We start from the raw sequence: 66,410 nt of genomic DNA on the forward strand, positions 1-66,410 counted from the left end.
TGATTAAGGTGAGGGTGTACTTGACCGCCCTCACCCCTTTTGATAGTATCACTGATTGGCTACCGTTTTACTGTATTACTGAACTTGATATACTGGATACTGAATTCCATTCTTGGAAACTGATTTGGTGTCATTTGGGCGAATGTCCAATGGCTTCACTGTATTACTGAGCTCAACCCCGTTTGGTAGTCAATTGGATCGAGCCGGCGAGGGCTTGGTCGTGAAAATTGTCATGCCACGGGGACTGTACTGAGGAACCTTGTGGTAATGAGACCTTTGGTTCCGGTATACTCGAGTATTACCAAAATGACTGAATGGAGTGCGGGCCCGGTTGGGGTATGTTGGGTGGAAGGAATGGAAGTAAAGAGTTGTCTACGGTTTGGTATTTTAACATTGACGGAGAGTCAATGAGATTGGTTCAAGATTTCAAGCGTGGAAATGGGCTCTTGAGAGCCGACCGTATCCTTTTACCATTTTGCTTCATTGCTTATTTGTGCACTTTAAATGAAGGTTCATTCTTATATGACTTTGATTGCTTATTGGGTGGTATACCACTGGGCCTTGGCTCATTCCGTGTTATTTGTTTTCCTTACAGGAATATAAATGCTTTTGAAAATGGACTGGATAGTCAATTGCCATACTGAGCTTGTACATGTCTTTTGTATCGCTCTCGAAGTGAAACCCTAATGTAACGGGTTCATTTCCTTTTGATAGGCAAATCGAATGTGTACTCCTTAATGAATGGTTGGCATGCCATTATGGTTGTAACTGTTGATTTCCATTGTATATATATGTTTATATGTTGAATTCATGTTTGGACGAACTTCGGAGCGATTCGGCTTTCAAACGGCAAAAGAGAAAAAAATTGGCAAAATCTCACTGGCTTGAATCCGGCCGGGAATCCGGCCAGAAACTGGCCGGATTGAAGGCCGGATTGCCTAAGAAAATTTGGAAACCCGGCCAGTTGCTCACTGGCCGGTATCCGGCCAGACAATCCGGCCGGAATCTTGGCCGGATTGCCGGCCGGATTGGGTGGAACTTTTGAAAAAAAATCAAGTTGCTCACTGGACAGTATCCGGCCAAGAATCCGGCCGCTAATCCAGCCAGATTCCGGCCGGATTCTGACGTGGCCTGCACTATTCATCTTCGGCAATTTTTTTTTTTCATTTTTTTTTATTTTGACTCTTTTGACTTGTTTGCGCGCAATGGTATGTTCCGGAACGTTATAGAACGACGTTAACTGTACCGTAGTCCTGGCGAGAGCTGGGCAGGCAGTCCGCTAACCCCTTTGGTTCGCCTTAGGGGAAGGTGGGGCTGTTACAAGCTTGCTATCACCTTAGATGCGAAGTTAATCGGGGTAGATTTTGGTAATTGGAAGAAATCTCTCAAGATTTGGTGAAGGAAATCAAAGAAAAATGGAGTTTTCTCTCTTGGTCTTGCTCCTCTTGAGGTTCGGCCAACTAGTAAGAAAGAATAAAGGGTTTTTGTGCTCCAAATGAAGTGATAAGAATGAAGACTTAAATGCTCCAAGACTAAATGAAAACGCGACACATGGCACTACTTTGACTAATGCTTATCTCTTGATCTTTCTTCTTAGTTTCTAATCACTCATCTATGTGGTGTTCCTCTAGCTCACTCTTAACAATTCTAGGCATATATTCCTTGGTATAGAACATCCGTTCATGTCCACTAAATTTAATACACACTTACTAGTGAGCCGCACTACCAAAATGTACTATAACTAAACACACCACAATATAAAAGCAAACAATTAAAATTTAACTCAACCGTAAAAATGCCTTAGAAATTAAAGGATTTAAAATGGAGTAAATCAAAATATTATTTAACGCACACAAAACGAGAAAAAAAATTAATTTTTATTTTTCAAAATCTCACAATCTCTACCCCTTAAAAGAATTTCGTTCTCGAAATTCTAACCTTCATAAGATTTTGGAACGGGTTGTTGATCCAAAGAGTATACTCTGGCTGATGCCCTGGATCTGTTTTCTCTTTCTTGGTTCGGTTTAGTAGTAATCTGATCCCTTTACTGCACATTCAACCCTCTTTGTTGCTTCTTCAGACAATTGTGAAGTCGATGGTCAACACTTCCACATATCAAGCATTTCTTTCGCTTTACCCAGCATGCATCTTCAGTATGATTTGTTTTCCCACAGTAACCACAAGCTAATCAAGGAGCTTCTATTGAATTCTTTAGAGAGACTTCCTCTTGTCGTCCTCTTCCTACCTGACTTTCTCTTATCGAACTTCCCTCATATTGTCCTTGCATCCATGGTGGGTAAGGTGGAAGGTTTACTCTTCTAGCTTTGGAAGGTGGTACGGTGTCCTTAAATTCCTCAGACTCACTACTCGGCGCACTTCTTTTCGTGCTTGGAATGCTTTTTCTGCCCCCTTGCAATTTCAACCCTTTGGGTTTTCTCAAGAACTATTGTGAATGTAGTGATTTGGGCCGCCGCAAGAGATTCGTGGATTTCCACATTTAATCCCTGTACAAACCGCCTTACTCTTCTTTGCTCCGTAGTTAATAATTCAGGAGCAAATTTAAATAACTTAGTGAATTAGGTTTCATATTCTGACACACTCAAGGCTCCCTGACATAATCTAATAAAATCGTCCTCCCTTTTCTCTTGGACTAAGGGCGGAAGGTATTTCTCATTAAATTCCCGTATGAAATTTATCCAAGTCCGCGTTAATTGTTCCCTCTCCCACTTAGCCCTGATCATGTTCCACCAAGTACGAGCTGACCCTTCAAATTGAAATACCGCAAACATGACCTGTCTCTCCTCTGGATAATTTAGCGCAGCAAAAATACTAATTATTTGTTCTAACCAACTCTCTGCTGCCTCCGGATTAGATCCTCCAAGAAACTTAGAAGGAGAAAACTTCTGAAAACATTCTAGGGCCCTATCCTCTCCTCCCTCAGGTTCCCTGGGTTGGTTAACAGGTGCTTGCCCTTGTTGTTCCACTAAACGCGCCAAAATATCGGTTATTCATTGTATGGCAGTCACTACCTAATCCCCTGTTTCGGCCTATGGTTCATGTTGTTGTTTAGCTGCCGCTTCTCTTTCTTCTCTTGGTTGTTGAGCTTGCCTAGTCCCACGTCCACGATTAACCCCTCGTCCTCGACTTCTTCGTCCCTCCATACCTTTTTTTTTAAAAAAAATAAACTATATACGTGTATGAGCAAAAATAGATCGGCTATATATATAGAATAAGAAGAAAACAACATAGGTCAAAAATGAGAAAACACCCTTAGAATATATAACACAATAAATTCACAAGTTAAATCACAAAAATATTGTACATATCATCCTAGCAAAACCAAGTTCACAAAACATGTCTAGTTCACTATACATATTAGTCCGCAACACGGCAAATACATACATGCAAGCAGAACAAAACAAGAGACAACGGTTTCCCAATTTCTCCAAGAGTAGATTTTAAACCCCAAGTTCATCCGTCAAAGAAAGTTCAAAAAATCCCTACTTAAGCAATCGCTCCAAGAATTATATCTAGTTCCTTACAAATGCAAAATCAAAGTCAAAGTCAGTCCCATAGGTATCAACTAGTATCGTTGTTCAAGAAACTGACACATTACACTTCAAATCAATCTTGCACAATTCTCTTCTCTTCTCGCCAACCCAATATAAAACCCTCAAACATCAAATCTTAATATCCATCAGGAACATAGATACTTAATATTCCACTTAAACTTCACAATGTCCCATAGTCCGGTATCCTAAACTTTAAACCTAAGATACACTATAGAGATCTGAATCTTAAGTTCTGATACCACCTGTGACGACCCCACCTCCCCTTAAGGCAAACCAAAACGTTCGGCGGACCATCTGTCCAACTCTCGCCGGGGCTCACTCACGTATCACTTCAAGAGCAAGTAAAGATGGTCCAATCAAACTTAACATATGTACAATCATTAACACAGATATACAATCCTCAAGGTTAAGTACAAAAGTTCATGATCCAACCAACTACTAATACTTTCACTATTACACAACAATAGTTCTAGTCAAAAGTTTAGTCTTCCTCTAATCACTCGTCCTTGCTCTCAAACCCTGTAAGGAAAACAAATGTAACGGAATAGAGGGATGAGCTAAACCTCAGTGAGGTTCCCATACACATAATCAAGCAATTGAAACAAGGACATTAGTCATTTAACAACAATCAATCGAGAAAACATTCACAATATAAAAGCAATAGGAACACACTCATTAAAAGAATACATGCTCACGTGGAGCCATTCGTTCAATCATTCATTCATTCAGCTCGTCATTCTCCTTCATTCAATCATTCATTTCTTCCTTTATAATTTCAACATTTCAATTCATTCATTTCATTTCCCGCCATTAGCCAATTCACTGGCTAGTTCCCCACCAACCTTCGTGGTCATACTCGAGTATACCAAACATTATCCCAGGGTCACCAGTCGCCCGATCGAGTCCATTTCTGGCTCGAGTTGACTGGCAACGAAGGGCAATGGCCTAATTCAGCTAATGCGGTACCATACAGCCCACATAACTTACATTCACGCACAAGTAATGCTCAATCAGTTAATCATTTGAAAATTCAATTTCACTTAGGTCAAATGCGATAAAGTATACACTCGATCATTGAAAATTCATTTAACAGTCATTGGAAGGCATTTAACACTCAATCGAATATTCACAACAAGTACACAGTCATTTAATACACAAACATGCAAGAAACACTCACCCTAAACAGGTCACGTTTTATCAAAATTCAGTTCAAGGCCGGCACCTTGGCCACTCTCGAAATCTGCAGTCAAATATTATCCACAAAGAGCCAATCATACACGAGTGCAAGCTGCATAACTTATATTTCTATATCAAAGGAAAAAGGCATGCAAATTATAGTAAGTCATATAGGCAAGATGCACGCATAATTTGTAAAAGAAAATGATTAAATACAGTTAAGTTCAAAGCCAATATGTGCAATTAAAAACCATGTTTTGAATACTTTTTTAGAATGTTAGAAATCAGGTTTAGAACACTGGAGAAGTACATGTTAAGTCGGACCAAGGAAACGGAAAACAAGAGAAAGGCAACGAGAAACAATGAAGATGGCAGCTTTGCCATCCTTTAGTATTTTGATCACAACTGAAGCTACACTTATCAGATTAAGACAAATTTTATGGTGTTTCGAAACTAAGAGATAGAACTACATTTCCTATGAATACATCGATACCCAATTCTTGCATTTTTAGGGTAAAAAATGGACAGTCAATAGCACATGAAAAATAGGTCAGGAAAATTAGAGTTTTTGCGCAGTCAGGAGTGCTCTGGTCAAATCATAAGCTAAAATGATCCTATAACTTTCATGTTTTGTCCAAAAGCTGATTCAGAAATTTGCAGTCCAAGCTGATTCCAAAAATAGGGCAAAACTGAAATTATACTTCTTAAGCTAAAATTTGCATATAACTATCATTAATTGCGATTAGAAGCTAGAAATTCCACCTTAATACTAAACTAGCTTCTACTAATCATATAAATGCCAAAGCAAGATGAAATAACTTATATAAAATCTGAAAAATATCAATAAAACTGAAATTTATCATCCCAACCCTAAAATCACAAGAATCTCCATAAAATCAATCAAAATCAAGTTATCTAACAACATTTAAAGAACAAAAGGAGCTTCTAATGATTATATCTTCCAACACCTTGAAAACAAGCAAGGCAAACTCTTTTCTTCTCAAAACACTCCATCCTTACCTTGCTATCACCTTAGATGCGAAGTTAATCGGGGTAGATTTTGGTAATTGGAAGAAATCTCTCAAGATTTGGTGAAGGAAATCAAAGGAAAATGGTGTTTTCTCTCTTAGTCTTGCTCCTCTTGAGGTTCGGTCAACTAGTAAGAAAGAATGAAAGGTTTTTGTGCTCCAAATGAAGTGATAAGAATGAAGACTTAAGTGCTCCAATACTAAATGAAAACGTGACACGTGGCACTACTTTGACTAATGCTTATCTCTTGATCTTTCTTCTTAGTTTCTAATCACTCATCTATGTGGTGTTCCTCTAGCTCACTCTTAACAATTCTAGGCATATATTCCTTGGTATATAATATCCATTCATGTCCACTAAATTTAATACACACTTACTAGTGAGCCACACTACCAAAATGCACTATAACTAAACACGCACCACAATATAAAAGTAAACAATTAAAATTTAGCTCAACGATAAAAATACCTTAGAAATTAAAGGATTTAAACTGGAGTAAGTCAAAATATTTTTTAACGCATGCAAAACGAGAAAAAAATTTAAATTTTTTTTTTCAAAATCTCACATAATTTTCTTTGTTTTCTTTACTTCTTTAAATTTTGATTGTTTAGATAATAAAGTAAGTGATTAAACTAAAGTGATTGCCAAATTCTAAATCCTTGTGGGATCAACACTTATTATCCTAATACTCACTAAACGAACCGCGCACCTACGAAAATAGAGTAATAAGGTTTTAAAATTTGTATTGTAGTAAAATACCTACCGTGGACTTAGTTGCAACATTAGAGTTAAAGTAAATTTCATTAATCTAGACTTTATCTTTATTATGCTAATCTTATATTTTCTATTTTCTAATTGTTCGTTTTGATTATTTATAGGTACTAAATGTGACGACCCCACCTCCCCCTAAGGCGAACCAAAGGATTCGGCAGACCGCCTGTCCAACTCTCGCCGGGACTCACTACAATTTTCAAATGAAACAAAAAAGACCAATTCCAATGATTACATCTAAAATGCCAAAATAATAATACGACTATAATATTTCATTGTACAAGTACATCCAAGGGTACAATTCTCAAGTCAACTACATCGAGTTCCAAATCTCACAATTCCCAAATGTCAGTTACAAAATACCAAACTATATAAAAGACTAGTCTTCACTAGTGTCTTCCAATTGCTTCCTTCACGTCACTCTCCTGTTAAGGAATAACAAATGGAATGGGATGAGCTAACGCTCAGTGAGGCCAAGAAAAACATGCAAACACATAGTTCAAATAGCAATAGCACTTATGCGAGAAATAAAGCTATAACATTCAAGTAATTCACAATTTAAACTAGACACACTCAATAACGATACGGGAGCTCTCGCCAGCTGGAGTTACACGGTTGGCCAATGGGTTGGGGTGCCCCCCCAGAAGTATAAGTGGTCGATGAGACATCGCTCCAATCAATTTAGAATTGTTTATAGTTATGAATTGACATGAGAAGTACCTCCCACCCGAATTGGTGTGGTACATGCTATCACTTAGAGGACTAGATCGATGAGACATTGCTCCAATCAACTTAAAATTGTTTATGGTTCTGAGTCGACATGAGAGGTACCTCTCACCCGAATTGGTGTGGTACATACATCCGTTCAGAATTGTTTATGGTTCTAAGTCGACATGAGAGGTACCTCCCACCCGAATTGGTATGGTACATACTATCGTTCAGAGAATCGCTTATAGCACTGAGATGGTATGAGAGGCACCTCTCACCCGAACAGGGTGTGGTACATGCATCCACTCAGAGCTCACAAGTTAAACATATTCATGTACAATTTCCAAACATATGTATTCATGTAACAAGTATCACGTAATTAAAAGAGAGAGAGGACGAGGGTGATAAAATACACCCTCGCCTCGGCGAATTTACGTATCATGTATAATACTTGTATAATTAACATTTTAATCACATAAGCATTTAACATGCACTTGACACTCACCACAAGTCAAGGGCAAGTTAAAAGTGAAGGGAGTTGTCAGACGAGCTCTTCGGTATTTTCGTGACCACTTGAGAAATGTACAATCATAATTACCTAGGTGCTCGACCAAGATTACAAAGAAAGACATTTTCTCGCTACTCACTCTCCAAGTCACAAATTCGAGCTAAATTAAAGAAGCTTTTCTAGCTAAATCGTTAAAATAATGCTCAAGAGAGCTCGAAGGTGGTTTTTGATTCAAGTCATGATAAGAAATCTCAAATCCAAAAGATAGCACCGTTTTCACTTTCGGCACAATAATCGAGGAAAAGAAGTAAATGGTTCTCGTTTTCCAAAACTTTAAATCTCATGTCCAAACTTTGGAAGGTAAAGAGTATTCACATTTTTTCAAGCTAATGAAGTCAAACATATCCAAAACTCCACTCATTTCATAGGACAAATATCAAAGCTAAGGTTCCAAGGTTCAAGTATAAAATAAGGCGTCATTAACCAAGAAAGTGGAACAACCAAGAAAATGCATTAGAAAAGGTTTAACCTTCGGAAACCAAGATTTGAAATGAAGGTTTAAAGTTCTAATGGAACCGTGTATTCCACCATGAAATTACACCTAAAACCGTCCAACAATTGCAAAGGAGGAGGGGAAGTTCTTAAAAGTTCATTTTCTAAGAAATCAAGAATTTCAGCTTTGCGCGACAATTTGGTAAAATCAGATATTGAGTTTCGTATGTCCAAAAATGGAAAACTTTGTACCGTTGGAAACTAGATCCAAAGTACTAAAAGTTCCTAGAAGATACTTTTACATGGTTCCAAACAAAAGCTTTCATTTTTCAGCTCAAAATTGTTGATTTAAACAAGCAAGACAGAATCAGACTTTTTTTCGGCGATATTTGAAAATTCGGTAAAATTCATAAAAAATGAATCATCCTTTGAAATTCGTAACACAATAAGAGTTTTAAACAAGGTTTCAAACACAACAAATAGAACTAAATTCAGAGTTTTGAGCAACAAGATATAACAGTTCAAAGTCGGTCGATTTTCGCTACGTGAACAGTGAATTTCCAAATTTGAAGAGCCATCTTTGGGGCATTATTTGGGTATTGAAATGGTATTGAAATTTTACTAAATTTGGTACACTTAAACTTCCGTAAGTGGACTACCCCTCTATCAAATTTCACGCAAAAACTCACGTGGGAAGGCAGTTAACAAAACGACTAAAGTTCGTGAAATTTTCAAAGCAAAACTGCCAACTCACTCTTTCTTTCATTCCAAAGGTTTTTGTCCAATGAAATCAATCCCAATTCACTCAATTTTTGAAAACCAGGGCCCAGAAACATTTAATAGACATTTGATGGGTAATTGGCATCAAAATTTTCAAAACAAAACATCCCAAAACAAACCTAACCATTCGGCTAGCAAGTAGGGAGAAACTTTCCAGTTTTCAGCTTTGTTGCACTTTCGAAATCAGACCACATCTCACTCAATACAAGTTCAAATTAGGAATGGTTTATGGTATTGTAAACTAGGTTCAAAATTCTACATTTCATCAGAAAGAGTTGTTTCCAAAATCAGTTCACAAGTGAGAGAAAATCAAGTCACAAGATGCAGCTTCTCCATTCCTCTCGGACAGACAGTCACAATAGGACAGTCAACTTTGTTGAATCACTACGGTTCACTCAGTTCAAACAAACAGGTGATTTTTATACCGTTAGAAAGTTAAAAATGTCTAGTTTTAAATGCCTCAAACAGCACTCAATTTTGACTTTTATACAGGGAGTTACGTTCGAACAAAGAACACTGTCCGAGAACCTCTGCTATACATTTTTCCAGATTTGAATCTTGCCAAAACTCAAGTTTTGTGCAACCAAATGAAACAATTTTTGGAAGGTATACCCTACACACATAACACAACATATATCACTCAATTTAACAACCAAATAACCAACAAAAGTTCGAAATACAAGCAAGATAACAGTAGGACAGTTTCAGCCAACTCTCTCCCTCTCCTCTCAGCTTCTCTCTTTCTTTTTCCTCTTCTAGTTTCTACCACATAAACATCATGGCAGCCCTCATATAACCAAGGTGGCAGTTCATAGAGTTCATTTCAACTAACCAAATCCAACCAACAACAACAAGAAGGGAGCTACAAGCTTCAAAGCCAAGAAATGAAATAAGAAAACAAGAGTTGTGGTGGGAGATGTTTATACCTTCCAAGCAACAAAACCCTTGATGAAGTCAGATTTTTCCCACCGAAAACTCTCCAAGAACCACCACAAGATATTGCCTTTCTTCAAGCTAAGATGAATCTCCAAGAACTAGAAGATTAGATGAAGTTTTGGAGCAAGATTGGAGCCAAAGAAATGGAGTTGTCTTCTTCCCTTTTACCTCTTGAGGTATGGTGACTATGGAGAGAAAGATGAGGGTTTGGTGTGTTGTAACTTGTGAGAGAAGATTGGAAGAAATTAGCTTTATGTTGGGTGCAAAAAGTCAACTTTGAATAGTTGTCGCGCGCGGGTTTCGTACCACCGTTTTCTCTCAGGTTTGATACACTCATGCACTAATTCTCCAAGGTACTTCCTTTAACACTATAATTATTCACTTTTAGTAGTCTAGTATTAATTTCTCAAATCTCCACTTAGCCGTTCCGATGCGAAATACACGAACTTTCAACTCACGCGCGATAAAGCGAAATTTAAGGGCAAATCGCGCAATTAAAATATAATTAATTAACTCACATCTAATCCCTCAATTAACTTTTCTTAGTCTACTATTGACCATCCTTAATTCTTCAAAATTATTGCACTCTCGGATCGAATATTGCCTCGAAAAAAAACGTGTACTTGTTATTCCTTACTAAACGAGCCTCCGAAAAATTAAATTTGCTAACGGGACGTTTTAATAATATAAGCGAGATATTGTTTCATGAAAACGGATTCAAAATAGTTGAAATAAATCATTCAGAGAAAATGGGTGAATAAATAATCAAATAAACCAGTAAAATAAGATAAAAATAAGAAAATTTTCAGGTCCTCATACTAAATTCTTCACCAAAGGCACAATTTACCTTCAAGAATTAAACACATTGAGTAGAGGAAGAAGACGCGCCCAACAAGAGAAAATTGAAGTGAAAAATATAGGTGAAATTTCAATCGAAATGGAGGGATAAAGGCCAAGACCTTTGAGAGATTATGCCTTGCCAAATGAATTGGGAGCACAAACTAGCATTGCAAAGCCGATAATTAACGCAAATAACTTTGAAATCATACCCTCACTCACCCAAATGGTTCAACAAAGTCAATTTCGAGGAAATGCAATGGAGGATCCTGACACTCATCTAGTTAATTTCATGGATTTATGTGGTACAATCAAAATAAATGGAATAAGTAATAAGACAATTAGGTTAAGGTTATTTCCTTTTTCACTTTATGACAAAGCAAAGGTATGGCTTAATTCTTATCCACCCAATACTTTCATATCTTGGGATGAGTTAACAAAAGCATTCTTAAATAAATATTTTCTACCCGAAAAAATGACTAAATTTAATATGGATACCACAGGTTTTACTCAAATAAAAGAGAGTCGTTATATGAAACCTGAGAAAGATTCAAGGATCTTCAAAGAAGACATCTCCACCATGATCTCCCCGATTAGTTGGTTGTTCAAATTTTTTATAATGGACTTAATACCTAACCAAAATTAACATAGATGCCACCACTGGTAGAGTTTTAATGGAAAAATCAACTGAGGATGCTCAAGTTTTGATAGAGAAAATGGCTTCCAACAACTATCAATGGGCAAATGAAAGAAGTAACTCAAAAAGAGTGGCTGATATATATGAAATTGACGCTCTCACCTTTTTAAGTGCTAATTTAGAAAACATGTTTAATTCTCGTATGGATAACATTGAGAGGTTGCTAAATAATCAAGGGGAAATGGTTCAAATTTTCATGTAAGTGTTGCTTACTGTTCAACATGTGGTGGTAATCATGATAGTGCTAATTATTTTCATATGGAACAAGTTCATAATGTTAACAACTACAATCAATCATCTCAAAATAATCCTTTTTGAAACACTTACAACCTCAGTTGAAAGAATCATCCAAATTTAGGGTGGAGAGACCAATCAAATTTACAAAAATCTATCAATCCACCTAGTTTTCCAACAAGGCCACTTGAGTCATGCTTTTCAACTTTGGAGGCTAATTTTGAAAAACATGTTCATGAAACAAAAGAAAGATTTGATAATGTTAAGAAAAATATGAACAATATGATTACCATGATTAAGGATATGCATGGCCAATTAGGTAATATTATTAATTCCATTAATTTGAGACAATTGGGCAAATTTTCAAGTAAAATCGAGGTGAATACAAGAGAACTTGTGAATGTAATCACTCTTAAGAATGGTAAACAATTAGAGGACAATCACTTTTGTAAAAACAGAAAAAATGATGAAAATGGAGGTAAAAATGAACAAGAAGGTAGTAAGGATCATCTTCCAAATGAATTTGATATGCCTTCTTCTCATATTTCTCATAAGAATGTTACTAACTCGGTTCTTTTTCTCGATAGGTTGAAGCAAAACAATAAGGAGAAGGAATTTGAGAAATGTGCTCAAATGTTTAAGCAAATTAGGATTAATATTCCATTTGTTGATGCTATCTTACAGTAAAGCTGCCACCTGCCACCGGTCGCCAGTGACATTTTTGGTAGCCAAAATTCACCAAAATATACTCCCTCACTCGATTTTTCACATAGAATCCATTTTTAGGGTTACTTTTTCACAAAAAATGAATGAAATATGGTGAAAATTGGCAAAAATAGTCTGGTTTCTCTCCTTCAAAATCACCACAGTAAAACCTAACAAATCACAAAAATGCTCTAATACATTCTTTAGAAAATGGGAAGTCCACAGAACCACTTAATTCACAAGAAATAGTCACGAATTCATAAGTTCATATGCAAAATTTGAAAACAAACTATGAAACCTATTTAATAAAATTTAAAGCTAAGTCAAGTAGAAATGAGAAAGGGAAGACCTTGATGGTGATGAATGTTGTTGTGGTGGTAGTTTTTTTTATCAATCTTGGATTGCTTACTTTCTTTTTTTTTCTTCTTTCTTCCCCCATTTTCCTATTCCCACCTCTCTTTTCTTTTACTCATGCTCTCTGCTTCTTTTTGCCGCGCCCCATTTTTGAATGAAAAATAAATAATTATGGATTTCATAAAATGAATTTTGATTAATTTTGAGTAAAAAATGAGTTTTGATTTTTAGAAAATAAATAAAGAAAAAGGGCCTAAAATGGGACTTAAAATGCGACGATTTTGGCCCAAAATAATAGTTTAAAAAGGGTTTTTAATTAAAAAAAAGGAGTCACCACTTGGTATTGAGTTAAGGTGTACCAAGTCACCTAAAATGAATTTTTAAAGAAAAAAGTTGAGAAAACCCTTTTTAAAAGACACCAAGTCTTTGAAAATCAGAGAAAAGTATTCGAAAATCATGTTTGAAGAAAGGGAAGGCAAGGATAAAATCCAAAACACCTTTTCAACCTAGCCTGGAGCTAGTTGCGTGATTTAGTCAAAAATTTTCTTATTTTAACTTAAGAATTTATCACATTTGGATGTCACTATATGGATACAAAACCTAAACTTAGGAGGATATTGGGGTGTCGAAATATCTCTTCAAAACTTAATTTGTGCAAATCACATTTAATTATGATGCCCAAGTTGACTATTTGAAGAGGTCACGAATATGCAAAAATATGAGACTCGAAGGAAAGAAAAGAAAATAATAATTATACAAATATACATGACCTAAAGGAATGCATCATAACGGGTGCAGGGAGCTAAAATTCGTGACTCAATCTTCCCTTTTATAGAGGGAATACGAGCGTGCTATGGCTAAAAAAAGCTATACTCATCCATATCCCATATTCGAGGGGTTAATTCTCCTAATCAAGCAAATGATCTAACCTAGTCCTAATTTTCTTAAATGGAATGCAAGTCTACACGTCATGTTTCGCACATAGGGATAAGGAATATACATATAGGGAAAATATGGGATAAGGGATATACATGTAAGGGAAATGTCATGCAAAATGATAAAAACCCTAAAAAGTAGAAAATATGCATGAAAATGTAGTGATTGTCACACAAACATGATCTAGCGTATGGATGATCCCTAAGGGTCTAGCGTTAAACTGGCCTATGTCTATAAGTTCTCACTAGTATTGGACTAGTGAAGAATCAAAAAAAGGGGTCACAACTAGTGTTGGACTAGTGTGGAATGGGAAAAAGAGACCACAACTAGCGTTGGACTAGTGTGGTGACGTCATGCATTTATTATAATCAAATAAATCATATAAAATATGATAAAAATAAATAAACACATAAATCACATATAGCACATAGCACATAAGCATGATATCTAGATGCAAAGACCCTAAGAAAGCGAATAAACACGTAAACACACAAGCGTGCAAAATGCACAAAGCAAATAAAGCAAATAAAGACCTAACTATTATATTTGGGGGCCTTAACTATAATCTAAAGGGGGAAGGAATGAAATAAAATAAAATAATAACCTAACTATTACAATTTGACATTTAATCGCCTTTCAAATAATCAAAAATTAAATTAAAATAAATATACAAAATTAAAACAAATAAATAAATCGATGAAATAAAAAACATTCAAAAAACATGCAATTACATACATAAAGTCACATAGGGGTACATAGGATCAAGTAAAATCAAAATAAAGGAGTAGAGTGTACCTCCCTTGAATTGGTGACCTAATGAAATGACATTTCTCTTATTTACCCTCCAACACAAAGAAAATGATTAAGGTACCACTTTAATTAACAAATAATGATAAGAGATGGAAATAAACATGAAATTGAATCAATTAAAGTACTTAAATAAAAGTAAACAACCTATATTCAAGCAAATTAAAACAAGTGGGGACTTAATTGGAAGAATTAAAGAAGTTTGAGGAGTCAAATTATTATTATTGCAAATATTAAAGGTCTCAATTAAAATAAAATTAAATTAAATTAATGCTTAAGATGAAACCTATCAAAACCAAATGCTAAAATTCACAAAAATAAATCAAAACCCTCTCACCAAACCCCAAACAAAAATATTACTCAAATCTAAACCATTTGTACAAAAATCCAAATAAAAAACTATAAATCTATCAAAAAATTATTAAACCTCTGAATTTCATCCTAAAATTCACCAATAACCTGTCCAAAAATCACATTAAGAAATACCAAAGAAAAATAACATTTTAAAGGGACAAAATTGATTAAATTTTCCAATTTTTGGGCCAAAATAGCATTATAAGGAACTTGAGGGGCTGAAGTGAAATTTTGGAAATCTTTCATGCACAGGCTTCGAAGAAGCTCTTCTCCTTCGCTGGTTTCTGCTGCAAAATTGCAGCTCATCCCTACGCCAGTATTTTCATACAAAAATTCGAACCAAACCCATTATTTCATCTACCAAAACCCACATAAATCTCAACTCATCATTGTTAACAGAAATCAAACATGATTGCCCCTTTCACGAAGATTTAACAATGCATCTGTACATGAAAACGCAGCAAAGAAAGGAGTGAAACTTGCGGTAAACGTAGACATGCCATCCCAGTCAAACAGCAAGCAAACCAAGAACTACAAGCAAACTAAAACCCCAGCAACCAAAGAGAGGAAAAGGATCTGTCGACACTACTGCGACAAGCCAAGACTATGCAACTCAGGTTGAAGAGCAACAAAAAAATGGACATCAGCTCATAAATCGCAACATCAACTCCATAATTCCTACATCAGTCTACTTCGACACAAACTCATCAAGTAAATATGGAAACTTCATCATAAAACTGAAAAGGCTGACTTCCAACAATCAAAATCATGCAATGGACATCAACAAAGGAGTCTCAACAGTCATCAGCTACCAAACATTGACACAACAAAACCACTCAAGATTCTTAGCATATGAACTTGGATTCTCGCAAAAAATGGTGTTAAAGCAATAAAAGAAGAAGTTAAGGTTACCTTGGAACCTTTGCAGAGTAGAACGAACGGGAGAAGCACCCAAAAAACCATGCTGGTCTGGAAACGAACCCAGGAAACTCTTGTTGCAGAAATTTCAGCCTTGGCGAGCAGGCTAATTTGGGCCGCGATTTGAACGTCTTCCTGATGTTATTTCGAAATGGTTGCCGAATGAAAGTTCTTACCCTCACTTCATAGATATTCCAAATTCCTAAATTACCCAAAAAAGGCCGATTCAGTTGAGAAATTAGCATCTAAATATGACGGGAAACCAGCCTGAACCCAGAAATTTTTCCAGCAGAAATTTTTCTTCCCTCGCTGATTTCCTTCCCATTTTTCTTTCTTTTGCCTTTTGTTTTCCTTTCTAATCTTCCTCAGGTTCTCTCCCTTTTCCCTTTCTTCCTCTCTTTCTCTCTTCCTTCCTCCCTTTCTCCCTTCTCTTCTCCTCTTTCCTTGCTTCCCCGAAACCCTCTTTTTTCCTTCCCGTAGCTTCTTTTTCTCCCTCTTCTGATCTCCTCTCTTGCTCTCCGCTCCTTTCCTGTTTGCCCCCGAAGCTCCTCTCCCTCTCTTTCTGGTTTTTTCTTTGTTTGATCTCCTCAGATCCTATCTTGTTTTCTTTTCAGTTTTCTTTCCTTGTTTTCCTGCCCCCCGAAGCTCTCCTTTTTGGTTCCAGATTTTCTTCCTCCTCTCCAGCTCACTTCCCTTCCCCTCTTTCCTTTCTTTTGCCCGAAGCTTTTTCCTTGTCCCTTTTTTTTCAGCTCCAAAACCCTCTTTTTTTCCTCCTTTTTCTTTCTTTCTTTCTTTCTTTCTTTCCTCCTCCCTCGCGCAGCTCTTCCTTCCTGCCCCCAAACCCTCTTTTCTGGTTTTTCCTTTTCCTCTAGTTCCTTCTTTTTTTTCTCTTCCCCCGCGCAGCTCTTCCTTCCTTTCTTTCTTGGTTTCTTTCCCTTTTCCTTTTTCACTTTTTTTTCTCTCCCAATCTCCCCTTTTTAGCCGAGCAAACCCCCTTTTTCTTTATCTTTTTTTTTCTTTCTACGCGTAGCTTCCCTTTTGTTCCTTTGGTTTTTTTTCCTAATTTCCAGATTTTTCCTTTTCTAACAAGTGCCCTAGCCACCTAATCTAGCAAGTGTTGTGGGGTCAAAAGAAAAATAGAGACACTTGTCTATTGCCTATCTCATACACTTAGTTTGTGTGGCCTCCACCTGTCTATTATGCATGTGCTCCACATATTTTCCTTTTTAAATTTTTTGTTTTCCAAAAAAAATTAGGATAAATAACAAATATTACATTTCCCTCTTTTTTTTATTTTATCTTACAAAAATTTATTTTATTTTAAAAAAATTGAAAAGATAAAAAAGATTGGAATTTTTATAAGAAATTTCTTTTTTCCAAATTTAATGCAAAAATATCTTAAAAAGAAAAATGATGAACCTAATTTACTAAAATAAATTTAAAAAAATAAACACTAACTATCATTTTGCAAACTTAATCAACTAAAATAAAATAAGAACAAGAATAAAAAATAAAAAATAAAGCTAAAACTGAATTAAATAAATATTGAAATTTTTGGTGTCTACACTTTTCCTTCACTTTTCTTTTCTCCTTTTTTGTGCTGCGAATTAGTGTATGTTATGTGCTAGTGTATGTGCATTTGTGTGAGAATCCGAGAGGGAGAAGGAGAGGGAGTTGTGGATGTTTAAGAAATAGAGAGGGTCTTTTATGTTTTATTTATGCTTATATGCTTATTTTATTAGGTTGAACTATACTCCACTAATTATCGTTACTTAGTAACCAAGGGTCTTCACCTAAAAGTGTTAATTTTCGTCTCAAAAAGTGGCAATAGTTATGAGTATGTGATTCTTAAGTAGTGAAAAGTTAAGTATCCAAGTTCCTTCATTTGGGAGATGTTGGAGTCCGCGTCAAACATCTGAGAATTAAGTACATTCCCTTGTTAAAATATGAAAAATGTTTAAGCATGGGAGAATTTGAGAAAAGAAGGAGAAAAATAAAGATAAAAGAAACAAAAAAATGTGGATTATAATAATTTCCTATGGATCCATATATGGTTATATGTTTGAAATTTTGTTTAATAGTTGAACCATTTGTGGGGAAATGCTTGTTAAATATTTTATATACCTAATTTAGTTAGCCGGAGTTGAAAGGGTCCATGGTATTAAAAACTAACCAAAAAAATGTCCTTTTGATTTTCAATATTGACACTTGACACTTGTTTAGAATGGTTGCTTCAATAATAATATCCTTGAATATAGCCATTATTTATATTTAATGGGTTTTGTTCTTGTACTTGAGGACGAGCACAGACTAAGTGTGAGGGAGTTTGATATAGTATAATTTGTAGTACATTTATATGCATAAGTCACTAATTAAATATATTATTTGAGCTTTATTTTGAACGGAAGCTACTTAATTTTGCTCTTGTATTGTTCTAATAAGTCAAGAGTTCAATTGGAGAGAAAACAGACCAAAAATGTGGCATGAAGAAGTAATGGAAGAAGAAAACATAAAGAGTAAGAGGTTTGGCAAAATTGCAAAGTTTCAATATTTTGGCAATAGCTTGAACTATGAAAATTAGATTGAGATGATTCTTGATTCATTTTGAAGCTAAGAGAATGTTCTACAATTCCTATGTAAATATTAAAGTCTGGTTTTCACGTTTTTATATCCAAAACTCCAAATTATTGAAGTTTAGTTTTGTGGCGATACTCTTCTGACCAGTTCTCAGTTTTTTGAGCATATCTTAGCATCCAAACCTTCAAATGACATGTTTCTTGTGGTGTTGGAAAGCTAATTCAAAGAACTACAATTTCATGTTTTTAGTAAGAGCTGATTTGGCCTTGTTAATAGAGATTTTTGGCTTCAAAGTGGATCCACGGGCAGATCCTAAGGGATCCATCCATGGATCAGTTATAACTTGCACCAGTGTTGATTTCGATCTTCTCGCCAATGTTTTTCTAGTCCCAACTCTGGCACCGGAGTTTGGGCCAGAGTTGATGCTAGCGTTCATTGGAAAAATGCGTGAAAACCCGTTTTTCAAGTCCAATAAGCCCAACCCTACTCCATTTGGAATACTACTTTAAGAAACTATAAATATGGGTTATCTAGGACATTTTAGGGCTGTAAAACATTCATCTAACTTAGTTATAACATCTTTTCATAGATTATTCTTACGAGATCAAGATCAAATGGAGCTGAATCAAGAAGCGTGCAAGGAGAAGATTGGAGGAAGTAATTGAGAAGTTTTCTTACTCTTTTTTTTTTTATCTTTATAGTAACTCTTTGAATTCATGGTTTCAATTTCCTAATTATGTTGAACTAAACCTCTTCTAAGGATAGGGTTTTATGAAGGAGATTTGATTTATTCTTTCAATTAAATTATTTACTTTTGTTATGATTTATCTATTTTGTTCTTAATTACATGTTTATGCCTCATCACCATGAACATGATTTTTGGAATTGTATTGAATTGAAAAAGGATATACAATCGTGCACTAGCTAGATAAAGATATTTAACCTAATCATGAGAGTAGGTTAAGATTTGTCTGATGCGCTTGTATCACCAAAGTTCTCAAAGGTTTTAATGGAATACTTGCGATCTTGAGAGAGACATAGGATTTAATTAGACATATTTTAGATGTATCGAGGGATAATCTAAAATACAATTGTGCAAATAATTGAAAATTTTAGTCAAAACTTTGGATAAAAACCTAAACTCTAAACTTTCACAACTATTGTTTTCCCACCCAATTTTTGTTCAATTAGATGAACTACTAGATCCTCATCAATAATCCAAATTCTCTGTGATTGAATTCTTTTGTATTAGAATAATTGAAGTAAGAAATCAACTCATCCCTGTGAGTTTGACCCTTGGAATGCACTAGGTGATTTTATACTATGATCGACCGTGTATACTGGTTGGAATCTGTCGATCACTAGTAACTCTCCGAATACTTTTAAGTCAATTCTCTATGGATTCTGCACTTCTACTGCTATTTGGTAAATTGCAGCATAGATAGCAAAGTTACAGTTTTTGTCCATTTCTTAGCAATCTAAAGAACATCAAATTTCAACCAACCTTAATGTAGCTCAGGTTTCAACATTGTTTGTTTGGATAGAGTATTATTTGAAATATTACTTGAAATAATTACTGTAGCACTTTTTGTGATATAATGTATGTGAGATAAAAAGGTGATTGAAAATATAAAAAGGTGGATTGGAAAATGTGTTTATGATGCAAGCGAAATATTATTTGAGATATTTTTGCTATCAAAACAGGTTTATTGTTATCTCAATCTGTGTTGCAGTATCCTTTTCTCTATTTTCAATAATCTCACTTTCTTCTTCAAATCCCCCCTTGTCTTTTGAGCATTTGCATCTTTTTGTTTGCTTTATATTCCCCGAGTCTTTTAGTAAATTCTCAAGACTTATTCTTTATCCAATTCTTGTCAATCAAATGAATACAAAATGTTTTTAAGATTTTTGAAAATTTACCCTTCATATTTGCTCTATGGAGAGTTGAAACTATCTATACTTCCTGAAGCAAAATTCATAGTATTGCCATGCATCAAAAATTGAAATTTTATGTTAACTTAATATTTAAGTGTTACAATCCCATTTGCAATCAAAACTTTTACAGGCACATATATTTGAGAGGAGCCTAGACAACTTACATGTTCACTTGCTTTGATGCTGGTCATTTGTCCATCAAATAAAGAAATTGCTGTTAGGACCAAACACATAAGTAATCACCACAAAATCAATAGGTAAGGATCAGAAAATTTTTTGGGCATGTAGCCATCCAAGTAATTAATTGCAAGTTTTGATCATTATAGCCAAAATACCAAACACATGAAGTTTATAATTCCATATTAGAAGACAGATTTATACGAAAGGAAAAGGAAAAACAAAAGACAATGAGCTACTAGAATCACACTCCATTCAAGATAGATTAATCTCCAATTAATTTGGTTGTTTGTTCTAGAAAGAGAAGTTCTGTTTTGTAATTGGAAATATATTACTAAATTTTTCAATAGTCAACCTAATTAAACACATTTGCAATATATTTGCTAACTGCTGAAGGAAAAATAGAGGACAATATTTCACTGAATAAATAGAATCATACCAAAACTTGAAACACTAGAAGATAGAAAGCAAACAGTGAGTAATTGCAGTGAAATGCATTACTTCGAGGTTGGTGTGGATAAAGAAAGTACATAATACATCATGACTCCACTGCAAAACTATCTACACGTCTAGTTACCAGGCTACTGATAGGTGTTTATTTTACATGTTTTTAGTGTATTTTTATTACTTAGTTTTCAATGTGTTTTTAGGTTTTAAGGATCAAAAGTCGCTCCTTTTAGCAACTACTACAAATTATTTTTAGCCAAAACTTGTATTTGAATGAATTAATGTGCAAATTATATGGCTTTTGTAAGTTCTTGGAAACTTGGATGATTGATTCAGATCAAGTGAAGTTGAAGCAACGTATTAGAAATGGATTTGGTGATGATTTCGAGATGAAGCTGATGCAAAGTGAGGAAATGTTGCAAACATGGACCAGACACACGGATTTAAGGACTAGGTCCATGGATCAATTTCAAAGTCTTTGAAGTTGATGTGCAGAGGAGGTCCACAGATTCCTAAGTTCATGGATCCATTTCAGAGAAGCAAGAAGCTGATTCGCGATCCAAATCCGCAGACCATACCTCGTGAATCCAGTCCGCGGATCCTCTCCTCTTTGCAGCTGTGCAAGTTGAACAGCAACTTGCAACCTTTTTCCATTGCTATTGACTACTTTTCCAAGGAATTTCTGCTGGTTTCTACAAAAAGGAATATCTGAGATTTGTAGAAGCAGCTTTTTACCATTTCAAGAATCACTTTAGCTAGATTTTTCTTTCATATAAACACCTTGTATTGGAGGATTAAAGGAGACTTTTGGGGGAGGAAAAAAGGCTAGGAGAAACTTGCAAACACTTTTGGAAGGCTTGAGAGAGATAGTTTAAGTAGAAGAAATCCTTTTATACTTTGAAGATTAAAGAACAAGTATAAAAGGGAGTTTGAGGAGCTTTATTTCAACATATTGAATAAGATTTCTTCATCCTTTACACTTTACATTCTTATCTTCATTCATGCTTTGTTACCAGAGGTATACATCCTTAAACATGCTTATCTTCATAAATAGCTAAGCTATTTTCTCATAGGATGAAGATAAACTTATTTTTAAGATGATATGAAGTAACTTGTGGTTGATTTTTGCTATCTTATGAACTTGTTAGTTATTGAATTTATGCTTGTATTTGTAGTTGCTTGATCACCAACTATGAATAATTTAATCATTTGCTTGTGCATTTAAATTTGCCTTGCAAGTATAGATCAAGATTCATGAATCCTTGAACACATGTTCATGTTAGTAGGAGATATATTTAGGTAGATCTAACTAATAACCTTATAGATCTTTATAAGCTTGTATCAAGTTAACTCATCATGCAAATAGGCAGAGGTTTGGTGCGAGTATGTTTGGATAATTGTAAAAGCATTATTCAAATAAAATTAGAAATTATATCATTGACAAGTCATGAGTGAATGGCTTAAATCAACCGAGTTATGTCTTAAATTTGAACAACAAGGGATTCGTAAATCCTAGGAAGTTTTTCTACTAAATTCTCCATTGTTATTTTATTGTTTTAACTAGTTTAATTTGTAATATAACTTTTACTTGAGTTCTTGGATGATTAGACAATAGAGTGAGCTTAAAAAACCTTAATAATTATAGGATTCCTTATGAGATCGATTTTGATTATCCACATACTCATTTTGATTTGTATATTTGCAGCAAAAAGGGTAATTAAATTTTCTTACTTGAAAGCCTAATTGCATGTCACCTATTCTAGCCATCCGGATACTAAATTTGGAAGAAAAAAATAGAATATTGGAAACTTTAACTCCAGGCAATTGAACAAATGCCATAGCTATAACTTAGCAAAATTTTAGATACCTATAAATCTATGGTAAAAAGGAAAATAACACATTTTAAACATCCAAAACCAATGGCAATTGACACGAAACAACAAAGCTTTTAATTGAGGAGAACAATAAGCAAACATGAAGAACTTGAGGCTTAAAAAGAAAAAAAAAAACTATGAGAAAGGACAAGAAAAATGCATATCTTAGATAAGACAAGTTAGAGCATTTGGGTATGTTAATCACATTTATAACCAGATTCTAACAATTCATATTCGACATGCTAACAGGCAGTCTTTCGAAATCATATACATTCAAATATATTCACACATATTAGATAACAAAAAGCAACAAGATAATTAGGCAAAGTTGCAGCAATTAGAGCAAAATTAGATATAACAATGTTCTTTAGGATATTTGAAATCAAGATAAAATGGCAAAAGCGGATTAGATTAGTACTTAAAAAATCTAGACTTTCTTGCAATTAGCATATGCAGACACACTAGCTATAATCAAAGTTAGATTAAAATATACCATCATATCTATTATCCGGATAAAGTCCTCTACAAAAGAAAAGAGAAATACGTACAAAAGGTTTTCTAAAATCCATTAACAAAATTGAAGAATTAGTTCAAATATCTCAAAGATTCGACATTCAGGAAAAGAGAAATTTATAAATAAATCGACCCAAAAAATTAGTAAATTGGGTAGGGGGTTTGCATTTTGCATTGGTTCTACAAACAGCCAAATCTTGAGAGTGGGATGCAGGTGTTGAGGTAAGGTACTTTGCAACTTGCTCTATTTTTTTTTTTTTTTTTTTTTTTGGGAAGGCAGAGAGAGCAAGAGGTGAGGAGCAAAGGTTTAGCTATGAGGCTTTGAATTCGGAGATACTGGCACTGCATCATTATTAACGGGGTAGAGAAAGCTCTGGTGAGAAACCTAAGGCGGAGAAAGAAAGAGAGAGGTAGAGACTGAATCGGTGAAATTGTCGGTGTGGACAGGTACTGGACTGTAGCATGACTCCACTGAAATTCTAAAATTATCCACTTTGACCTAGGCAAGATTTCATAGATATCCACCTCCTGTTGGTGCCTAAAGGACACTAGGACGTTCTAATGACTAATTTTCTCACAACTAGTACTTCGAATTTTGCAGTAAACTTTTCACATCATATAGAAGACAAGACTTGGCGCCCGGCGGGGTCGTTCGACCGGTGTGGTTGTTTCTCTTTAAGTATGTCCACCAGAATTCGAATTCCGCTATTAACATGCTTCGAGTGGGTTGGGACGCCCTCTTCTGGATCGCAAAAAATTAGTCGGATCGAAGGTCCGGACACCCCTATGTCGACAGAAAAAAAAAAAAAAAAAAGACAAGACTTTCTCTCTTCATCAACACTATCATTCTTAATATTTGATAGCTTTTAGGTGATAATTATAATAAGAAATCATATCCTTGAGAGTTTTGGTAAATCCTATATCTAAGAGTGTTTTCAATATTTTAAATTGTTTGTTCATTTCAAAAAAAAAAATATTTTAAATTGTTTGTTTGCATTTGTGATCAACACCATCCTTTGACTTGGGAGACCAAAACGTGCTATGGTTTGACAACGCGACTTGTGGCACCCGTCGGAGTGAAGGCACCTCATGCTAACCTAGTACTGCACTGTATTTGGCGCTGCCAAGATGCATAAGGAAATAAAGTTGTGCTTTTATTAACAACAATTGTGGTGGTAAGTGATTGAACCTAACATCATTATATAAGTGAAAGGCTTTTGAAGAGGGGAATGAAATCTAAATCTCAAGAAGGAAGTGAGGCTTAAGGAGATTGGATTGCTTCAAGTCGTAGAGGGATCATTGTTCACAAGTTAGAAGAGGTGATTAGTGAGAGAAATTTCAATTTTAGAAAAACTTTTGGAAAGAACGTAGGTAGCAGAGAGGATTGTCAAATCATTGCACATTATGAGTTTTTTATTTCCTGCTCCTTTTACATTTAATTGATATTGTTAATTCAATTTTTATTGCAATTCTTGTTTGTACCTTAAATTAACATATTAAAAACTTTAGCATCTTATTTTACCCTAAGTTGCATTAGGTTCAATATATACTGGGAAGATAAATTAAGACCTTTCCAACATTTTGTTAATATATATGAAATAGAAAGAACTTACTAAGATTTTTGTCTATAGCTTGTAAAGTATATTTGGTTTTAAACTATTATGTAAATAATTTTTAAACTTTATAACTAATTTTCATATAAGTCCAAAACGAAGAAATTAATATGAGGAAGTTGATTACAATAAAACCCATCTCTTATATAGCAACATTGATACCACCCTAAGCATAGAAAGAATTGACTATGCCCTATGGTATTTTGATAATGCAAAAAAATGAAAATTATATGTCATGCCTATGTAGCGGAGTTACTAGTAAGAATTAGTGTATATACGACTATTGCAAAGAAGTAAAGTGTAATAATTTCTAAAATTCAAAGAACAGATTACATCATCCTAAAATTTTACCTAGCAGTAAAGTAGTTGTCCAAAAATAATTCTGATTCTTCAAATTTTACAAAGTCCTGAAACGTTTTCCATATTTTTATTATAGGGCAAAGTGTAATTTTACTTTTACGTTGTCATCTCTCTCCATACTTTTCCTACTTGGAGTAGTCAATTTTATGATTTTAATTTTAGGAATGATTTCATAAGCCTCTCTTGAGGTTTCTAATAATTTCACTGAGCTCTCCTGAGATTTGAAAAATTATACATACCTCCCTTGTCATTTAAAATGATAATTTTACCCTTAAATATTTTAATGAAATTCTCTTATTTGGTATGCTTATATTTATAATGAGTTTTAAAATAATTTTTTCATTCTTTCTCTTCTTATTCCTTTTCTTAAAATTTTTCGCCAATAAAACTATAGAACTACTGCTATTGCCTCTAGGTTTCTATTATAATAAAATGTCAAGCTAGTGATTTTTTTGACGAGTTAATTTTATATGTAATCCAATGTTTTTGTTGATCTTTGTTTTCTATTTTTTGGTATTAAAATTAACAATAAATAAAAAAGAAATGGTCCAAAAGTACTACTAAATTATGATAATCCTACTAATCCAAAAATTTATAAACTCTAAATGAATTATTTCAACATTTTCTTTTCTATCTTATAAATCTAAATCCATAATAAAATACCATCAAAAATACCATATCATAGTAATAAAATTATTATTGTAGTTGTTTATCAAATAGTAGATATGGACATGAAAAATTTGGCACATTTTTCTTATAATTATACTAAATAATCTTATAATTGTATTGGGAAATAAATTAACACTCATTCTACAAGGGCATTTTTAGATATTCATTTAAAAAATTATCCAAGTCAATATTATTTTAAGATTTTGTTACTAAAATTATCAAATCAAGGAAGGTAAGTGTAATTTTTCAAATCTTAGAGGAGTTCAGTAAAATTGTCAAAACCAAAGTTACTAAAATTATCCCTTAATTTTAAATCTAACTGTTAAAAGAGCTCTAAAATCCTTCCCTAACTACTAAAGCCAACCCCTAGTGGTTGACTCTGTTCATAATTTCATGTCAAGCTTGAAGGCTATAACAGTAAACTCTTGTACCCAACAAAAAGTGCCAGCAAACTGTTCACCGAAAATGTATGCAGCCGTAGATCAGCACATGGACCCCTAGAATCCAGATCAGACTAAAGAAAGAAAGTGAGAACCGAGAAAGCAAAGAGATCGCACAAAAGAACAAATCAAAAAGCATTTTACTGCCATCCACTTTGTCACTACCCGTTGGACTTGCTTCCACACCTCTCCCACAAAAAGCCACGCTTTATACTAGTTTTTAGTATTATTTTGTACATCCCACTTCGCCTCATTTATTAGGGTTCTCCCTCCTTTCTCTTTCTTCTCTCCATAATACTAAATTCTTCCCCATTTCACATCCATCAAGTTGAAGCCACTGATTTTAGTAGGAGTACTGGTATATACCAAAGGGCCACCCTGTACTAGCCATCAAAAGCCCAAGCCAATAATTCAGTGAGTTTCTTAACTCCCAATACAGCTCATTCCTTCTCTGTATTTTAAACGTTCTTTTTTTTATATGTATGTATTAATTAATGTTGGTTGAACAGGTTGTTGTTAGTTGGAGTTTTGCTATTAGTCTTCTTTCTGGTGTTGGTTTGTTTAAGTTTGGTTTGAAGATATGGAAATTGATTTTTACAAAGCCCCAGATTGATTTTTTGTGCTAGAATCCTTGGATTATCTTGGCTGAAGATCAAGAAAAGAGCTTGAATAGCAGGATCCAACATTAGACCCAGAAAAAATATTCAGTCATTTTGTTTTACCCATTTTGTTGTTTACGGTCTGAAATCTTGTGGGTTTTGGATTTCACCAAGTGGGTTTGAGTTGATTGTCGTATTAAAAATCTGGGATGGGAGAGATGGTGGATAAAGGGATTGAACATTTGGTATCTGCAAGAAAATCACTGAAGCTCAGTTTAGACAAATCTAAAGCATTAGGTTTATCTCTTGAGAAAATTGGACCTAGATTAGATGAGATTAATCAGAGATTACCATCATTAGAAGCTGCCGTTAGACCAATTCGGGCACAGAAGGATGCTCTTGCTGCTGTTGGAGGTCATATAAATCGAGCTGTGGTCCCTGCCACTGCTGTTCTTAAGGTTTTTGATGCCATCCATGGCCTGGAAAAGTCCTTGTCTGATCCCCAATCAGATCTTCCTGGGTACCTTGGTGTCCTGAAGAGACTTGAGGAGGCATTGATGTTTTTGGGGGAAAACTGCGGCATGGCAATTCAGTGGTTGGCTGATATTGTGGAGTATTTAGAGGATCATAAGGTTGCAGATAGTAGGTTCATTTCGAATTTGAAGAAGGCACTGGAGCATCTTAGGGAGTTGCAGATGAATGAGGAAAGGGGTTGTCTTGATGGGGGGCTGCTTGAGGCTGCCTTGGACAGGTTAGAGATTGAATTTCGGCGGCTTTTGACAGAGAACAGTGTGCCGTTGCCTATGTCTTCATCTCCTTTGCCTGGAGAACAAGCCTGCATTGCACCATCTCCGCTGCCAGTTGCTGTCATTCAAAAATTGCAGGCTATCCTTGGTAGGTTAATTGCCAATAATAGACTTGATAAATGCATCTCTATTTATATTGAAGTCCGTAGCTCAAATGTTCGGGCAAGTTTGCAGGCACTTAATTTGGATTACCTTGAGATATCTGTCTCTGAGTTCAATGATGTGTTAAGTATAGAAGGCCACATAGCTCAATGGGGAAAGCATTTGGAGTTTGCTGTGAAGCACCTGTTCGAGGCTGAGTATAAACTTTGTAACGATGTGTTTGAAAGATTAGGTTTGGATGTTTGGATGAGCTGCTTTGCAAAAATTGCTGCCCAAGCAGGTATCCTTGCATTCCTTCAATTTGGGAAAACTGTTACAGAGAGTAAAAAAGATCCAATTAAGCTGTTAAAGCTGTTGGATATCTTTGCATCTTTGAACAAGTTAAGATTAGATTTTAACCGGCTCTTTGGTGGAGGAGCCTGTGCTGAAATCCAAAATCTGACAAGGGATCTCATCAGGAGGGTGATAGAAGGGGCTTGTGAAATCTTTTGGGAGCTTTCAGTTCAGGTTGAATTGCAGAGGCAAGTGCCACCTCCTCCAGATGGCAGTGTCCCAAAGCTGGTTATCTTTATTGCTGATTATTGCAACAAGTTGCTTGGAGATGACTACAAGTCAATTCTGACTCAAGTTCTGGTGATTGAAAGAAGTTGGAAGCATGAGAAATTCCAGGAGAGGCTTCTCATTGGGGAGTTGTTGAGTTTAATGAGATCTGTTGAGCTGAATCTGGATAAGTGGTCAAAAGCTTATGAGGACGCTGTTTTGTCAAGCATCTTCTTAATGAATAATCACTGGCATTTGTACAAGCACCTTAAAGGTACAAAGCTGGGGAGTCTACTGGGAGATTCTTGGTTAAGAGAACATGAACGAAATAAGGAGTACCATTCTGCTATATTTTTGAGTGAGAGCTGGGGAAAACTTCCTTCTTTGTTAAGCAGGGAAGGTCTCATTTTGTTTTCTGGTGGACGTGCTACTGCTCGTGACCTGGTCAAGAAAAGATTGAAAGCTTTCAATGAAGCCTTCGATGACATGTATAAGAAGCAGTCCAACTGGGTTATATTGGACAAAGATTTGCGAGAGAAGACGTGTCAAGTTATAGTTCAGGCAATTGTGCCTGTTTATCGTAGCTACATGCAGAACTATGGCCCTTTGGTTGAGCAAGATGCAAGTGCGAGCAAATATGCCAAGTACACTGCTCAATCTTTGGAGAAAATGCTCAATTCTCTGTTTCAGCCGAAGCCTGTGAAGTATGGGAGCTTCAAAGTTAGGCAATCTAGTGGGAAATTCAACAATGGGGTGACAGATCATTGTCATAGCACTTCTCCTGTGGCAAAATAAACTTCAATTATGAATTAGAGAGATTTCATGGTTTGCCTGAATAGAGTTCTCAAGTGTCGCCCTTCACAATTCTAGCCAGGCTTTTATGCTGTGTATATAAAAACGACTACCAATTGTATCCAGATTCCAGCTCGTGTAGAGGAGATTAGAGTGTGGATCTGGTCTGGCTGTTTTCCATACAGGATTACATAGTCGGATACAAATTGTGATAGGATGAATACTATGTTCTTCTCCAAGTGCTTTCCTACATGCTGGTGTTTTCCAGAATACCACATGCATGGATCACATGGCTCTCATTTCAGCTGGTTCCAGATTTTTGGAAGGCATTTATATTCATAGCTGGTCCTTGTATCTTCACTTATTGATTCAGCTGCTAGGTTACTAGAGGTACGGCTCCCTGTACTCTAATAGCTGCCTGTACAATTGTTAGGTATAAGTTGCCCCTGAATCTGCCAATGGCAATTGAACTGTCATTGTCATAAATCTGGGAAAAAAGAAATATTAGATTCTCAAAAGATGTACTGTTCTTTCATTGACTCAAGTTGCTGCAAAACCTCACTCATATTGTAGGGCTCTATTGGAGAAATGGTCAGAATAAAACTATTTGTGCTTTTTTACTGCCTGCCAACTCTGATTGCTGATTGACATGTATTTCATCATCCTTTTGGAGCGGATTTAGTAGTCTATTGCAGTTATTTACTTGTTTTATTCTTTCCAATAACATGTAAGAATATGGATAAACAGGATGCAGTTCCTTGTCCTTGCTTTTATGAGGATGGTGAAGTTTAACTGTGGCTCCAAAAGGGAAAATAAAGAAAAGATTAATTTAAATCCATTTGGATGGACCTTTTTCGCTACTATGATTTTGATTCATCACCTGCTATAGAATGTTCTGTTGCAGTTTTCTTGCCAGATTAAAATGCTGCATAAGTACCTATCCTTTTTATTTGCTTTTCATTTTAGTTGTCCATTGGTTAATTTACGACTGTTGCCCCTTGGAGTTAATGTTTGCATTCTGAATACTTTTGTCTTTTTATTCAACTAGTGTCTTGTGACTAATAACCTTAATGTATTAACAGATTCTGTGGGCCTATTTGTTCTATCTCTTTGCAAAGCTGTATTTTGTCTTAAATACATCAGCCGTGACTAGGAAATGTTTGGATTCCTGTTTCTGCTGCTTATTTTGTGAAACTAAGAACCAAAATTCCCTGGTTTCTGAGATAATGCATATGTTCATATTGTTCTGGATACACTTCTGTAAAAGAGTGGTTATCCAGGACAACTAAAACACAAGGGCTTGAGGTTGACAGTACCTGGGGTTACTGCTCACTCACGTGCAAAAATCTTTATACAGAAAAACTGAAAAGTAAGAGGTCAAAGTAGAAGAGTAGAGTGTCTTCCTTAATCCAACAGCAAAGTTCTGCAGTCATGTTACTGTGCTCAATTGCAGTAAAACAGTCCAACAAGCTTCTGCACAACCAAATGTTCTGGTTTCATCTTAGAAATTGATTATTTCATCTTGTGTAGTTGAGTTCTCAACAATAATGTGTATTGATGCTGATCATTTACCTGAGTTTTATCTAGCTAAGTATGATTACATGGTAGGCTTTGGTCCTTGTCTCAAATATTTTCAATGTCAACCGTCCAATATATACTTCTATAGTGATTATGTTGTATGGTTGACTTGACCTCCAATTAGAAATGGCTTGATCAGCCTCCAACCAAATTACAGTGTAAGCTGTATTCGTGATGGGAAAGAAAAGAATGAAGTTGAAAAAGAGTGAAGCGACTCCTTTGCAGCAACTGAGTTCTTGCGGTTCTAGCAACACCATTGCTTTGGTTTTAAATAATTGAGTACCTAATATTCCGATTGTGTTGATTTTGTAGTTCTCATTTTGTGTTGATTAGATGTTGTGCACTTAGTGTTCAATCTGTAATTATATCCTATATGAGAGTTTTAGGGTGTAACATAATCTGCTCTTAGATGTCTGCCTTCTAATTTCTACAAGAAAGGAGAGGGATGGAGACGGTACTTACATCCGACCGTCGGTTAATGCTTTGAGCTTTCCTTTAATTCCATGCACAGGGTGCTTTAAGACGGTTTGTTTTCAGCAGCTGGGTAGTAATTGTGATCGATGAACTTACCAGCGATGCTGAGCTTGATTTAGTTTGTTGAATGGCTGCTATTCAGAATACAATAATGGTCTCTCATGGTATTTACTTTTTGTTGAAATTAATAAATGGATTTCTTTGATCCGGCAGGAAATTTTCTTTTAGGTTGGGGAGCGGAGCCACGATGCTGAGGGAGCGCAGTTCACCCCGCCCCCGCCCCCCCTTCCCAAATTCCCCATGTATTTTGATGTCCCTATTCTCACATTAAGCAACTACTTTCTGCTGGATATCGTCCTCCGCCTTCAGCATCTATTCAATTACAAAATAAAGTTAAGGCAGGACCATGAAACTATATTAGATGTGTTCTTCCACTTTGGGCTTTGAACTTCAACTTTGGATATTTTATTCCCTAAAATATGAAATTTATCTCACGAAATTGTCAAAGATAACGAAATAGCGGACAAGTGATACCCAAAATTTAAGGACTAAAGTGGGATGAATTTCGTACTTTGGAAAGTAAAGTGTTTAAAATTAAAATTTAAGAATTAAAGTTGGATGAATGCAATACTTTACGTGTTTTACTATCCAAAAATGAAGTTTAAGGACTAAAATGAAAATGTATCTATAGTTTTAAGGATCCAAAGTGGAATTTAGGCTTACAAAATTAGATTCTAAGGATGGGATGTACGATGTGGGGATAGGGAAAGGGAGGATTGAATCCAAAATCTTTAATTCATGGAATCTCAATCTTAACAAATAAGTTAAGTCGTGCTCAGCAAAATTGAATACTACTTCAATAAGAGTAAACTTTAGAAAGTTTAAAGGCAAAAGCTCAGAATTAATTCAGATTTTTAATTTTGGCCAATATATTTTTAATAGCGCAAACAATTTCGATAAAGTGAGGTAGAATAACTTACATATAAAGTGTTCAAAATTGAAAAATGAAAATAAAGAAGTTAAAATTTGAAAAATTCCCCATAGTATTTCCAAGTTGTGATCTCCAAAACTGAATTGTGTGGAACAAATTTAATGAGCTATATAAGTTGCTTATTTTAGTGTTAATTTTTTAGCAAATAACTCAAAGAATATTGTGCAATGATTTGAAATGTTATTTTAAAGTTAGGAACTGGTTTATTTATAGCTGATAATTAGTTATGTTAGGATGATGGATTTCGAAGAATACATGTTATAATGATTTAAAGGGATAATTTCAGAAACCTCCTCTGAGATTTACGACAATATCATATGGCTAGCCTTTTGTTTTGAGTAATTATCATTACAAAATGATCACACTAGGCCAAACTTAAAGACTCAATTTACATACCAATTATTAGGACCTAACAAAATTAAAGAAAAAGGCAACAAAATAGAAGTCACAATTTTTTTCAAGGTTTTTCCTTTCTTCCTTGTTTTTTGTGCTTTAGTATAATAATCCTTAAAGCCACTTTGCGTCCTTGCATAATTTTCTTTTTTTTGATAAGCAAATAATGCTTTCTTTAAAAAAAGGTCTACCACAATACTTTATTTATTTACTTATCTATTACGTTTTGTTTGTTTTTTTTATGTTTAGCTGCTAGTTCATGATTATTTTGCTGGCAATAGAGCTGGCACCATTATTGATGATAGTGCTGGTTTTAAAACTTAAACCAAAGTCACTGTAGTAGTTTGTTTTCTTCTTCTCTTTTCTTTTTAAGCAAAAGGGTAGTTTGGGTAATTCATTTGAAATTATTGCTATTTATAATGTTTTATGATCCAAACAACTAAAATAGAAGAGGTATGTGTAATATTCAAAACATGAGGAGTGCTAAGTCAACTTTTCATAAACTTCAAGAGACGTTTCTAAATCCCTAATTTGAAGCAAAATTATAATTCAAGATAGCCTATTATCCTTTTTTGTATACATTTCCAACTGACACTCATCAATAAGATCAAGTGTCATTTTTTTTTTTCAAACGTTAAATCAATTATGAAAAGTGTCTCAATGCAAGTGCGCAATAGATGTAGAAATGTGCATTCATAAGTTACATATTATTTGAGTATACTAAGTCAACTTTTCGTAAACTTCAAGAGACGTTTCTAAATCCCTAATTTGAAGCAAAATTATAATTCAAGATAGCCTATTATCCTTTTTTGTATACATTTCCAACAGACACTCATCAATAAGATCAAGTGTCATTTTTTTTTTCAAACATTAAATCAATTATTAAAAGTGTCTCAATGCAAGTGCGCAATAGATGTAGAAATGTGCATTCATAAGTTACATATTATTTGAGTATACTAATGAATGCATGTTAGGTACATGCTAGAAAAATACTTCTTTTATATGTTATACTGTAAGAATTTGAAATAGTAGCATAAGTTTGAAAAGTTTCAAATTACAAATTTTTGGATGGGTAATGCTTTAAGTAAAAAAGATTTAGTAGGTATTGAGTTTAGGTGTTTAATTTTTCTGGACAATTGACTAAGCACAAAGGAGGCAGGAATTATTTGCCATGCGCACTAATATGGCGAGTTGAGTGTATTTCATTCTACCACCCACAAATTCCGGCCGCCTAACAATATTTGTTTTCCTTAATAAGTGGTGTATACTATATGAATCCAAATTACAACTTGAAAGCTAGACTAGAGATTAGAGGATGACGAGATTGTGAATTGGCATAAACCATAGCAACGAGTCATGCAATTAAAGTTTACATTCTCTTTCCAAACCGTAATTTCTTACAAAATATGTTCTGTTTAATTTTACAATTTTTACCTATTCTCAAAAATTTGTGCAATTCATCAATTACAAGTTCGTAAAAAGAAGGATGTAAATTAGCTACAACTAGAATCGAGCAATAGCTTATATATCTAACATAAATATTCTTTTTCAAAGATGAAAAAGGAATTTCCTTAATTGAGTAGGGGTGAGCAAATTCGGTTCATACCGAATTCAAATTCAATTTGGTAATTTGAAATCGGGTATTTGGTAATTTGGTACAAATTCGGTACATACCGAATTCACCGAATTCTAATATGGTATGAAATAAGTAATGAGATTATAAATTTGGTAATACTGATTTCGCATTTAAATTCGGTAAAATGGAATAGGGTACCGCATTACCGCATTCGAATACCAAATTAGTTTATAAAATTATATAATATATAGATAAATGCTATTTAGTATTAGTATATACTACTAATATATTATTATATTAAATAGGTAAATGCTATTAAAAATAGTTAGTATATGGTATTATCATGTACTTATAATAATAACAATATATAATAATGTACAATATATTATTTTAGTATTTGTTAATTGTTATATGACTATAATAATACAAATATATAGTAATACATAACAATATAAGATAACTATAATACTTATTATTTTATACATGAGTAACATGATTAGAATTAGATAATAATTAATACATATATGTATAATAATAAATATTAAACAATAAACATAATTAGTAATTAGAATTTAGATATTGGGAATTTGATACATCATTCATGTTTGAATTATTGAATATTTGAACGTGTAACCTGTAACTTGCAAGTATTAGTGTGCTCTAAATTTACATTACATATTTAACATAAAAATTCATATTATCTATTCACTAATCTTAAGGTTTTAAGTATAGACAAGACAACTAAGCAGTGTAATTGAATGCACATGAATTGCAAATCAATGTATTAGTGTATTGACTTTCACAATAACATATGTAAGTAAATAAGTCTTATTTTGATTTGAAATAAATTATAAGTTTGTAACTAATATAATTTATCACTAATCATTGTAATTTGTAAGTTTGTAACTAATATTACTTATTATTAATCATTGTAAATTATAAATTCATTGTAACTAATATGACTTATTATTAATCATTGTAAATTATAAATTCATAAATTATCACTAATCATTGTACAGTCTAAGGTTTATTCTAGTTTAAATTAATCACTTTTTATGTGTTCCTTAAATCATAGACTAAGAATTCTAGGTATAAGTGATCAAATAAATGCCAATTAAACCACAAAATGATTAATCACTTTTTTTTTAATAAATGAATTCGGTCTAACCGAATTCATTACCATTTCCAAATTTGAAATCGGTTGCGAAATGAATTCGGTTATAGCCAATTCAAAATTGAAAGCGGTTTAGATTTCTATAAGTGAAATAATCGAATTCACCGAATTACCGAATTTGTACCGTTTGCTCAACCCTATAATTGAGAGTGCACAATTTCTTTTTCTACGACAGAGCTAAACAGCACATAATTCTTTGTACGTTTTCACAGTTTGTTAATTTCATTCCGTTAAATTAAAACTTCAAAAAGGTGATTGCCTTATATTTTTGGAAATGTTTCTAATATCTCTATTGATCGCACTTCCCATAATATTTCTTTTTTTCTCCTTTCCCTGTATACAACACGGACGATCTTGATAGAATCTTCAGTCGTAGGTCATCATACTTTTACCTTCCTTATTCATCACCCTATTGATTCAATAAATTCAATGGTTGTACGAGAGAACCACCCCACGCAAAAGCAAAAGAGAAAACCTAAGGCACAAGGCATTCGTGGGCAAAAAAAAAAAAAAAAAGCAGCCGTGGATCCTATAAACTCAGAGTATTTGGAGGCTACAGAAGAGTTGCTGCCCCCTAGGTAAATTCTTCGTCATTGCCTTCATAATTTGTGTTTTTATTTTCATAGTATCAGTACTGCTGTAGTTATTTTTATTGGTAAATTGAACATGAAACTACCATCATCATGTTGTGGTATCTGTGCCAATAAGTATGTGAATTTTTCGTTCCTTTGCAGTTCAGCCTTGTCCATTAAAAACAATACTAGGGACAATTATACTATTGTACAGTAGATCATGCAATAATGCACGCAATTAAAATTTTTAACAAATTGACACACTGAATCAAGACCTTAAAGCGTAGCAGTACTCAGTGCTCTTTTTTTTTTTTGTACTCATTAATATGTGAGTTCAGTTTTGTTACCATATTTTTTCTTGCAAAACAGTAAAAAGGGTACTTTTTTACAATTGAGGTATTGTACAATGTACATTAGATCTTCTAACTTCTAACAAATTCGCAATTAAAAATTTTTTAAAAGAGAGACAAACCAGAACACAAGTAAAAAGAGTAGCCTATGTTTATTTATTTATTTTTGTGGTGGATATTTTTATGGGCCTAAATTATTTGGTTTTTTACATTTTCTTGTTTTAATTTTTGTAATAGAGGATTGTCAAAACATTATGGTGGAAAATCCAAGTCTTTCCACGACTTGTCCAACGTCAACAGTGTTAGAGATCTGCGAAAAAATGAGCATATAATCAATAAAAAAAGGCATCTGGAGAGGAAACTGCACACTATGAATAAGAAAAGGAGATTCACCACAACCACTTCGAATATGCATGAAGGAGAAGAAATGGAAGATCTTATGGACCCTCCAAAATATCAAGCCAGTTACGTGAAAAGAAGTTTTTCCCTTGAGGATCTTAGAAATGAGTTTTTCCATGATGATGTTTAGTAGTACTGCTTAAAATGTGTTAAATTTATTATCATCCATTATTTTGATAGCAATAAATTATTATTTTCCTTACTGCTTAATATCTATATTTAGTGAGTGTGCCAAATACAAAGAATCCGGAACTTTATAGTTTGCTGGGTTGATAATAGATACTAGTAGTATTAATAAGGGCACACCTGATTTATGTACAATTTAGAAGTTATTCTTGTGCTGGAAATCCTAATGTATGTGATGGGTAATGGACAAAAAATAATAACAATCAGACAAATGAGAAATTCATAACTGCAATTCTACTTAATTTTTACCGAAACGCAATTGTAATAATATTTTGCTCAGAAAAGTTCTTTTTTGTTTTGAAAAAAACAGTGATTTTTTCCTTTAAGGTAAAATATACCAAAACATGTCAACGTTGGAGACATGCATGGTGTGTTTTACCCCTGTTTCTAGGTATGCTTCCAGAAACTAAACTATCGGAATTCGGAACTAGCTTGAAATATATGCTTAATACGAATACATCATGCATTATTAGAATTGTTTCTTAAAGTGATATCTTTAAAAAAGAAGTACAAGTCGTAAAATCCACAAACTAATATAACAGTATATAAGTGGGATGTGTACATAGCATAAAATGAAGGGGGCAGAAAAGGAAAATTCTTTGCAGAAAACATAGAAGAAGCAAAGTGAATCCTCTCATGTGAATTGAATCTATGGAGACCTTAGCACAACTATCCGTAGCAATTTTTAATAGAGAAGTAAAATCCACACATCGCAATCCAGATCCATATTTTGATGTATTGATGACTTGTATTATTCGTAAATAATAATTTATACTATTTTGTACTATTTAATAATAATAATTTATACTATTGACATTAGAAGTTGTACAATCTACGAATTTAGGATGAAGAAATGTGGAGTTTAACCTTTTTCTATATTTACAGTTCTAACTAGGCTATTGAAAGCGTGACAACCCGAGGTAATGGTAATATGATGATGGGCCATACGTCATATGCGTAGTGGTACTCGTCTAAATCTAAAAAAACTGGTAGTAAACCCCCTTGAAGTTTGAACCCAAAATCATTTTGCCCTCTGACATTTGTTTTTCAGCACTTTGTACCCTCGGTCAGTAAAAAGTAATGTTTCACTGTTAAAAATTACAGAACATCTGAAAATGCCCCTATTTCTACAAATTGGAAACTTTGGACAAAATCGTCCTTGTCGTAACAAAGTCAAATCCCTTCTTCTTATAAATAAAGACCTAACTTTCTCTTCTTTAAAGAAAAACCCAACTCCTATGTGTGGGTTGCTTTGCCTTTTTTTTTTTTTGAACAAATCAATGGCTAGAACACTAGAAAAAATGCCCAAAATACTGGTTACTTCAAATTTTGGTACTATTTTTGGGGTGTTACTTGTTGAAATCCTTCTACACAAAAATTAATTGATTTTTTTTTACAAACTCCTAATGCATATAATATTTTCAAATATCTATGTGAGGAAGATATGTGGACCTTTTAAATGTTTCATGTCTTTTTTCCTTTTTAAATTTTTTTTGAGTCACCTCATGAGATGCAACATATTTTTCTCTAACATTTCCGTGGTCATTTTTTTTTTTTTTAAAAAAAGGAAAATTGGATCTCACTCCCATGAATATTTTAATCCAATAACTATTACTATGAGGGCATTTATGTCCTTTCATCTGTTGATTAGCTTTGGCCATTTAGTATAGGGGATAGTATGCAAAACTGGATCTCATTCCTGTGAATATTTAATCCAATAACTATTAGTATGAAGGCATTTATGTCCTTTCATCTGTTTATTAGCTTTGGCCATTTAGTACAGGGGACTAGTGCTCAAAGATAAACTCTAGGAGGTTGAGTGATTCTGGGACCAAACTTTAAGGGGGCTTACCACTAAATATATATAGATGTACACTTAAAAAAGTAAATTTTATATACACTAATAGAGTATATACTATTACAGTTAGATGAATGCCACATAAGTGAAATTTAAATTTAAAATTAAAATTCAATATATATGACATTCATCCAAGTATGATAGTGTATATACTCTAAGTATATAAAAGATTAATCCTACTTAAAATATATGCAATGGGTACTCGTTTAGCTAAAATTGCAAAAATTAGTGAACATCTCATTGGTGTGTAGTATTTGTTTGTAGCTTGTCCACATCCAACCAGATTTGGGTTGTTTGTGGTTATAGGAGCAATCATAACATAACCAGATTGATTGGATGAGTTCGGTTTACTCTAAGCAAGTTGTCCTCAATCCAGATTGAGGACAATCCAGATTGAACCGAGCTGATTTGATTGGAGTTACTCATGCACCGCACTTGTCCTCAATCCTATTCAAAACTACTCAACTAGCAATTTGCATATTGAAGACGGTCACTTCGGATCGTCCTGTCCGAAGTGGTGTCCCATGGCCGTGGTTCTTTCCGCCACTTTGGCTAGACCTCTGCGACATCTTGTGGGCCTCAGCCTCTATGACCCAGATGGCCATCTTATCTCGGTCGCACGCGAGTGATGTCAGCTGGCCTGATATGTCATTAAGAGCCACCACTTTAACTGAGGCCACAAGGACCCTTTATTGGGAATATGCAGGACCACCTGACAAAGTGTCTGGACCACTGCCCCCTGTTAGGAACAGAGGCCGCAGGTGCAAAGCAGAGCCGTAATCCTCAGGAAGCGGGACCCAGTGGTTTAAACCCACCGTCCTTCCCTCCATCCTCACACCCTATAAATACTCCTTCACCCTCTCCATGCAAGTAAGACTACTGTTGCACCTATACTGTTCATTACTCTTTATTCTCTCTCTATACTGACTTGACCGTCGGAGTGATCCCAGGGGACAAAGCCCCGCCTCTCACTTCGGAATAGCACTCCTGTCTCTAAATTTCACTTCACCAAGACAGGGAGCTGGACTAGGTCAACTCGGCTATCTAACCAGAAATCACCTCTTCACATATTCAAATAAATTGCGTTTAAACAATCATCAACTTTCAAATTTTGGAAGCCATACTAAAAGAGTCATTCCAATTCAATGTAGAACTACTTGAGTTCCCAAATATTCAAATTTCAAATTTTGGAAGCCACATTAAAAGAGTCATTCCAATTCAATGTAGAACTACTTGAGTTCCCAAATATATGAATTCTCATGAAAATCATCCAATATCCAGCCAATTCTACAAATGTGACATGAGCGAAAAATACATGATTCTACCCAAGTCATTTAACGTACCTGTCAATGTAAAAATTCAAATTTGCAACCCTGAGTACGTGAAGAGGCCAGGCCTAACCAGTTGGTTAATGTTTGATGACGGCTCCCCATCCAAACATATCAAGATAAACTGCCTTTCCTTGTAGAAAAATTGTTTGTTTCTCTTTGATAACTACTTCAATTCCAATTGCAATACTTTTTGCTAATTCTCCTTCCAAATGCAAATAACTAATGATCTTCTCAGAATATTTTCCTACAAGTCCATAATTTGTAATCTTTTTTCTTTACCTTCCATTTTTACATCAGCCACCGTATTTATTAAACCAAATGGAAATGAAACAAGAAATTCCATAGAAAAAGAAATAACAAATGAACGTTACGAAATAATTAAATATTGTGGATATCTATCACATTTATTTCATCCCCTAGATGGTGACAAATATTTTACGTTGTTCGAGATGATAAAGCTATCATGACTTTTGAGGTGAAAAAGATGACACAATTTTCAATAAAGCTATTACAACTTTCGATAAAGTTGCACAACTGCCGATAAAGCTATTACGACTTTCGATAAAACTATCACATCTTAAAAGAAAATTGTATTACCATCTTGAAGAAATTAGTTGCTGTATTTTCCCCTATAAATGGGGGTTAACCCCCTCTTGTATCTGTGATAGAATAGTGATAGAAAACTAAAGTTTTATTTGAGTGAATAAAAGAGTAGCACTTCCTGTGACCACCGAAGCGTCCGTGTTCAATTTTACTTGCGGATATGGTGGCCTGCTCCATGCAACTAGTAAGCATTTAGATTTTCTCGAGGGACGAACAGCAAGAATAGCCCTTGGCTCCTCAAAATCACCACGAAAATGCAGCGCCTTGAAGATCCTAGCACAGCCCAACCACTCAATAAAGTGTTGTGCGCTTCAAGACGACTTCCTTCAAAAAAAGCTAAGTTTCTAGCCTTCCATAAAAACCAAATTATCACAACTGGCACCACCATTCTAATGTGGTCACCTGAACCCGTGGGAATGGAGCTGTACTAAGAGAGAAGCATAGCAGACAATGAGGAGCGCATTAAGTGTACACACTGAACCGACGACCAAAGTGTTCCCAAACAAGAGTCGCAACCAGACCATCAACCAAAATATGGCACAACATTTCTTCATGACAGAAACAGCATGAACACCGAGACACAATGGGTATTCCACGCCTTTTAAGGGCAGCGTCTAACAATAGCCACCCATATAAAGCACGCCAGGCCAAGAAGGAGAGTTTTAGAGGAATAAGGTTGCTCCAAATAAGCCGACAAACAGAAGATAAATATCGTTTTGACCGGAGTTCCTCCCAAGCACTTTTGACAGAGAACTCGCCCATTGAAGAGGGCTCGCAGACCAGGGAATCCTCTAGTGTCGGAAACAAGGAAAGCTGCAGTACCGTTGAATAAGATGGCTGGGCAACCATTGCTGCAATTTCTCCACACTCCAGCCCTCCAGCCCATGGAATTCCACTACTAACACATGAGGCAGATCTATGACTCCAAGAATATGGGCTCCAACAATAGTACTTTTCTTACTTTGTCTTATTCTGAACTCTTTAATTTCCCTATTTTTTTAGCATATTACCCACCACATAAACAACTCAAATCCTACATCACATAAGCATTAGTCTTATAAAACATTATCAGCATGAGACTCTACGGAAATTCTGCCGGTGTCAAGCCAACTAATAGGCACTTTCTTGGGCAATTCCTCTGGTGTACTTCGAGGTGATATTTCTCACCTTTAATTCATTTCAATTTTGATTATGGCTAACCTTATAAAACAATAGTTCGTTCCTCTTGATAATTTTGGAAGAAATTACTTATCATGGGCAATGAATGTGAAGGTTCATCTTGAATCCATGAGTCTTGAAAAAATCATTGCCAAAGATAATGATGCAACAAGCCAAAACCATCCAAAAACTATGATATGCCTCTATCATCATCTTGATGAAGGGTTAAAAACGAAATATCTAATGGTCAAGAATCCTCTTGACCTTTGGAATAATTTAAAAGAAAGGTTCAACCACATGAAGTTGGTCATTCTTTCAAAAGCCAGATATGACTAGTTTCATGGTTGTCAAAATCGTATGATCCTACAATCCAAATCAGCAAAATTGATCCGGATCATGTATAGAATCGAAAATTGCCTTAATATGCATAGGATCATTAGAATCGTTAGTGGGATCGTATGATCGTACGTAAGATCTTACGATCCTATGATCCCATTGCGACCCTATGAATTTTTGAAAATTTTATAAATGTGAGGCTAAATTTTGAAACTAAATGGAAACATTTGGAGCAGGTTTGTAACTTATCAAAGAATTAGATCCTTTAATTATAATTTTGCAACAATTTTTGTCTCAAAAACAAAAGCTACAATGAAAAAGGCTTTCGGGAACAAATGAATGAAACAAATAGAGACAAAGTCACAAAGGACAAAAAGAGAGAAAGTTTCTTTGGTTTTTCCCCATCTAGATTCTAATAAAATTTCACAAAATTTTGCCAATCTCCCATCTCTAATTCTCTACTGTCTTTGTATCCTTGTCTAAGCTCAAGGAATTTCCGGCAGAAGAAGTCGTCCAACAAAAACAACTGCGAGTACTCGTAACTCCTATTTTGATTGTTTCTTTTAATTATGCCAATCAGTTATAAATGTGTACTAAATGTTGTTACTATCAAGTGTTAAGATGGGTTGTATTCTTATTTCTAATTAGACAAGACGCCCGGACCTTTTTTTCATTTTGGGGTTTCGTTGCTTTTCTTTCTTTCTTTCTTTTTTTGGTTATTTTGTGACATTGAAATATATAGATATGGACTTCATTGGGGTTCCGTTTCTTTTTTGTGGTTATTTTGTGAGATTAAAATATATATAGTTGTGGATTTCATTCTAGTGCTTGTTTCTAATATTTGCTGCCCTTGTATTACTTAATATTCTTGTGAATTGCATCTAAAGTTGTGTCAATGGTGTTTATTCTTCTATGTTAGTCTTTGTATAAGGATCGAAGACAACTTAAGAGGGGGTGAATTAGGTTGATTAAAAATCTAATTAAGTTATGGGCACTTTTCGTTCAATATGAAATTTACCCTCTTTTCTAAGTGATCACACAATGAATCAATTAATGAATGAACAAAATCACTTGAGAGAAGTAGAAGAAATAAACAATGTAAAGATCACAAACGTAACAATAAATAAATAAATAAGGAAAGAATTGCAAACCAATTAACTACCCAACTCCTCTTGAGCTTGTAGATTAATTCAAACAAGCTTTTTCAAGTTGATGAATTACAATCACTCTTGTGTACAAAGGAAGGTTCATCTCCTCCTTGCCCCGAACTCCACTCGGTCAAGTTAGAAAGTTTTACTATCCCTCAGGACAACTCTCACAGAGCTATACTCATGAAATATTCACTCACAAATGAAAAGCTTACAATGAATCTCACACCACTAAGACTACAAATCTTCCTTGGAGAGTGTTTTCTCACTAAAACTACTCTAGATATTTTGTATCTTTAGTGTGCAAAAGTTATTCGAAGATTCTGACCATGCTCTATTTATAGGAGACCAAAAAAGTGCTTCATTAATGCTTCCAATGGATAGAAAGTAGTTGAACAGTCAATTAGCCGTTGGAGTATCGGACGTCCGGTACTACCCAAGCATGCGTCCGACAGCAGGCAGTGAGTTTGCAAAATCTTCTTCAATTCTATCGGATGTCCGGTATTGTCTTTGTGAACGTCCGATAGGTTTTGTCGAGTTTGAACGATCCTATCGGATGTCCGATGCTTGCGTCCGATCGAAGTCAGTGAGCCAGGGGAAATGTCTTATTTCCTTCGGACGTCCAGTGGTGGAGTTCTTCATGTGTCCGAAGTTGCGCAATGATTATTGGACGTCCGATCTAGTTTTCACGAGCGTCCGACAGCTTTCAGCACTCTTTGTCTCTTTCAATTGTACTTAATCTTTGAACCTGATTTGTTTCATTGTTGAAAATATCTTTGAGGGGATATTAGTACTATCCATTTGTTTTGTAAACATCAAAAGATAGGGATCAAGATCAACATTCTCCCCCTATTTGATGATGACAAAACAATGGATGAAAAGAAGGAAAATGAGTAGAAACTCTCCCTTACTCATAACATCCAAAATCATTAAGTACATCATATAATATTATCAAATGAACTCCCCCTTACTCATAGCGTCCCAAACCAGCATCCATTTTGTAATTTCTCCCCATTTTTGTCATCATAAAAGTAGAGAGTAATTGCCATAAAAAAAACAGTAGTGGCAACCATCATCAGCCAATAACAGAAGAATAACATCAAAAGATACCAACTATTATTAATGAACGTTAATGAGACAAACATTCACATCAACCAACATTCATATCAACCAACATTCATTTGTCATTCAAAAACCATCAAAGGAAACTTAGTTCAGAACATCAGAAATATCAAAAGTATTACAAAATACTTGTAGCGATCATACCTCTGTATTTCTTCTCATCAATTTTCGTAACTTCTTGAGTTTGAAGCACTCGAAATCCAAGGAAGAAATTCGAACTCCCATCATACTCATCTCAAAATCATTTAGCATAATAGAGGAAAAAATCCTTGTACAAACACTCATTAATAGCACCAAAGATAATATCATTCACATATATATATATGTACAAATAGAAGATCATTTGAACATTGTTTAGAGAAAAGAGTGGTATCCACAATGCCCCTTTTAAAAACATTCTCAACCAAAAAAAATATCCATTTTTTTTAAAACCATTCTCAATCAAGAGATTTGGGTCTTTGAGAGTTAGTATCATATCTAACTATCCACATGCATTTCATGCTTCTTCTCATGTTTTTCCTCACATAACAATCACTTTTCATGTGACCTTTTTGACAACAAAAATTACACATAACCAAAGAATTATTTGCAAAATCAGGTTTAATAAATCTTACAAAATCATTTGCACTAGAATTTAATTTCTTCTCATGAGTGTCAAAATAAGTTTTTGTTCCATTTCCTTGAAAGCAGTTTTATTTTTTATGTTGGAGCAACTCATTTAAATTATCCATTCCTCTTTTCAAATAACCTTGTTCCTTTTTAAACATTTCACAAAGCCTTGTTTTTCTATCAAACTCATTTTGTAGATCAATCTCACCCTTCAGTTTTCAATTTTTTATTTTCTTGAAAAAGACGTGCATTATTTTGAAGAAGAAAACTAATTTTGTGTTTTAGTTCCTTGTTTCTAGCATAAGAATCTTTCAGATTATCATATAATTTTTCAATGAAAGATACAAGATCATCATCAGTTTCATCATCACTTTCTAATTGAGGGTTAGAAGTTGTTACCTCATCATCTCCAATGGCCATGAAAGCCAATTGAGCAGATTCTTCTTCCTCTTCAATTTCACCATCGGAGTTGCACTCATTCCATGCGAATTGAAAGTTGTTAAATCTTGCTTTTCTTTCAGCTTTTCTCTTCTTCATTGGACACTCACTCATGTAGTGTCCCTGTTGGCCGCATTCAAAATATTTATCAATTTATTTTTTATTAAACTCTTGCTTCCCTTTGTTTCTTGTATTGTTGAACTGATTTGGGAATGAGTTGTTGTTTTCTCCTTTTCTGAACCTTCGTTTGTTGAAAATTCTCTTGAAACTTTTTGTGATGAGAGTTAGATCACTATCATCAGATTCCGCATCTTCTTCATCTAGGGAAACAGAATCATCTTCATCTTGAGATGCCTTTAAAGCAATGCTCCTTCTTACTTTCGCATCCTCTTCTTCTTGCATTTTGGACTTAAATTTCAGCTCATAAGAGGTTAGAGAATTAATAAAAGATTCAATATGCAAGGAATTTAGATCTCTAACTTCTTCAATAGCAGTCACTTTACTCTCCTAATCCTTTGATAAAGTATTCAGAATTTTTTTATTTTTCTCACCTAGAGAGTATTCCTTTTCCAGCACCTCTAAGTCCTTAATGAGATCATTGAATCTACAATACATCTTATCAATATTTTCATGAGATTCCATCTTGAACGATTCATACTTGGTAACCAGAATAGATTTCTTTTGTTCTCTCACATTCTCACTTCTTTTATAGACTTCTCTAAGTTTGTCCCAGATTTCTTTAGTGGACTTACGCCCTTTGACCCTAATGGATTCATTTGAATTTAAAGCACAATATAACACATTCATGACTTTTGCATTTAAGGTGAGATGAGCTCTATCCACAGTAGTCAGTTCACTTCTTGTTTTTGGTCTAGATCTATGAGTATTTTCATCTATAAGAGAGGTATCATATGTGTGAAGACTCGTAAAATTATTATTTTTCGACCCCTAAATTTTGCTCATTTAATTATTGATTCAAATATTTGCTCCGATTATTATTTTCTAACCTCATTAGACCTAAGTACATGATATTATGGTTTCGTTACATTTTTAAAGTGTCTCGTTTCAAAAATTATTTTCTTAGGAGCTTGTTTAGAGAAAAGGTGAAAACGCGTTTGGAAAATTTTTGCCAATAAAGAGTACAATTAGCCCGGAAAAATTTGAGACATGTACAACGGTTTTAAAATAGGTAATTTTAGATTTAAATACTTAAGTGATAGTTAATAGTATTATCGTTACAAGAATTTCTCGGAGGTTTCGCGTTATAGCGTTAAAATTGACGGTACGCATTTTCACACGTGCGACTTTATTTGAGGGACTTTAGACCCTTATTTCGGGACAATTAAGAGTGAATAATATTTATATGAACATCAGTGCATTAGAGGTTTAGTGCACTAGTGAACCAAATGCGAAAGAAATCGAGCCCTAAACGCACCAAACGAGCCCTAATGAGAGTTGACCTTGGAGTGAATTTACACCACTCATTTTACTCTTCTCTTGGAAGCTAACCTTGATCAAATTTCACTCTTTCTTCTCTCTCCTATTGCCGGCCAGCCCCTCTCCCTCTCTAACTCCATTGTTTCAAAAATTTCTTCACCAAATCAACCACAAAACTCCAACCAATCTTCACCAAATTTGTAGACCAACTAGCAAACTACTTGGAGGTTGGACCTAGCTAACTAAAGGGCTGCATTTCACGGTTTCTTGGAGCCTCTTGAGGACCGAAATTTTCTGATCTAAAGCACTAAGGAGGTATAACATCATCCAACACCTTAAACTTGGTTTATGGTAGTAGAAATGCATCTCTAAGCAATTGCATGTATATGGATGGCTTGATATTGTTGGAAATTTGAAAAGTGGGCTCTATGAATTCTCACTCTTGGGTTGTTGCTGATAAGAGGTTTAATGTTGGTTTTAATGGTAGTTTAGTGGTTAAAATGATAGATTTATGGAGTATTATTGTTAGAAACTCAAAGTGGAGGTCATGACAAAAATTTCCGAAACTGCCCCTGCTTTGTTCGGCCATGATAAGGCCAATTTTTTATGATCTAATGGCTTGAACCTGATGTTTATATGTTGTATTAGATGTGTAAAAATTTTCATTGGAAAACATTAACGTTTGGATGGGCAAATGAATTTATTTGTGAACTAGTCAAGCTGGAAAACTGTTTTCGGATAACCCTGTCCAGTGGTAGCATTTTGACCATAACTTTGTCCTCCGACGTCAAAATTGAGGACCGTCAGTGGCATTTAAAACTAGACATCCATACCTTTCCAACGGTATAAAATGCGTATTCTGATTCCATGTGTAGGAGCCAAACCATTTGTTTTAAGATAGCTGTCCTGTTTCTCTGTTCTGCTGGAATGAATTGTAGAGGCAGCAACTTGAGGCTCAATTTCGAGCTAGTTTTTTGCCAAATTTCAGAACGTTTCCTTCTGTGAAATTTTATCCCTATGAATGTATTTTCCAACGCCATAAATCATGCTCAATTCTGAGTTAGGTCGACTGAGTTATGATCAAAACAAGAACACTGCTCTGTTTTGGACAGATTTGAGATGAGACTTGTTGTGGTCTTACTAAATGAAATTCTTGGTGTTAAACACCTACCAAATGTACCATGAATGTTCCTTAGACTTTCCTTTCACATATGAACCATGATTGGAGGATTTTCTTAGCCAAACGATTGGATTTGGAAAGAAAAGGATTAAAGGCAGATTGCCTTAAGAATTTTTCCAAACTTTAGTTGGTTCGTTGACTACCTTCCCGAAGGTATTTTTCTGTGAAACTTGATAGAGAGATACCCTTCATATAAGAGTAAAATACTGCCAATTTTGGTACCAATCCAAGTTCGTTTCGATACCTAACTAAACTTCTAGTGTTGGAAGTTCAAATCTGGAAATTCTTTTCCAGTCTTGAATTTTCCCCAACTTCGAGCTACCGTATCTCGGTACTCGAAACTCCGATTCTTGATCCGCTTGCTCTGCTATAAACCTCACTTGCAACTCTAATTGAGTTACAAATTTTAGGGGCCGATTCGCGACGTGTGAATCGTGCCGAATTTTCAAAGTTGGCCAAAATCCAACTTAATTCTGCCTTGTGAACCGAGTTAGTACCTTCAAGCTCATTTTTGAACACTTTCCACTTCGATTCATGGAAAAGTGTATTCTAGGAACTTGTAGTACTTTCTAAGAGGTTTCCAACGGTATAAAGTTTTCCAATTCTCGACTTATGCCGAGTGAGTTACGATTTTTCAAAAATTCATAACAAAACTGAAATTTTCCAACTTTCAAGGAAATTGAGTTTTTCAAGAACCCTTTATTCTTTTGATATTATCTAAACATTTTATCCCCAATTTCCTAGATAAAGACTTAAATACTTTTGAACGTTAACAAATCCCACTCGAACCTCGATTTACGAGTAATTGAGGTTCATTTTCACGGAATTTCCTAGATTAATACTAGTGAACGAATTATTCCTCGATAATTGGGATACGAATGATAATTCACTATTATTTGCTCAGGCGCACACGAGAACCTTCAAGAGGATCCCACGGTGGACGCTTGAACTTTCCTTGACCTTACTTACACCTAATACTTGGTGAGTGTCAGGTGTATGTAAACTTGTTACATGTTTAATTGTTATTAATGATTGGAAATCTTGAAAGTGGAGTCGAGTGTGTACTTTACCACACTCGTTCTCATGAGAAATGAAATTTTAATGATTGAAATGCATTGAATGAATGATTGAAATGCATTGAATGAATGATTGAAATGCATTGAATGGATGATTGAAATGTATTGAATGAATGAATGAAATGTAATGGTATGCTATAGCTGCATACGTCGTTGGAGTGAATCTCCTCGACACACGAGTGCACATGGGGACGCCCAAATCTCATTGGCCGACCTTGGACTCGAGCCGGTATGGGCTTGGTCGGGAACCTTGACGAGCCATGAGATATATAAGCTTGACCTAATAAGAGGTCTTGCTTGGCATACTCGAGTAGTATCGCCACAAACAAATGACAGGCGGGCCCGATACAGGGGTATGTAAGGTGAAAGGGGACAGGTTAAGTGGAGTTCTACGGACTAAACCTACCCGATTGACGGAGTGTCAATTCGTGGAGGTTATTGAATGTGCAAGTGGAATATAGCTCCTGAGAGCTCCAGTATCCTTGAATTGTTTCTGGTTATATTTCTCGTAAATTGTTAATTACTAAAATATGATTGCTTGACTTGTAAATTGAGATTGTTATTTGAGCAATGTGCTTGCATGTGTGTTCTTGGCCTCACGAGCGTTTTGCTCACCCTGTAGATTTGTTTTCCTTAACAGGACTGGATCCGGGGATGTATTGGAGAAACCCTCCTGATGTACTTTTGTTTAGGGTTTCTATCATCATTTTGACTATGCCTCTTGGTTTTGGGTTGTACTTTTGTAATTGGAATGTAGTACTTGGGCATGAGGTAAATTTGGGTTTAAAGTTGTATTTTGAACACCCGATGTACGGGTTGGATAATGGATGGCCATGGTTAACGTGAACGCCTCCGCATCATTGTATTTATGTTATTGTACTTTTGACTTTTAGATTAGTAATAAGCTTGAATGTTTTGTGTGAGTCCTGGCGAGAGTTGGGCAGACGTCCCGCAGATACCCTTTGGTTCGCCTTAGGGAGAAGTGGGGCGTCACAATATGGACCTTCATTAACAATAAACCACAATTTAATATCAATCGATTGCAAGAAAATAATTATTCTTTCTTTCCAACTCACATAATTTGATCCATTAAACATTAGAGGTCTAATCACAGATTGTCCTTCCAAAAATATGACATTGTTGGTTGTCATCTTTACTCCTAAGCCGCTTGAACTTAATCTCTTGGAGACCAAACTCTGATATCAATTGTAAGGATCGAAGACAACCTAAGAGGGGATGAATTAGGTTGATTAAAAACCTAATTAAATTATGGGCACTTTTTGCTCAATATGAAATTTACCCTCTTTTCTAAGTGATCACACAATAAATCAATTAATGAATGAACAAAATCACTTGAGAGAAGTAGAAGAGATAAGCAATGTAAAAATCACAAACGTAACAATAAGTAAATAAAAAGGAAAGAATTGCAAACCAATTAACTACCCAACTCCTCTTGAGTTTATAGATTAATTCAAACAAGTTTTTTCAAGTTGATGAATTACAATCACTCTTGTGTACAAAGGAAGGTTCACCTCCTTCTTGCCCCGAACTCCACTCGGTCAAGTTTGAAAGTTTTACTATCCCTCAAGACAACCCTCACAGAGCTACACTCATGAAGTATTCACTCACAAATAAAAACCTTACAATGAACCTCACACCACTAAGACTACAAATCATCTTTGGAGACTGTTTTCTCACTAAAACTACTCTAGATCCTTTGTATCTTCAGTGTGCAAAAGTTATTTGAAGATTCTGACCATACTCTATTTATAGGAGACTAAGAAAGTGCTTCATTAATGCTTCAAACGGATAGAAAGTAGCTGAACAGTCAACTAGCCGTTGGAGTATCAGACGTCCGGTACTACCCAAGCATGCGTCCGACAGCAAGCAGTGAGTTTGCAAAATCTTCTTCAATTCTATCGGATGTCCGATATTCTCTTTGTGAGCATCCGACAGGTTTTATCGAGTTTGAACGATCCTATCGGGCGTCCGATGCTTGCGTCCGATCGAAATCAGTGAGCCAGGGGAAATGTCTTATTTCCTTCGGACATCCGGTGGTAGAGTTCTTCATGCGTCCGAAGTTGCGCAATGATTATCGGACGTCCGATCCAGTCTTCACGAGCGTCCGACAGCTTTCAACACTCTTTGTCTCTTTCGATTGTACTTAATCTTTGAACCTGATTTGTTTCATTGTTGAAAAGATCTTTGAGGGGATATTAATACTATCCATTTGTTTTGTAAACATTAAAAGATAGGGATCAAGATCAACACTTTGTTTTACTAATAATCTGTTAATGGTGTTTATTCTTCTATGTTGGTTTGGATTTTACTTGAAGTCTTGGTTTTACTGGAAGTCAAAAAGATCTAAAGATAATTGAGATATGTAAATAATTACTAATTTTAATGTTGGAGATCTTAGATTTGAAAGTTATGACTTTTTATTATTGGTGGAGATTAATGATTATCTTAGATTTGAAATTATTGTTGTGTAAACTGTCAAGCATTTACTTTTAAGACTTGTAATCATAATTTATAACTATTTATATTCTTTTTCTTTATTTCTTGTCAAACTATAGGTAAAAAATGCTATATGTTTATAAATAATTTACTTAGTTGATATCATTTAGGTTGTACAAAGCTATATATGAATTTCAAATTAATTAATTTAGGTGATTTGGGAATTTTTGTTGGGATCTTACGATCCTACGATCCGATCTTGTGAAACTAAAATCGATCCTACATAGGATCCCGATTTTGCCAACCTTAGTTTCATCTACAGTTGTAAGATTTCAAAACCATTACTGAATACAATTCAACCATGTTCAGAATTACCTCTCAATTAAAATTATGTGATGAAAATGTAACTGATGAGGATATGTTAGAAAGAATATTTTTCACTTTTCATGTCTTGAGTGTGCTTCTGCAGTAGTAATATCGAGAGAAAGGATTCAAAAGATATTATGAACTTATTGCATGTCTTTTGCTAGCTGAACAAAATAATGAATTATTATTGAAAAATCATGAGTTTTGATCAATAGGTGCTAATCCATTCTTTGAAGTGAATGTAACTCAATCTTCACATTCTAGACATGACAATAGTCATGGAAGAGGCCGTGGACGTGGCCATGGTTGAGGTCGTGGACGTGGTCATGGTAAATATATGTCTTATCACCATGACCATAATCACGGTAAGAAACAAAATAACTGCTAGAAGTTGGTTGACAAGAAAAATAATGAGAAGAAAAACCATGAAGATAAATGCTACAGACGTGACATGGAAGGCCATTAGTCCCATACCTATCGTACGGCGGAATATCTTGTTGAACTTTATTAGGCATCATTGAAAAGAAAAGATAAAAATGGCGAGACAAATTTCATCCATCAAAAGAATATTTGTGATGATGATGATGTCTATACTGATTTAACACATCTTGAGATGGCCGATTTCTTTGCACTTCTTGAAAATGCAAAATGACCATCCTGAAGATGTAAAATGATGTGACAAATACACAATAAATGTTTAAATTTTAGTTCTTTTATTATTTTCACATCTTTACGTAATTTACTTTATGAGTTATGTAATTTATGGACTTTATTAATGTTTATTTTTATTTTCTTTGTTATTTCTTCCTGAAGAAGAAATGGATGCCAAATATTTGGAATTAAATAATGGTGATGATGACATTTGTCTCATTGATAGTTCAACTACGCACACCATATTTAAACATAAAAAGTATTTTTCCATTTGGATATGGAGAAAATAAATGTCAATACTAAATGTGGTAGTGCCAAATTGATTGAAACCTCTGGAAAAACCACTATATTTCTCCCTAAAGGAACTAAAATTGCGATCAATAATGCACTACTCTCTACTAAGTTTCGAAAAAATTTGTCAAGTTTTAAAGATATTTGTCGAAATGGGTATCATATCAAAACCATGAATGAGACAAATGGTGAATATTTATTAATTACAAATATTACTTTTGAAAAGAAATATGTTTTAGAAAAGTTGCCTTCACTCTCCTCTAACTTATATTATACAAAAATAAGTGCAACTAAAATACATCACCTAGTAGACTAGAAGTATAGTATTCCAATGACTTTATGATTTGGCATGATTTGCCTTGAACATCCTGGTTCCATAATGATGACGCGAATAATAAAAAATTCATATGGTCATTCATTAAAAGGTCAAAAAGTGTTAAATTTTAATGAATTCTCATGTGTTGCTTGCACTCAAAGAAAATTAGTTACTCCCTCCATTCAATTGAAAGTGTCATACTTTCCTTTTTGGACTGTCCCAAAATGTTTGACATGTTTAACATTTCAAACTAGTTTAAGCTGTGAAGTCCCATTTCCACCCTCCACTAATGATGTGATAATGCATGTGCTAGTTGGCCCACAAATTGATGTATGGTCCCAAAGGACATCCAAATGTCCCAACATGTACTATGTTTGACTTTCGGCTCTAGCAAAATTCTTGGTTCCGACTCCAACCAAATTCATCACCAAGAAAGTGTATATGGCTCTTTCAAACTCCAATTGAAGACTGGTTTTGTTATCAAGAGGATAATTTTGATTTTTTGCCGTAAATAGAATATTGAGATGACTTAATTAGTGATTTTCTTTTGAAAGCTTTCAATTTTTAAATTATTTTCATATGCACTAATTTGTTAAGAATGATCAACTTTCACAAAATAAATCCATATTGAAAGCAAGAAAATAGTGTAAAAATAGGTGAATAATTTTAGATTGACCCAAAAACTAAACGAGCAAAATAATAAGGGCATGTTATTCTACTTGGAGAAAAAAACAACTACACTCGCTACTAAATTTTATTAAAATGTAGTCTATGGAAGTGTTAGTTCCACTCATTTTTCTTTAATATTCCAAAATGCAAAAATAGATATTCTACCAACCAAAGAGCAAAAGAATGCAAACCAATAAGCAAGATTTCCACTTTATAGAATAAGGCTATTGATAGTTTCAAAAACTCCAACAAAAGTAGTACTCCAATGTCTATACATGTACACAGCTTCACTCAGCATTGCATATTTTCCCTTTTGTACAAAAGTCATACTACTACTACTAACATCAAGCTAACTTCACAGAGCTATTCTAAAATCTTGTAAACTGAAATAAAAGCAGTCAATCCAAAAACCACTAGTACATAAAAGTGCTTCTATATTCTTTGCCCAATCAAAAGCTTGCACCACAAAATCAAAAGGCTTGGATTGCTTTACTTCAACCATTTGCCAAAAGATGAGATAGGACATAACTTAGTGAAAAACAAAAAATAAAGATGCTCCAGACCAAAGTGAACAAGAATAGCTAAACAAATGAACATTGAGTACATGTACATTTTGCACATTAGAACACCCATACCATTTTGTTCAAAAAACATAATTAGTACAGTCTAAATACCTACAAATATGAAAAGAAAGAACACTAGTTAGTTTAAACAACCATACATACAAGAAGTTGGAGATAAAAAATCTTAAAGAACAAAAAAGCTTCATAAAATCTGACCTGTCCAGTGAAGATAATCATGCTTGCATATGACTTAGAACTTGATTCACAAGTTCTTTTTCACATTCTATATGTAGTGAAAGACAACCTTCTTTCATTAAATGGTGCTTCCCAATGTGTGGCACTTTATAGTTATTTCCTCCAAAATTTTTCATCACCTCTACCACACATGATTGTAATGTTAAGAAAACATTGTTCAGACTTTCAGTTGATAATTGATCAAATGACTTTTCCGCAGCAAGAATTAGCTCATCAATTGACATGGGTGCTTCTTGATGTTGCAAGGATTGTATAGCTCTAAAATATCCTAAGTCAAGAACATTCATGTTCGGAATGTTAGGAGGCTAAAATGACAAGTGAATATCAAATCCATCCCTAGAAGCAACTTCAATAAATTCAGGATCAGTGGGATCCTTATTTGGTTTTGCATTATCCTGTTGGATCAAAATTTCAGTAACACTACCACCATCCCGTGGCCATTTAGCATGTATTGCAAGCAAAACTTGTTCAATTAAACATCTCCTATACACTTCCTTAGTCACTGAAAATATTGGCTTAGTCTCTAATATACCTGCCATACGATTTTACTACTCCTCTTTGCTGGTTCTTTGAATACAAAAGGGAAAATCCTAATTTTCCCATCAAATGTTGGGTTACCAAAGCAATCAAAACGCGGTCAAGCAATAGTAGCTAGGAACATAACTTTCACAATGAACTTTTTGCTCTTTCATGTCCTAAAAGGTTGCTCTTCTTAAGGAGGAAGATAATACTTTTCATATTCTTTAGTCATGTAAAACCACTTTTCATCAATATGCACAACATTGAACATACTCATAAACATTGGATTGGTGTTGAGACTTTCTAGTTCAAGCATTGACAAGCAAAAGTTATGCCTTGTTTATTCTGATATGTCAATTGTGGTTTGAGTACATTTGAGTGTGGCCTTATAACACCTTCTTTAATTCGTCGGTGAAGGGTTGATTTGGGCACTTTCATTTCACTGGAAAGTGACCGGATGTTTGTCCGGCGCCGAAGAGGAATTGCCATGATCAAAGTAAAATCAATCTCCACTCGTTTTCTTCCATATCTTTTAGGAAATCTGAGTGACATATCAACTCTTCCATCTGTAAAAGTAATTGCTGCTAGCTTCCAAATTCTTTGGACTGTCCTAACACTTGTTTTAAATAGACTTGCAACATTCCTGATCGTTCCCTTTACCGGCATTACTTTCTTGTAATAAAGCTTCAAAATCATTTGCCTTTCTTGATTAATTAATCTCTTCGTAGAATTGTTAGTTTCAAAATCATTCAAAGTATCCATATTTCTTTTAAAAGTCACATCTGAAATAGGGTGTAAAAAAGAAGAAACAGAATGTAAAAAAAAACAAAGAAACGGACTTCATATATAAAGGTACAAGTTAGTGGTATAATCCCGTTATATAATTTAAAATAGACATTTCAAGACTTTTTTTTTTGGAGCAATCCGTCAAAACCCAAATTTTCAGTAAATAATTTGGCGACAAATCTTTAAGAAATTATAGAAAACATAATCAATAAATAAACATCGAAAAAGTTTAAAAGATCTAGCCTTTCTTACATGAGAAAATAGAAAAAAACCCATTAAAAAGAAAGAATAAAAGACAATTAACTAACCTTTCAATCTCAATTGTTATCAACTTTGGATTAGAAATTTACTTCGTATCCTTCCAATGCTTCTCTCTCGAACTGGAGCACCAAAATTGTAATCAAAGGCGAAGACTTTCAAGTGAATATGGAGTATGAGAAGAGGGAATTTGTAGTTGTTCCAGAGAAATTATTGTAGTTTAATTTGCAGCAATTGAATGGCTAATACAGAGAATCAAAGAAGAAGATTTTGATAAGGAAACCAATTTTTTGTGGTTGAAACAAAAGATTGCTTTTTGGTGGGTCCCATTTTGGCCCATTTGTTTCTTGGATGAAGAAGATTTTGATAAGGAAACGAATTTTTTGTGGCTGAAACAAAGGAGTGCTTTTTTATAAGTCCCACCTTGACCCATTTGTTTCTTGGACGAGTCAATGAAATGTAAAGGACAAACTTGGAACAAACGAGTTTACAGATAAGTGGATGTTACTGTGCATAAAAGGCGATGTTCCCGAAGTGCGGCAGACTTTGCGGGACAGAGGGAGTATTAAACCATCAGCGTCCAAAGTAGGAATTGAATTTCCTGCATTTCTAGAATAAATTCATGGTGATATATGTGGTCATGTAGATCCACCATTTGGACCATTCAGCTATTTTATGGTGCTAATTAATGCATCAACAAGATGATCACATGTATGTTTATTATCTACTCCCAACTTGGCGTTTGCGAGATTGCTTGCTCAAATAATTAAATTGCAAGCACAATTTTCTGATTATCCAATTAAGAGAATTCGTCTAAATAATACTGGTGAATATTCATCACATGCTTTTGATGATTATTGCATGTCAATTGGAATAACTGTTGAACATCCTGTAACTTATATTCACACACAAAATGGTCTAGCCGAATCATTTATTAAACTGTTACAATTAATTGCTAGACCATTGCTAATGAGATCTAAACTCTCACCTTCTACTTGGGGACATGCCATATTACATACAGCAACACTTGTGAGAATTAGATCGACAAGTTATAATACTTATTCCCCCCTTCAATTAGCGTTTGGTGATACGCCCAATATTTTTCATTTGAGAACTTTTGGTTGTGTAGTCTATGTTCCAATTGCACCACCCCAAGATACTAAATTGGGCCCCCAACAAAGATTGGAGATATATGTCGAGTATGAATCACCTTCTATAATTAAATATGTTGAACTATTTACTAGTGATTGATTTATTGTAAGATTTTTAGATTTTCATTTTGATGAATCATATTTTTTGACATTATAGGGAGAAAAGGATCAATCGAAAAAGAAAATCATTTGAAAATTATCATTAGATTTCCTTGATTCTTGTACAAAATAATGTGAATTAGAAGTTCAAAAGATTATTTATTTGCAAGACATTGCAAATCAATTACTAGATGCTTTTAGTAAAGCCAAAAGAGTCACTAAATCATATATTTCTGTAGAAAATGCTCCAATTAAAATTGATATCCCAAAAGGACAAATTACAAGTGCTAATGAATCTAAAGCATGTTTGAAGCATGGAAGACCTCTTGGTTCTAAAGATAAAAATTCTTGAAAGAAAAGATAATTAAATAACAATAAAATCGAGGAGTCACTAATTGATCATAGATTTCAAAATACTGCAAATGACAAAATTCAACCTCCTGAAGAGTATACCCTTGAAGAGGATGGAATTATTGAAACTTCAACAAATTTTGTCACTACAGAAAAAAATTGGAACCGAAAGAAAATAATTGTTGATGATATTTTTGCATGTAATGTACCACTTGAAATTATGAAAGAAGATGAGAATCATGAACTTCGATCGGTTGATAACTGTTAGCGAAGAAATGATTTATCGAAATGGAAAGATACTATTCAGTCCAAATTAGACTTATTGGTTAAAAGAAAAGTTTTTGGACCTGTAGTCCAAACACTTGAAGGTATAAGCAATTGTAGAAAGGATATTAGCTAGATAAGCAATTGCACAAGATTTGGGGTGGGGGAGAGAAAAAAGAGCAAGAATTCTGGAAAAAAGTGATGAACAAGCTGGTGAACCAGCCTTGTTCGAATCAATTTTCTCACTCGATTTAGGGAGATTTAGCTAGATCTTTTTTTTCTACTAACTCTATAATCATAGTAGAGAACGTCTTCTATTGAAAAATTCTGGAGAAAACCTCTCTAAAGCTGTGAAATTCTCGATCAAAGTCGCACATTCGCCATTTCTTGAAACCCAAAGCTCTTCATTTCAACAAGAAGGAACTTCACGAATTTCAAACTTTGGTAGCGTATCACGGTTTATTCTGACTTGAAACCGTTAGAGGAGTTTTAGGTAACCTTACTTGATAATTTTCTTTTGTTTTATATGATATTTGTCTAGTTTTTTTTTTAAATTTTTTCTTCCAAATGGTTTGGCCTAAGATTTGTCATGTTTCTTTCCCTTTTAGATCCATGTAGGGCATTGGTATGAACTTTTATGAAACTTTGTTAAGTTTTCTTTGTGAAAAGTAGAAAGTTGAGATGTGAGTTTTTTTTTTCTTTGAACTTGTTTCTTTTTGTACAAAAATACAATGCTTTCAAGATGATTTTGATGCTACAAGCGTGTTAAATGATGAAAGGAGTTAGTAGATGTAAATAGTTGAACTAAAAATCACCGAAAAATTTTCCAACGAAGTTCTGGCCATTTGGTCGGAAATTTTGCAGAATCCAACAATGTTACAATGGTTTGGGCAAAGATGACATGGTCCTTCATTTGTTTTGTTACGTTTTTTTCCTTTTTAGTTTCTTTATTTTATTTTATTTTTGTTTTTCATGAAGGATGTGAATGAATTCATTTGTAGTATTAGTTTTGGGCTATCTAGCATGGCGAAGTTATTGATTTTAGTGTGGGCTTGGTTTCTGTTTTACTCTACTGAAATTTGGACTTCATCAGTGGCTAGAGTATAGTTTTACTTGGGCTCTAAGTTTGAATTACTTTGATTTGGACCTAGACTTGTTTGTGTATTTTAGCTTAGACTAGCATGTGACATAGCTTGGGTGATATACTAGATTTTTAACTGGGCCAAGGTGCCATGGCCCATATATTAGCCTTGTTGATGTTAGAGTTTCGATTAAAGAAGCAGGAACCAAAAACTTCTTTTATTTTTATTTTATTTTTCTTTCTCTTAATATCTAGTCTAAGACATTTTTGTATATTTTAGGCATCTTCTAATTTTTTTTCCTTTTTTCTGTGTTAGGCCCAAAGACAACCTAAGAGGGGGGGTGAATTAGGTTTATTAAAAAACTAATCAAGTTATGGGCATTTTTTGCTTAATATGAAATTTATTCTCTTTTCTAAGTGATCACACAATAAATCAATCAATGAATGAACAATATCACTTGAGAGAAGTAGAAGAGATAAGCAATTTAAGGATAACAATAAGTAAATGAGAAGAAAGGAATTGCAAACCAATTGACTACCAAGTTCCTCTTGAACTTAAAGATCAATTCAAACAAGCTTTTTCAAGTTGATGAAATACAACCAATCTTATGTACAAAGGAAGGCTCACTTCCTCCTTACCCCAAGCTCCACTCGGTCAAGTTAGGAAGTTTTACTATCCCTCAGGACAACCCTCACAGAGCTACACAATTAAAGTATTCACTCACAAATGAAAAGTTTACAATGAATTTCACACCACCAAGACTACAAATCTTTCTTGGAGAGCGTTTTCTCACCAAAACTACTCTATATCTTTTGTATCTTCAGTGTGCAAAAGTTATTTGAAATTTCTGACCATGCACTATTTATATAAGACCAAGAAAGTGTTTCATTAATGCTTCCAACGGATAGAAAGTAGCTGAAGAGTCAACTAGCCATTGGAAGTATCGAACGTCTGGTATTTTCGATGTTTGCGTCCGATAGCAGACAGAGAGTTTGAAGGATTCTATTGGACATCTAGTACTTCCGATGCTTGTGCCCGATAGCAGACAGAGAGAGTTTGAAAGATTATCTCAATTCTATCGGACGTCCGGTGAGAATATTCTGCGTCCAATATGATCTGCCCTGTTTATCGGACGTCCGGTATTAACTTTGTGAGCGTCCGACAGCTTTCAACAACCTTTATCTTCTATCAATTTGCTATTGTTCTTTGAATCAAATTGCTCCAAAACTGAAAAGACTTCTTATTGAAAAGAGATTAGTAATATCTAATTGTTTTGTACATATCAAAAGACAAGGATCAAGATTATCATTCTCCCCCTTTTCGATGATGACAAAACAATGGATGATGATAAAAAAAAATAATCTCATAGCATTTCCCCCTTATACATTGCATCTCTTACTTAGCCAAAACATCAAAATTCAAAGCATCCAAAATAACTTCCCTTACATCAGAATAACTCCCCTTTACATATTGCATCCCTTACTCAGCCAAAACACCAAAATCATTAAGATCATCAGAATATCATTAGATCATCATTATTCTCCCCCTTTTTGTTATCATAAAATTAGAGAGTAATTTTCATAAAAAAAAATAGCTGCAAGCCTGCAACTATCATCAGTCAATAATAGAAAAATAACACCAAAAGAGAGCATCCAATTGGTCAAGAATTTTTGAAATCAAAAGATAACAATATTCGAACCAAGCAGATTTTGAACTTTTGCAAATAGGGAAACAAAATTTTTGAAAATATCATTTTTATGAGTAAGAAAAACCACCCAAGTGTATCTAGAGTGATCATCAACAATGACTAGACAATATCTCTTACCATTCAAGCTAGCAATTTGTGTAGGATCGAACAATTTAAGATGTAAAAACTCTAATGATTTTGAAGTAGAAGCACAATTTTTGGGTTTAAAAGAGATTTTGATTTGTTTTCCAAATTGACAAGCATCACAAATTTTGTCTTTTTCAAACTTAATTTTTGACAAACCTCTAACAAGATCCTTTTTGAAAATTTCTTTTAACAAATTCACATTGAAATGACAAACCCTTCTATGTCACAATCAAGGATTTTCATTTGAAACTTTGAGACATTGAAAGTTAGAGAGATTAGTATTTTCAAGAATCACAACATAGATGTCATTGAATCTTTTTCCTTTGAAAATGATGTTAAACTTTGAATCAAGAACTAAACACTCATACTTTTTGTATAAAACAAACAAATTTTTATCACATAATTGACTAACACTTAGCAAGTTATAACTCAAATTATCAACCAAAAGAACATTATGAACAAAAGTCTCACCATTCTTGCCAACATCTCCTACTCCAATTGTTTTAACTTTCATTTCATCTCCAAATGTCACTTTACCACTTGATTTTGGCTTGAACTTGATGAATTGTGATGGATCACCGATCATGTGTCTTGAGCATCTACTGTCTACGAACCACTTTGATTCCTTCATGATGTTCACCAGGTTCACCTCATCATCGCCAATAGCCATAAAAGCCAATTGAGCAAATTCTTCTTCCTCTTCAATTTTACCATCGGAGTTGCACTCATTCCACGTGAATTGGAAGTTGTTGAATCTTGATTTTCTTTCAACTTTCCCTTCTTTCTTCTTCTTCATTGGACACTCACTCATGTAGTGTCCAAATTGGCCGCATTCATAGGATTTGTCACCTTGCTTTTGGTTGGTCTCTTGCTTTCCTTTGTTTCTTGCATTGTTGAATTGATTGAAAAATGAATTGCTAGGTCCTCATTTTCTGAATGTTCTTTTGTTGAGGATTTTCTTGAAACTTTTTGTGATGAGAGCAAGATCATTGTCATCAACATCCAAATCTTCTCCATCCAATGAAATCGAGTCATCTTCATCTTGAGATGCTTTTAGAGTAATGCTTCTTTTTACCTTTGCATCTTCTTTTTCTTGTACTTTGGTCTTAAATTTCAACTCATAAGAAGTTAGAGAGTTTATAAGAGATTCAATAGGTATAGAATTCAAATCTTTAACCTCTTCAATAGCAGTCACCTTACTCTCCCAATCTTTAGACAAAGCATTCAAGATTTTTCTGTTTTTCTCTCCTAAGGAATATTCCTTTTTTAGAAACTCTAAATCCTTAATAAGATCATTGAATCTACAATACATTTTATCAATATTTTCATGAGATTCTATCTTAAACGACTCATATTTAGTAACCAAGATAGACTTCTTTTGTTCTCTAACATTTTCACTACCTTCATGAATTTCTCTCAGTTTGTCCCAAATTTCCTTAGCTGACTTACAGCCTTTGACCCTAATAGATTCATTCGAGTCTAAAGCACTATATAACACATTCATAACTTTTCATTTAAGATGAGGTGAGCTCTATCATCTGCAGTCAATTTATTTCTGGTTTTTAGTCTAGATCTATGAGTATTTTCATCTATTATAGAGGCATCATATGGACCTTTATTAACAATAAACCACAACTCAATATCAATTGATTACAAGAAGATGATCATTCTTTCTTTTCAACTTACATAATTTAACCCATTAAACATTGGAGGTCTAGTTACAGATTGTCCTTCAAACATTATGCCATTGTTGGTTGTCATCTTTACTCTTAAGCCGCTTGAATTTAATCTCTAGGAGACTAAGCACTGATACCAATTGTTAGGCCAAAAAATAACCTAAAAGGAGAGGTGAATTGGGTTTATTAAAAAACTAATCAAATTATGAGCACTTTTTGTTCAATATGAAATTTACCCTCTTTTCTAAGTGATCACACAATAAATCAATCAATGAATGAACAATATCACTTGAGAGAAGTAGAAGAGATAAGCAATTTAAGGATCACAACAAACAATAAGTAAATGAGAAGAAAGGAATTGCGAACCAATTGACTACCAAATTCCTCTTAAACTTGAAGATCAATTCAAACAAGTTTCTTCAAGTTGATGAAATACAAACAATCTTATGTATAAAGGAAGTCTCACTTCCTCTTTGCCCCAAGTTCCACTCGGTCAAGTTAGGAAGTTTTACTATCCCTCAGGACAACCCTCACAAAGCTACACTATTAAGTATTCATTCACAAACGAAAAACTTACAATGAATTTCACACCATCAAGACTATAAATTTTCCTTGGAGAGTGTTTTCTTACTAAAACTACTCTATATCTTTTGTATCTTCAGTGTGCAAAAGTTATTTGAAGTTTCTGACCATGCATTATTTATATAAGACCAAGAAAGTATTTCATTAATACTTCCAACGGATAGAAAGTAGCTGAAGAGTCAACTAGCCGTTGGAAGTATCGGATGTCCGGTATTTCCGATGCTTGCGTCCGATAGCAGATAGAGAGTTTGAAGGATGATCTCAATTTTATCGGACATTCGGTGAGAATATTCTGCGTCCGATATGATCTGCCCTGTTTATCGGACATCCGGTACTGACTTTGTGAGTGTCCGACAGCTTTCGACAACGTTTATCTTCTATCAATTTGCTATTGTTCTTTGAATCAAATTGTTTCAAAACTGAAAAGACTTCTTATTGAAAAGAGATTAGTAATATCCAATTGTTTTGTAAACATCAAAAGACAGGGATCACGATCATCATTCTGAAATTTTGTTTTTGATAAAATAATAAAATATTTGCTATTTGGCAGCCCAATTTGTACAAAATTATGCTAAGGCCCAAAAATCGTGAAATGGACAAATTTCTTCCTTTTAGAGTCTTGATGTGAATTAATTCTGCCCTTTTAAGTATAATTAGGGTTTAAATAATTTTTTTTAGAAATTAATGCAAATAATTTTTTGTTCGATGGCTCAAAACTATTTTTGGGTGATTGATTAGTTCAAATTTGATATTATTATGAATAATAAGGTAACAAAAAATTATTTTTGTAGAATTTGCATTTTGGCCCCTAAGTTTTACTAAAATTCATACTTTGGCCTCAAAAACTCTTTATTTTCTCATTTTAGTTCCTAAGAATCTTTGTTGCTTTTATCATTAAGATTCTACTTGTCTCTTTAATTCTTCATGCATGCTTGGAGTGTTAATTTATTAAGTTTTTTTTTGTTTTGAATATTTAATTGTCAATTAAATTGGTGCCTTGAAGCGTTTATTATTTTTTGAGCAGTAGATAACTCTCTCTCTCTCTCTCTCTCTCTCTCTCTCTCTCTCTTCATATAGCCACTACTTTAATAGAGAGGTAACCCTATTATTCTCTAAATTTTAACTGTGTGCTCCTATGTGTTCTTACGTGTTTTATGTGTTTATTTATTTATTTATTTATTTTAAGCTTTATTCATTTTTATCTTTGTTTATTTAATTTAAGTTTTATAATTGTTTGGGGGGCATTTATATGCCCAAAATGCAATAGATAGGTTATATCCTCTTGTGCAAAAAATGTAATTAGATAGGAAATGTAATAGATAGATTTTATTTTTACAAGAAATGTAATTAGTTAGATAAATGTAATAGATAAATTAAATAGATTTATTATGTTATATTTCCGTTTGTAGATTGTAGTTAGGGCTCCCAATGTAATAATTAGATCTTGTGTACTTGTGTGTTTGTGTGTTTGTGTATTTATATGTTTATATGTTTATGTGCTTATGTGCTTATGTATTTTATTTGTTTTCTTTAAGGTTTTGCACCTAGATATTATGTCTATATGCTCTATGTATTCTATGTGTTTATTTGCTTTGATTATACTCTATATGTTTTGTTTATTTATAATGAGTGTATGACATTACCACATTAGTCCAACACTAGTTGTTGCTTTTCTCTCCGATTCCTCACTAATCCAACGCTAGTGAGGACTTGTAGAAATGAGTTAATCCAATGCTAGACCCTTAGACCATCCACACGTTAGATTCATACTTTGTGTGATATTTATTGCATTTTCATGCATTTTTTCCATTTCAGGTTATTTTCATTTGCATGATATGTGCTCTTATATTATTCCCTTACCCTCATATGCATGACCCATATCATTTAAATATGCATTTCATTTAGCTAATTAGAAAACAGGTTCATTCATTTGCTTGGTTAGATTAGTAGAGTGGCCCTTCAAATATGAAAAATGGGCGAGTATGGCTTTTTAACCTTAGCACACTATTAACTCTCTATAAAAAGAAAAATTGTATCACAAATTTTAGTTTCCGATACTCATCATGTTGCATTCCTCTCTTTTAAATCACGTATATTTATCTATATATCATAATTTTCTTTTTTTTTCGAGTTTTACATTTTCGTGACCTCTTCAAGGGATCATTCTTGAGTGTCGTAGCTAATGCGACTAGTACTAATTAAACTTTGAAGAAATATTTTGTTCCTCCCGATATTCTCTAAGTTTAGATTTGCATCCATATATAAGCATTTGACTGTGACAAGTGAAGTGGTTAGATTAGAAAAATGTTGACTAAATCTCGTAACTAACTTTGGTTAGGTTAAAAGGGTGCCTTACATATATCCACTCAACTCTCGTGTATCATTCAATTGTGTAACACTCTAATAATCTTACCAATTAACTTCTCTAGGTTTTTGATCGCTCTCCGTGAAGAAATTAGAATTTTCTTAAGGTGAATCAATCAACTAACCAATTGAACCCACAAGAGAGTAGCAAATTAGGGTTTGAGAGGTTGTAGGGACACAAGACTCAAAAGGGTGAAATTCCTAAAAAAATGACTCTATTAAAGACTAATTGCCACAGATGTGGCTCTCCAAATCCAGACGGGTGTGTAGTGCACCCGTCTGGTTCGATGGTGGTTTAGTCCCCGTCGGCCCCTCAATAGGCCCAGTTGGATCCCCTCTAGAATAGGATAGAGTAGGAATAGGATAAACAAATACCGAACGTCGAACAAGAAAAAAAAAGACTCAAAATTTGCTGTAAAAAGCAAAAATTTAAAGGTAATAATAGTTGGGAACAATTGCTTAAAGAAAAACTATGACGACTCACCTCACCCTAAGGCGTACCCTAGGATTTAGCTAGGGCTGTCAACGAGTGGGGTTTGAACTCGGACTCGGCTGGGATCCAGTAATTTTTTTCAGGTATGGGTTGAGAGCTAATTCTGGTACCCGGACCCAGACCCGTACCTGTTTAC

At 34.3% G+C, this 66,410-nt stretch overlaps 1 protein-coding gene and 2 long non-coding RNA genes across 4 annotated transcripts; 1 reads left to right on the plus strand and 2 right to left on the minus strand.

The window, feature by feature from the left end:
- Positions 1-6,791: 6,791 nt before the first annotated feature.
- LOC140013113 (uncharacterized) lies at positions 6,792-16,905 on the minus strand. Its single transcript, XR_011820183.1, has 2 exons — positions 14,531-16,905; positions 6,792-6,973 (listed from the first exon to the last, which is right to left on the minus strand). It is a non-coding gene; the product is annotated as an uncharacterized lncRNA (long non-coding RNA).
- A 9,657-nt stretch (positions 16,906-26,562) lies between these two features.
- On the plus strand, positions 26,563-31,771 carry LOC113704057 (exocyst complex component EXO70A1). Of its 2 annotated transcripts, XR_011819877.1 has the most exons (3): positions 26,563-26,833; positions 26,929-29,648; positions 31,524-31,771. XR_011819877.1 is itself a non-coding variant. In XM_027225695.2 (2 exons), the coding sequence occupies exon 2, from the start codon at positions 27,228-27,230 to the stop codon at positions 29,259-29,261; it is 2,034 nt and encodes a 677-aa protein (XP_027081496.2). In that variant the 5' UTR covers positions 26,563-26,833; positions 26,929-27,227; the 3' UTR covers positions 29,262-29,889. The 2 variants fall into 2 exon arrangements, 1 of the variants encoding a protein (XP_027081496.2); XM_027225695.2 differs by lacking the exon at positions 31,524-31,771 and having other exon boundaries at positions 26,929-29,889.
- Positions 31,772-52,145: 20,374 nt separating this feature from the next.
- Positions 52,146-56,824, minus strand: LOC140012497 (uncharacterized). Its single transcript, XR_011819659.1, has 2 exons — positions 54,777-56,824; positions 52,146-54,671 (listed from the first exon to the last, which is right to left on the minus strand). It is a non-coding gene; the product is annotated as an uncharacterized lncRNA (long non-coding RNA).
- Positions 56,825-66,410: the final 9,586 nt, after the last annotated feature.

Source organism: Coffea arabica, chromosome 8e (genome assembly GCF_036785885.1).
Source record: "Coffea arabica cultivar ET-39 chromosome 8e, Coffea Arabica ET-39 HiFi, whole genome shotgun sequence".
NCBI lineage: Eukaryota > Viridiplantae > Streptophyta > Magnoliopsida > Gentianales > Rubiaceae > Coffea > Coffea arabica.

Coding starts and splice junctions, on each gene's coding strand:
- LOC113704057 (XM_027225695.2), top strand. CDS start 27,228: ATGGGAGAGATGGTGGATAAAGGGATTGAACATTTGGTATCTGCAAGA.